Source organism: Quercus suber, unplaced genomic scaffold (genome assembly GCF_002906115.3).
Source record: "Quercus suber isolate HL8 unplaced genomic scaffold, Cork oak 2.0 scaffold_56, whole genome shotgun sequence".
Classification (NCBI taxonomy): Eukaryota; Viridiplantae; Streptophyta; class Magnoliopsida; order Fagales; family Fagaceae; genus Quercus; species Quercus suber.
In genome coordinates this window covers 1,912,011-1,983,081 of record NW_027069521.1, presented here as the reverse complement: position 1 = coordinate 1,983,081, position 71,071 = coordinate 1,912,011, and the positions used below count along the sequence as shown (strand labels likewise).

The 71,071-nt window shown below is 34.5% G+C and overlaps 8 protein-coding genes and 1 long non-coding RNA gene across 10 annotated transcripts in view; 3 read left to right on the top strand and 6 right to left on the bottom strand.

Moving 5' to 3' along the window:
• Nucleotides 1–804, top strand: part of LOC136067049 (uncharacterized) — a 1,571-nt gene extending 767 nt beyond the window's left edge. The window contains exon 3 of the long non-coding RNA XR_010628567.1: nt 714–804. This is a non-coding gene — a long non-coding RNA (uncharacterized LOC136067049). The remainder of the gene's footprint in view (nt 1–713) is intronic.
• Nucleotides 805–1,944: 1,140 nt separating this feature from the next.
• Nucleotides 1,945–5,627, bottom strand: LOC112014940 (secretory carrier-associated membrane protein 1; the record flags this gene model as incomplete). Of its 2 annotated transcripts, XM_065772306.1 has the most annotated exon segments (6): nt 1,945–2,067; nt 2,176–2,209; nt 2,922–2,984; nt 3,098–3,199; nt 4,495–4,560; nt 5,298–5,620. In XM_065772306.1, coding segments are annotated over 6 exon segments (442 nt in total), but the record flags the coding sequence as incomplete, so codon positions are not given.
• Nucleotides 5,628–12,550: 6,923 nt separating this feature from the next.
• Nucleotides 12,551–20,266, bottom strand: LOC112014943 (protein STRUBBELIG-RECEPTOR FAMILY 3). The gene is made up of 16 exons (XM_065772305.1): nt 20,050–20,266; nt 19,376–19,505; nt 19,211–19,282; nt 18,489–18,554; nt 18,297–18,368; nt 18,110–18,181; nt 17,929–18,000; nt 17,786–17,851; nt 17,549–17,614; nt 16,355–16,746; nt 15,782–16,233; nt 14,800–15,071; nt 14,008–14,146; nt 13,585–13,721; nt 13,328–13,484; nt 12,551–13,068 (listed from the first exon to the last, which is right to left on the bottom strand). Exons 1-16 carry the CDS (start codon nt 20,168–20,170, stop codon nt 12,970–12,972), a joined length of 2,385 nt encoding a protein of 794 aa, XP_065628377.1. The 5' UTR covers nt 20,171–20,266; the 3' UTR covers nt 12,551–12,969.
• A 6,360-nt stretch (nt 20,267–26,626) lies between these two features.
• LOC111999137 (uncharacterized) lies at nt 26,627–28,002 on the bottom strand. The gene is made up of 2 exons (XM_024031257.2): nt 27,562–28,002; nt 26,627–26,826 (listed from the first exon to the last, which is right to left on the bottom strand). Exons 1-2 carry the CDS (start codon nt 27,824–27,826, stop codon nt 26,642–26,644), a joined length of 450 nt encoding a protein of 149 aa, XP_023887025.2. The 5' UTR covers nt 27,827–28,002; the 3' UTR covers nt 26,627–26,641.
• A 3,967-nt stretch (nt 28,003–31,969) lies between these two features.
• Nucleotides 31,970–34,266, bottom strand: LOC111985758 (eukaryotic translation initiation factor 5A-2). Its single transcript, XM_024017404.2, has 5 exons — nt 34,022–34,266; nt 33,071–33,193; nt 32,921–32,977; nt 32,751–32,825; nt 31,970–32,269 (listed from the first exon to the last, which is right to left on the bottom strand). The coding sequence occupies exons 1-5, from the start codon at nt 34,145–34,147 to the stop codon at nt 32,168–32,170; spliced, it is 483 nt and encodes a 160-aa protein (XP_023873172.1). The 5' UTR covers nt 34,148–34,266; the 3' UTR covers nt 31,970–32,167.
• Nucleotides 34,267–38,027: 3,761 nt separating this feature from the next.
• Nucleotides 38,028–40,971, bottom strand: LOC136067048 (uncharacterized protein At5g01610-like). The gene is made up of 3 exons (XM_065772304.1): nt 40,575–40,971; nt 38,921–38,975; nt 38,028–38,662 (listed from the first exon to the last, which is right to left on the bottom strand). The coding sequence occupies exons 1-3, from the start codon at nt 40,659–40,661 to the stop codon at nt 38,283–38,285; spliced, it is 522 nt and encodes a 173-aa protein (XP_065628376.1). The 5' UTR covers nt 40,662–40,971; the 3' UTR covers nt 38,028–38,282.
• Nucleotides 40,972–52,640: 11,669 nt separating this feature from the next.
• On the top strand, nt 52,641–59,242 carry LOC112014944 (lipoyl synthase, mitochondrial). Its single transcript, XM_024047326.2, has 4 exons — nt 52,641–53,242; nt 53,564–53,775; nt 55,042–55,421; nt 58,853–59,242. The coding sequence occupies exons 1-4, from the start codon at nt 52,851–52,853 to the stop codon at nt 58,970–58,972; spliced, it is 1,104 nt and encodes a 367-aa protein (XP_023903094.2). The 5' UTR covers nt 52,641–52,850; the 3' UTR covers nt 58,973–59,242.
• A 2,145-nt stretch (nt 59,243–61,387) lies between these two features.
• LOC112014950 (uncharacterized) lies at nt 61,388–62,302 on the top strand. The gene has a single exon (XM_024047332.2). The coding sequence runs from the start codon at nt 61,388–61,390 to the stop codon at nt 62,300–62,302; it is 915 nt and encodes a 304-aa protein (XP_023903100.2).
• Nucleotides 62,303–66,534: 4,232 nt separating this feature from the next.
• On the bottom strand, nt 66,535–70,888 carry LOC112014948 (uncharacterized). The gene is made up of 2 exons (XM_024047330.2): nt 70,203–70,888; nt 66,535–67,081 (listed from the first exon to the last, which is right to left on the bottom strand). Exons 1-2 carry the CDS (start codon nt 70,455–70,457, stop codon nt 66,914–66,916), a joined length of 423 nt encoding a protein of 140 aa, XP_023903098.2. The 5' UTR covers nt 70,458–70,888; the 3' UTR covers nt 66,535–66,913.
• Nucleotides 70,889–71,071: the final 183 nt, after the last annotated feature.

Genomic DNA, 71,071 nt, shown 5'->3' with positions numbered 1-71,071 from the left:
ATACAAAGAAGAGATTGTGTTAAGTTAATGCTGACATTGGAAAACATTTGATAGTAGCTTTTGGTCTATGTTTCGACTATTTGAATTCATTAGGATGACTGGGATGTTATTTATAGTAAGACCTGTTAACTGCTATAGTAACCTTTGCTGCTTCAAAATCGTCCACACTAACAATCCATCCTGCTCTTCCAAAAGGGGATTTTTGTAAATAACTAAATATGACACTTGGGCTAAGGGTCAAGTTGGTATTTTTCTTACATCTCCCCCTTGTGGCCCAGGTATCATATATGCCTCCAAAATAAATAGCTTTGAATTCTAGAAGAAAAACATCTATACCTAACAAAATTAAGTGAATACCCAAAATTGTAGTAATTTTATTTCTGTCTTTCCATACATAACCAAAGAATGAAAAAGACTCTTCAGGAGTCTTGGGTCCTAGAAGTGCTTGATAAATACTGCCAAAGCCCAATACTGCAGAGGAAATTAACTGAAGTACTTTAGAACAAAGTATGGAAAGGTATCTATAACTTCTCCACCAGGACCTACCCCAACCTAGAGTAGCTAGGTGGGTAAGTAAAATTCTTGAACAAAAGAAAAAGCCGATGGTTTTTCTTTTTGGCTGCCCATTTCTTGTTATATATAAAATTTTGTTTTATTGTTTGTTCTGACATATCAGGTTCTCTCATAGCATTTTGTGCCATTTCTTGTTACAGGAGTGATAGTGCTATTAAGTTTGGGTTGTTTTTCTTGGTTTACCTGGTAAGTTCATTTATGTTTTGACTTTAATGTTCTTTCTGCATTGAAGTATTGGGATTAAAAAAAAAAAAAAAAAAAAAAAAAAAACCCAAAAAAAAAAAAGGAACTTAAATAGTATTCTCCTCGTTTATTAGATGTACTGATATAGGTATCAACCTTCATGAGAAAGAACCAAAGCCAATCATCCTTTTCTTTATGATAATACAATAATTATAATGGGGGAGGAGAGATTTGCACCTTGGATGACTTCATTGGAAACAACAATAGGTGTTAGTTGAGCTACAAGACTCTTGGCAAGGCCAATTATCCTTTATATAACTTAAACTTTTAAGTTGAATGCTCTAACAACCTCAGTAGCTTTTTAATTAAGATAAAAGTAGTGGCTGTATTTTCTTTTCCCCCTTATTTAACCCCACCCACAAAGAGAGAGGGCTCACTTCTTTCACATAATGCCTCTAAATTCCACTTTCAAACAAAGCTAAAATATTTAACATCATTTGCTAAATCATAGGGTTGGGTCCATCAAGCTCGACACGGATGGCTCCTTCTTAGGGAATCCAGGAGTTGCAGAAGGAGGGGGCTTCTAGGGGTCATAAAGGGCAATGGTTGAGAGGTTTTTCACATGCAATTGGTGTCACAACAAGCCTCCAAGCCAAGTTGGGATCTCTTAAAGATGGGTTGAGTATGGCACTAGATATGGGAATTACATGCTTAGAGATTGAACGTAACTCTCTGACAGCTATTGAACTAATTAAATCAAACAAGCCACTAATGCCTTCTTTGAGGACTATTGTTGATGAGTGCAGGTGCCTAAGCAGCACAACCAACATCACATCTACATTTTTTTTTTTTTTTTTTGATAAGTACAACCAACATCACATCTACATAGAAGCCAATGGATACAAAGACGTTCTTACTAAAGCTGGCTGCATTGATTTTGTTCCTAATGTTTCCCCTCCAGCTTATGTTCTGGATGCTCTAAAGTTTGATGTTTCTGAGAATAAGTGTAATCATTTAGTTAACTATGAACGCATTTTATTCCTCTATTACCAAAAAAAATTGCCAAATCAAAATACTAATACATGTACAACGAAAAGTAAGAAACATATAATACACACAAGCGCATATTATATGAACATTAAAACACTGAAACTAACAACCAAGATATAGGAATTTTAGCTAACATACCCAAATATGTTGTGAAAGCAACATACTGAACTCTTTGTAGATGGATAGGTATTTCATTTGCAATGTCATGATGGATAATAGGAAAAAACGGTGGCCAATTTTTCTCCTCTAAAACAATTCCAGCTGCAAAACAAAAGAAAGAACTTACACTGTAAGTAAAAGGAAAATCGGCAATGCACACTGCTGTCATTGTTTCTTTCAATTCCAGTTGCACATGAAAAATGAATATACCTCGTGCTGCAGCGTCTTCCCTCCGTTTTATTTCCTGCAATGCATTATGAAAGCTGATATGTGATTACCAAATAATCTCAGCTTATGTCTAAAAGCATACAAAATTACTCAAAAAAAAAAAATTATGGTTGCACTAACAACATATGATGTACAAATTTAAATTAAGAACCCAGATAAAACACAGCGAAGTAAAACATTTAGTGTGTGTGTGTGTCACTATATACAAATGGTTATATACTTGTATATAACATAAGAGATTGAAAATAATGATAAGAAACTATTTTTAGGAGAAAAACAAAGCAATAAAGTTTTTTATATGAATATTTAGTAGACCTACAAAAGGTCAGTCAAAAAGTGGCTGACTATAATTCTTTCCAAGTCTGCAATTACAATTATCATGCATTCTTCCTACTGGAAGAGAATTGCCCAATATGAACACTATATTTTTCTTTTCTTTTTTTCTTATTGATTGGTAAGTTACACACACTTTTTTGATAGGTCTTAAACTCACAACCTCACTTTCCACCTTGATCTTACAAGGCGAGGAAGTGTTGTTTGAACTAGAGCTCATTGGCCATATATGAACCCCAAAAATGAACAAACCCAACTGCTTTTGATACCATTGACATGAAAGATGGGTCTACAAACTTTTTTTACTTATCAAAAAAAAAAGAATGGTCTACAAAGATTGTATAATTTACCCATACATTTTCAGAATCTATAATATGAAATTTTAGAGTAATTACCTGTTCCCTCCTTTTCAACTCTGCCTCTTTAGCCTGGAGCTCCTTCTCCTTTGATCTCAAATCCTTAAGTTAAACAGGAAACAAATTAAATGAAAAAAATGAAATCTTTGCCAAAACAGAAAATTCTGATAGCAAGATGTAGTTTCCAATTTAGCATTTTGAGTAATGTAATCTACCTTTGTATTATCAAGAGGAATATCAATTGTAGCACCGCGATCATAGGGTTCAGGAGGCAGGGGTGAAAGCCTTGAGGTTGCAGGGGGAACACTTCCAGGATTCTATAAATGTTAAAAGAATAATTTTATAAGAATTTATATGGAGTCAGTGTATATCATGAAAGCACCCTCAACCCACTACTTCATGCTGATGCATACACATATGAATATGAGAAAATGTCACAGTAAACAACCATAACTTTGAAACAGCTCCCCCTGAATAAAATTCCATGAAGCAAACAAGCTAAACAAGTAATGCGGATAGGGTACTAGCTAGAAAGATTAAGCATATATAACAAACAGAAGAATAAGAGTTAAATGTGTTGCTTAAGGTGTACAAGTAGATGATTCCAGTACATCAAGTCTGTCAAAATAAATGAGTCAAGATATCTTGTTAGTCTTACTTCCTAAATGAGTGCTTTAGCAGCAGTCATCATCCCAGGTGTTCATTACTTCATTAATAAGAGTTTCAATGCCACAGCAGCTTTGAAGTCTGGAAAAGATCCTGTTAAATTCTTCTTTTTATATAGGTAACAGGACTTTTGAAAAAAAAAAAACATCGTGTTCACAATAATGAACACTCTGAACATGAAACAAATACATATAACTCAAGAACTAAAGCTAACAGATTGAATAAGATCCTGTTAAAGTCTAATCTCATATTCTTGTCAAACCTCCAGAGTTCTACCAATTGATTGCAACATCATGAAGTACTTAAATTGATTACAAAAAATAGAAACGAATTTCAACATATATATGAATCCAAATTTTCCAGTTCTGTAATATTCAGAATCAATCAACCCAATAACCAATGCCATCCACACCTCTGGATCAACCGACCAAACAATGTAAAGGAACCTGAAAACTATGAATAATGTTGCTCATTATGAAAATAAAGCACATCACAGATGCCTGTTCAGCATCAAAATAACAACAAAATCTTAGTCCCAAACTTTGGGTCAACTATGGACCCTCAACAAACTAATCAGGATGACCACCTATACACTTTTTTGCCATTCTATCCTAATCCAAAATCGTACTCTGTCACCTCCTTAATTAACACATCTCTTTCTCAAATTTATTTTAGATCTTCCTCTATAGCATTTCGTTCACTCAACTTGAATCAAATCACTTCTTCACTAGTGAATTATTCACTCCCATTGGCACAATGGCACATGACTAAAACATCTCAAGCGACTCTCCCTCACCTTCTCATCAATAGATGCCACCCCTATCCTTAAACAAATTTCTCCAATCCATATCCTATGTTTCCTCTTCTACATTAGTTAGCCAAAAATAAAATATGTCTTATATGTTAAAAAGTAAAGGTACCAAGGAAAGGAAAAGGGCAAACTTACTGTCATATAAAATGCACCTCCACCATAATTTGATTGCCCTGATCCTTTCCCTTTAGCTCCCGAGTCCTATAATATAAATAAAAACCCATTATATGAAGGTCATATAAATAAAATAAAATAAAAATGAAGGGGAAAAAAATGGGATAAATGAAGAACGATCAAAGAATTCATGAGTAAGAAAAATCCATAAAATTGGTTCGTATTACACCATCAATTCACTGCCGTCTATGAGCTACCACAAAACTCTCCAATCCAAAACAATGAAAAACGTAAACCTTCTGTAAACCATTTCCATTCTATTTATCATCACCATATTCTGCTACAAACTCAAGCTTTTACCTTCGGTTATTATAGAGTAAATTGTCAATCTTAGTTTTTGATAGGCAAAATTCAACATGTCATTTACTCAAATTCATAGACAAAGACTATTTAACAATCTTAAACATATCAAGCAAATGATTACAATGTCAATTCAATAACTTAGCACATAGAGACAGATACCTAAAAATTTAACAAAGAACATATTGCTAGAAAGGCTTTAAATTTCTTCTCGCTTTCTCGGAAACCAAACAGAAAATTTATTTTATGAAAAAAATTGGCTATTTGAAATTTTGAATCACATTGCGAATTAGGAATTTGAATACAGCACCAGATCTAATTACAAAATCGAGATCGACAAAGAGTTTCAGCAAAAAGAGCAACAAAATTCGACGAATCCAGAGACCAATACATTCTCGAATCCAAAGAATCAAATTTGAACGACGAAATTCAAAAAATACGGAATACAAAAGCGCAAAACTCACCGCGAAGGGATTGACCTCCTCTTCGTCGAAAGGATTGGAATCGTAGCGACTCATTGCAGGTGACCTAGAGATCCGCAAGCAAAAAGCGACGAGATCTGAATCGAGAAACTTAAGGGACGCTTTTGCTTTGATCGAGAAGAAGAAGAAGAATACAAATGAGAGAGCAGTGAAAATGAAGGGAAAGTTTTTGCCTGTTTGTAGAGAGAGAAAAGACTTTTTTGAAACGTACGGAATTTTTTTTTGTATTTTATGGGAAGGGGGTGTTTGTTTCCTAAGAAAATCGGGGTGAGAAAATGATTGGCGCGTGTGAACTGTGAATGATAAGGAAGGGTTATTTTTTTATCCGTTTTTATTATATCAGGTATAATTACACTCTAGCCATTGTGATTTAGATCGGTTGGCAATTTTTTTGGGGGGATATCACTTTCCCCGGTTGAGAATTACTTTTTTTTTTTGGTCATGAATAAATAAAAAATAAAAAAGATTTTCAATCATGGAACCTTCCTATTCAATAATAATATTCAATTCCAAAGTCATATGTATGACGGAGAAAATAAAAACTTTGAATAATGCTTTAGGTCAAAGTTGTCGAGATTGAAATTTTACATAGAATTGTAGGAGATAGTTGAAATTGTGGATCATAAAATTATACTTATTTTCAAATTTAAAGTAAAAAATATATTAATAATGACTTTGTAATTAAATAATCATATAAATTATGAATTCATCACTTAAAAAAACAAATATTTGCATCATATAATATAATTTGCATGTCATACATTGCTAAGTTAATATATTTAAAAAATTCAATAATAAATGTTTAATTAGCAATCAAATACTAACATATTTTTTACAAATGAGAAGATGAGAGAATGTCTTAAAGAAACTGATAATGATGTATATCCAAAAGGGCTTAACTATTTGATATACAGCACAAGCTTAAAAAAACAAAAAACAAAAAACAAAAATAAAGATTTGCTTCATATAATGTAATTTGCATGTCATATATCGCTTAGTCAATGTATCTAAAAAATTCAATAAATGTTTAATTAGCAATTAAGTACCAAAATATTTTTTACACATAGAGGAGAGAAGATAAAATCTTAAAGAAACTGACAATGATGTATATTCAAAAGGGTCTAACTCTTTGATACACAGCACAAATTTTAAACCTCTTTAACTCACACTTATTTTCCAAAGAGTTTTAAAACTTGTACTATATATCTAAGAATTAGGTCATTTTGAATATACACTATTGTCAGTTTTTTTAAGGTCTTCTCCCCTCCATGTGTGTGTTAAAATACTTAGTATTCTAAAAAAAAATACCAAAATATTTATCAACACATATAAAATATATTTTCCAAGTTCTAAGTTCCGAATTTAAAATTCAAAATCAGTTAGCAAATGGAAACTAGCTAACTACAATATGAAATCCAAAAGCAAAATGAATATTAAGGTGAAGTAAATATTTAATTATTCTCATTCTAAGGTTCTTATAACCATCATCCTAATCATAATCGTCTATTCCATCATCTATGTAGACATTATATATTTGTATACTAAAGCTGCAAAAGACTTCAAGATATAGTTTCACACTAAACTATTCAAGTTATACCCCTCAACAACAATTACAGAGCATGCTCAAAAAAATCAATCAATCAATCAATATACAAATACAGGTATAACTGATAAAATTATATATAATTTTTTTTAGTAATAACAGAACACAAATTAGTATACTAATCAAACAAATTTAGTAACATTATAACTTAAAAAGCAGCAAAGCCAACATCAAATTCTTCCCTCCAAATTTTTCATTTTGATTACAAGTGAACTAGAAACTATAAATCATGTTGCTACATTAATATAATTTTCTAAAAACAAAAAGCCATATCATTACAACATGTAGATTGTGTATGGGATCCTCCGTAATAATAAAACAAATCAAAAGCCTGGAGGAGGGATGGCCTCTTGGTCTCTACATAATTCCATCATTGCTTCCTTATATTTTTTTTGTTGTTTCAGTTACTTACTACAACAAAAAATATGATTTACTCTTAAAATTTTGCATAAACTATAAGTTTCTTAATTGAATAATAAATAAAATTCAATTAATACAAAATTTAATATGCATTTTAAGAATATAGAGAAAATTCAATCCAATCGCAATATTTTCAAATTATCAATCAAATAAAAATTCATTAGGTGTAATATTAAGAAAACGTTACATCTCATGTAACTTGATCTTGACTCATAATAAATATAAAGAGTGGATATGGATTCACAAAACCTTTTTTTTTCTTTTTTTATAATTGGATAATTACAATAGGGGGATTTGAACCCGAATGTCTCCATTGATAATTTTCCATGTTTTCTAGTGTTTGGTAGCATTTTAAAAAAAAAATTATCTTTAGTCAACATAAAAAGTATGACTTATTTTTAGGTATTGTTTTCCACTAATTATTTTTGGAAAACAACTCTATTTCACAGCAAGTTATATAAGAGAAATTAGAAGATTGTTTTTCAACTCATTTAAGGTTGTTACTAAATATAGGGAAATGAGATATTTTTATAGAAAACACTTTTTGGAAAATGACTCATTTTCTAGAGTGTTTTGATGGAAAATATTGTGTAAGGATAGTTTTCCATATTTTCCAGTATTTGATAGCATTAGAAAAAATGAGTCAAATGAAAACTATTTTTGGTCAACATAAAAAGTATGACTTATTTTTAGGGATTGTTTTCCACTAATTCTTTTTGGAAAACAACTCTATCTCACAACAAGATAAGGGAAGTTAAAAATTTGTTTTTCAACTCATTTAAGGTTGCTACTAAATATAGAAAAATGAGATATTTTTATAGAAAACACTTTTTGGAAAATAATTCATGTTCTATAAAACGTTATTGCCGAAACATACAGAGAGTGTGATACAAGAGCATAATGACAACTTATGTGGCAGCCACATAGGCGATTTGTGTCATTTATTTATAAGTTCATTTGTCTTTTATTTATCTTTATTATTTAGTCAAAGTAAATAATAAGTCTTGTTCTAGCCTAATAAATCTAATCGTAGGGTGATGTGAAATCAGTCTAAGGAGTTGTCCTTTGTATTAGAAGTTATCAAGCATTTAGTGTGGGCATTTACTTAACATGCAATGTATTCACCTATAATTATCAATAAGAAATCATTAGAAAAAATGAAGAAAGTTTCTATTCAGAAAATTATTTGCAAGTGTCCTTACTTTGGAGTTGAGTGATTCCTCCTAACAATCAAGTGAGTGACTTGGTCGCATTGAGTGACATCCGCGATTAGTAGCATTGAGTGACATCCGCTACCTCCGGTTTAGTTGCATCCCTAAACTATTCATCCTATCATTAGATTAAATCTTTGGTTTAGCCTATCTTGCGGGTCTTGGCCTGCATCAAATTGGTATCAAAGCTAGTGTTCTTGTTGTTCTACCCAAGTTCTTATTCTGTTTCAGAAAAGAATGTTCTTCTTCTTTGGAAAATCTATATTTTCCTGTGAGGACCATATATGGTTGTAAAGATATATCTTTCTAATTTCAAGCAAAAAAAGCGGATCATGATTTCGAGTTTCCTACAGTGAGATATTCATGATTTACTGAGCAAACATCAATCTATCAGAAAGATACGAATTTTCTAGTTGTTATTTGAAATGGCTCCAAGACATCAAAGGAACACCAATAGTGTTGATATACAATCTGAACTTATTGAGTTGAGGCAATCTTATGGAGTTCTTTATCAAAAGTTGAATAAAATTCTTAATCGAATTCCAACCTTTCCAATTCAAAGTCATAGAAGCAGACAAGCAAAGTTTTGCAAGGAATATGATTCCAATGATTATCATTCAACATCTTCAGATTCTGCTTCGAAAACTACCATTGTGAGTCCATCCTCCATGGATTCTTTTGTTTCAAACATATTTATAGATGGTAAAGAGTGCTCTAAAGACGATAATATTGTAGATTGGAATTCTCCAACAATCTTTGATAATTACCTTGTTGAAAATTGTGAATTGTGCAATAGTAAAGTTGCAGAAGATGATGATGAGGCTTTCTTTGTTCAAATACAAAAGATCATTGATTTTACAGAAGAGAATTATTTAGAGGTAAGGTTTATTCCTTTAGCCATAGAAGACTTGGGTGTAAAGACATCATTTCTTAAGGAGAGAAATCCACATGTTGATTTTCTTGAGATTGACAAATATTTAATTTCTGGATGTTGATTTTGGTCTATCAATGGAAATTAAGACTCCTTGTCTAGAAATGATGCATGATTTTATTTGAGAAGCTTTTGTGCAACGTGAAGTAATTCAAATTGGTTCAACACTCACAAGGATAAAGCCACAACAAATTTGCAAAGATGGAAATCTTGGATCAATGAGTGAGTATGCTAATTTGTTTGTAGCATTGGCTTCGTGAGCTACACTTTGGCAAAACAAATTACAAATCAAAATTTGTTCAGCAATATTTATCATGAGCAAGAAAAGAATGATCAATAGCATGTTGGTTTCAATTGTATTGTTGAAGATAAACGGATGGAAATGAATGATTGGACTTCCAAAAGATCGAGGGAGGATTTTAAAGTCAAACTCGAGGACGAGTTCTTTTTCAAGAAGGGGAGAATGATGCAAGAGCATAATGACAACTTATGAGATAGCCACATAGGCGATTTGTGTCATTTATTTATAAGTCCATTTGTCTTTTATTTATCTTTATTATTTAGTCAAAGTAAATAATAGGAATAATTACAGTAAACCTACCTGTAGTAAACCTACCTGTAGTATGGCCCGTTTTCACTTTGTCTACCTGTGTTTCAATCATTTACACTTTGCCCACTTGTAATAACTTCCGTTAGGACTCTGTTACCCACCTTTCCCTTTGCCATTAGCAAAACAAATTTTTAAGAAAAAACAAACATAACAAAAATCAAAAAGTTAGGGTTTTTGATTGCTGAAGAACTTCTACGAGAATAAATTGGAGGAATACAAATCAAATATAAATAAAAAAAATAAAAAAAAATCCAATAGCTTCTAGACCCATCTCCTTCATTTATTTATTATTTTTTCTCCCTCTTCATCTCTATCTCTCTAACTTCTCCCTCTTTTCAAACCCAACCCATTCACGGCATCACCCACAATCCACCATCAACCAAAAACGACACTGTCATAGTTGGTGGCTGCAACGAAAATTTCAATTTCAATTTTGTTCCTCTCCGTCGAGTTGGAAGATTGCGTTGTGGGCAAGATGGCTCGGTGAGAGGGTGACTGGAAGAGAGAGGTCGGCGAGAAGGAACAAAGATGGCTGACTGAATAGAGAGCTTGGGTGAACGTGAGCGGCTAGTTGAGGAAGACGAATGAATCGGACCAATATAGCAGCAGTGAACAGAGCAATGGTGGCAATGAATGGACCAATGACAAATGAATATTGCAGCAGTGCAAGTTCTAGCTTTGGCCATGGATTCCTTTGTGTTGAGTTTGGCTCCGACTGTGACTTCGATCCGCCTCTCTCTCTCTCTCTCTCTGCTATTTTATTTTATTTGTTGTGGGTGTAGTGGGTCTGTGTTTGTGTTGCTAGGTGTGGTGGGTCTGGGTTTTGAAGAGGGGTTTGCTTTGGTTTTGGTTTGAGATTTAAGAGAGAACTAAGGTGAAGCCGTGTATGATTTTTGTGAATAACTAAAAGTGTCTGAAAGGATTTTTGTGAAATTAGAGTAGAGCATTTTCAAGTGTAAGATTTTTGTAAATGTTTTTAAGGATTTGTGCGAATATGAAAATTTTATTTGGATTGATTGGCTCAAGACTGTTCATACCAAGAGCAAGTGTGTCCTTGAACCCAAGCTACAAAACCCCCCTTTTTGATCTTGTTTGTTTGAGTTTTTTCTGTTATTTTTTGTTTTTAGAGGAGAGAGACATAAAAGTGAAGATAAAATAAATTTTACCCCTGATTTTAACAAAGGTGGGTAATGGATGGATAACGGATTGAAGTTCAGGTGGGCAAAGTGTAAATGATTGAACCATGGGTAGGTAAAGTGAAAACGGGTCATACAACAAGTGGGTTTACTATAATTATCCCTAAATAATAAGTCTTGTTGGTAGTTGATCTAGCCTAATAAATCTGATCATAGGGTGATGTGAAATCAGTCTAGGGAGTGGTCATTTGTATTGGAAGTTATCAAGCATTTAGTGTAGGCATTTATTTAACATGCAATGTATTCACCTATTATTATCAATAAGAAATCATAAGAAAAAAGGAAGAAAGTTTCTATTTAGAAAATTATTTGCAAGTATCCTTACTTTGGAATTTAGTGACTCCCCCTATCAATCAAGTGTGTGACTTGGTCGCGTTGAGTGACATCCGCTACCTCCGTTTTAGTGACATCCATAAACTATTCATCCTATCATTAGGGTAAATCTTTAATTTAGCCTATCTAGCAAGTCTTGGCCTGCATCACTGTTTTGATGGAAAACATTGTGTAATGATTGTTTTCCTGTATTTGATAGCATCAGGAAAAAATGAGTCAAATGAATACTATCTTTAGTCAACATAAAAAGTATGACTTATTTTTAGGGATTGTTTTGCACTGATTCTTTTTGAAAAATAACTCTATCTCGCAGTAAACTAAATAAAAAAAAAGTTAGAATATTTTTTTTTAACTCATTTAAAGTTGCTACCAAATATAGGAAAATAAGATAATTTTATAAAAAACACTTTTTGGAAAATGACTCATCTTCTAGAAGACATTATTGCTGAAACACACACACACACACACACAAACATAGAGAGAGAGAGAGAGAGAGAGAGAGAGAGAGAGAGAAAAAAAAAAATCAATTATGTAAGGATGTGGTGTAAAACTCATGTTTTACTCCTTCAATTCCAACATACCACATGATCTTATTACATATTTAAAAATAAGAAAAACCACAGCCAAACAAATCTAATACTCATATAAATCCAACCAGATTGAAAATTTATTGAGATATTATTGAGTGTAGTAAGATGTATTAAATTTTAAATAAAATATTGATGTGACAATCTTTTATTAGATGAAGTAAAACATAAATTTTACACTTCATTCTTACGAATTAGTAAGGACAATTCTCAACCAAAAATAATTATACTGGGACATGTAGAACAAATGCAATGCCACTAGTTTCTGAAAGGTACGAAAAAACAATGGACTTTTTTTTAGAAAACAAAAAGGCTTTAACAGAAAGAACCGAACTATCCTAGTATAGGGGAATTCCAAGTCTTGTTGAATTTCTAAATATGGACATCAATAACAAAAAGAACTGAACTCGCATGAATCAGCAGAGTCCAGATGCAGTCACAACTCACAAAGATAAAACACGAAAAAAATTTCATTATAAATATTTATTTAACAATTGGTTAGCACATTTTTCAATGAACACTAGAATGATCTTGAATAATGGACAATAAGAATAGGAAGATTTTGCTCGCAATTGAAAGCTTCTGAAGCTGATGGAAAGACACCGTGGTAAGCGATTTGGATGTGAATGTCAGGTGAGTTGTTAGAAGGCACATTTGTTGGCAGCTTCTTCAGAATAGATTTATCATTTTAGGATAACTTGATTCTCCGCATCTTAAGCATTCATTCATAAGCTAAAATCACCATTCCATTTCCTAATCCAAGTCAGTCTTCATTTGATCCACTTCTGTTGGGCTCCTTTCGTATCATGTCCAGTAAGTCTTCGACAACTTCAGACATTAGTGGCCTGAATTCTGGCTCAGACTGCAAATTATGCTTGATGTTAGGATATCTACTCCATTTGGAGTGGCAAGCAAAATCAATTTTTCTAATAAATGCAATAATGTCTCATATAAAATTAGTTTGGAACTCCAAGCTGATTCTATTTGAGCTTTTGACGCATTCCGTCTTAACCTGAGTGTACCCACAAATATGCTCAGGACCTAGTGGTGCCCCACTAGTAGAATATTTGGTAACAGATCTTAATCAATATCATATAGAAGTCAACAGTGACAACACTTACCTGAACACACCGAGCAATAATGTCTGCAAAGTTTGATAAAGATTTGGCTGGGTACTCTCCATTGAGAGCAGGATCAACCATCCTTGACAATGCATCAATGTCATGAAGCTGGGGGATTGCCCATCTCACTAGAAATTGCTCCCCACGAATCCGTGAGCTGTCCAAAAGGTTTAAGAAGACATTATTTAACTGCAAAAAATTAAATAAATAAATAAAGGGCATGCAGTCTTAAATACAATTTGGTTTTGCATTTTTACCTGTCATAGGACATCCGACCTGTTAAAAGTTCTAACATAACCACTCCAAAGCTATAAACATCACTTTTGTGAGTATAAATTCCTGATTCAAATTCTGGAGCTCCATAACCATAAGTTGTTGACAGACTTCCTGACAGCTGAAAGTAAAATAATGTTAGACAGCTGCAGTGGCAGCAATGCCGAGAATAATCTGGTAATTGTAACTCAGTCCAACAATGAACTGTGTCAAGTTCAATTTAGTCTCTTAACTATAGATAGTGTCAATCTAGTCCCTCAACTTTCAAAGTCAAATAATTCTCATCCGTGAATCTCCTTTCCATTTAATTTTTTTATGAAATCAGCTGATGTAAAAAAACCAAAATCAAAGCAATTTCAACTATTAATTCCATTAAAATTTAAACAGAAAGTAGAATTATGGCTTACCTGAGTTACAGCACCTGATGCTATCAATGAAGCCAGACCACAATCAGAGACACGCACCAAAAGATCCCCATCAAGAAGAACGTTGGCAGCCTTAAAATTCCTGTGTATGACAGGTGGCTGACAGTCCTCATGCAAATACCTTTGCACCAAAACAACAAAATCAGTACTAGAAATGGTGCATGCTTCTTTGAAATTATTCATGCCAGAATAGAAACAAGGATAACTCTCCCCCTCATTTCCTCTTATTCAGTTTGTATGCAACCTAATTCAGTAATTTGTTGGATCAAGGGAAGACTATAATTTTATAAATCAATCTGCAGATGTGAGAACAGCACCAACAAAGTTCCTTTCTCAGATGTAAGATTAATATATAACATCACGCAAATCTTACCTCTTTGACCTTAGAGGTAAACTGAATTTCTGACCTCTTATAATAAAGCGATTGCATCAACCACCTGAAATGGGTTCTCATTCTTGATGATCCCTTTGTTTTTTTTTTTTGTTTTTTCTTTTTTTAAAGAAATTTTGTTGGTTCAACCTTTTAAATAAATTAGTTCTAGGTTTTGACTAACATATAAGTAACTCACATAAATTTCTTAATTAATCTCCTAGTTGATAGTGTAATTTTCTAACACATTTGGAAGGCACAACCTGGACCCTATTTACTTGAAGACGGGCAAATTGTGATAATCTGATAAATCTGACCCACAATTTTAATATATCTAACTTTAACCCATTATGAAGTTAACAAGTTAGGTTATAAACTTCCAACTTAATGGTTGCTTGACTTACTCTAAGGCTCTTGCAGCTCCAAGTGCCATCCGAATGCGGGCATTCCAAGAAAGGTTTCTTTTATATTCATCATCTGAGTGCAGAACATCCTGCAGTGACCCGTTACTGCAATACTCGTAGATCAGAAGCCTTTGACCATACTCGGCACAGTAACCAATAAACTCAACAACATTGACATGTCGGATTTTATCAATATTGTTTACCAGTTCAAGAAACTCATCATCTTTCTGCTGACTGGAAGCTCTCACGTCAAGTTTTTTTACCGCAAGTAGCTATAAAAGCATCCAAAAGAACAAATGTCAGTATGAAGCCATTGTACTGCAGTACCACTTGACTTTAGAACGTATGTATATATAAGATCACCATATGTAGTTCCATGTCACACATCTGGGATTTAAATTAAGAGCTTTTGAGGACACAACATTGCTTTGATTATTTCACCATCTTTGTCATTCAATACATATCTTGGACAAGAAGTGAAAACAGAAAAATCCAAACTAAGAAGAAATAAATTTCTTTAAAGAGAATTGTTATATTTGACATGGTAGGGGATTTATTTGTGACAATAGAGACATGCAAACACTATTTTTTTTTTTTTTAAATAAAAAAGACTTGACTTCAGCACCTTGTACTCCAATATTGCTAGTTGTTTTATACAAAATTGAAAAAATGTGAGCAACTTTGTTGGCCGCAGAATGTAAATGTTATTCAACTTTGGTTGGTAATAAGAATAACTGAAGGCTAAAAAGATAAAAATTCTACATTCTGCCAATTAAAAGGAAAAGTCAAAACAGCATACAAGAAGTAATTATTCAGTAAAGAGTACTCCTGGAGAATGAAACAATTAAATAGTTGAGTAGAAGGAACAAAGATAGCAAACCCGGGGAAAAAAAGGGGGCTCTGAAGGTAGTGAGAGCCCAAGATAGGATCCAACTATTAATACTTTCTACAAATTAATTTAATTTATAGTTGAGAATGGTACCTTCCCATCAGGAAGCTGTGCCCTATAAACAGTCCCCAGTCTGCCACCTCCTATAAGATTTTCTTGAGAAAAGCTGTTTGTATATTGCTGAAGGGATGCAATGGTGAAAGACTTTGCAAAAGTGGGTAGATTTTTGGTGGATGGCTTCACTGTAGTTGCTTTAGCAGGCAATTTCGGCTCTACAATGACCTTCTCAACAGGAGGTGGAGGAGGGGGAGGTGGAGGCGGGGGAGGAGAACGAGGGGGAAGTGAAATGGGAGGAGGAGGAGGGGGAGGAGGATCTGAAAACATATCAAAAGCACTCATATCTATCCCGTGATCCTCCCTCTTTGGTATTTTGCCTGTTCCCTGTACATTTCTCTTTTTCTCATTCTGTAGTTTTGTAATTGCTCTTGCTCTTCTAGTCTCTGTTTGATCATCCTCCTTTGGCCTCACAACTACTGCCTTTGGAACTGTTCAAAGATCCTCAGGTCATTGATTTTAAAATTACATAAATAAATAAAATATCATTATTACACACCAAATGACATATATTAAATTGATTGAAAAGCTGCTAATAATAATCATTTTTACCTTTCTCATTGGTTGGTAGAAGTAAGGATCCATTGTCCCTAGGATTCTGTCTGTCGCCTTCATATGCTATTATTCGATGGCGGCTAGAAATTCTTTCAGCTTCTCTTCGTCTGCTAAATCTTGGCATAAGAAGTGCAAGTCCCAGTAACAAAATTATCAGTAAAAACACTGCTGCAATTGATATCCCAACCACCTGCTTAGTTGTTAAACCTTTCTTCTTTTGTCCAGAGTTTGATTTCACTGCTGCAGATGGTGCATCAGCCATTTTCGGAGGTGTACGTCCAGTAGCTGGCCCCCAAAATGGTGGTGCTGGACTAGCTGGTGGTGGTTTTAATGGGGATGAAGGTGGAGGTAGTGGAGCGGTGGTAGCATTAAATGGGTTTCCATCTTTTCTGCACAGTCAATTATCATTATTGGTAAACAGATGTGAACAAGTATAAACTACTTGGAATCCTGTTTCCTGTTTTATTGATAACAACATATAATCTGAAGGCAGACATAATAATCTGCAATCTATATAATCTTTCGATGAGGTTATCTATATAATCCTTACATCCTTGATAGTCCTGAAGGCTGATCAGAAACTATAATAGAATACATGTTGACCTTGCTGACTTGCTGCATGGAAACCCATGCAAAACGCAAATTCACAAGTCACTAGGAAATGAAATTTTGATTATTATCACTGGTTCTTGTTCCTAGAAGAAATTCCTCAGTCTACTGGCAGCCATTGTGATCAGCGATATTGCTACAGCAGCTTTAATTTTCATTGGCAGGGAAACTACTTCAGCTTTCATTTTGAGATGCCAAGACCTAGTAGTCTCTTTGCAAAGTCATGCAAGTCTGATATTTTTATGACCTCAAAGACTTATGTATAATTTTTTAGGTTATTTAATAAGATTCCCAGGCCTGCTTGTTTAATAGAGCTTGAATTGGTTGGTTTCTTTGCCAGAGACTGTAGAGATCACACAAACATATAATGAGAAGCTTGAGTCTTAAGGGACATTGCCTATTCAGAAAATTCCTGAATAGGTGGAATGGGAAGCTTCCTTTGACATAAATATCTTTCTCCAACCGAGGTCATATATTGAAACCATTTAATATCCATGAGTTCATTTTTTTCAATTTTCAAATGAGAACAATATTCTCTTTTAAAAGGAAATAAACTAATAATTCAAGGCTTGAGGTTCTCACCTGAAGTTTGGGATGCTTAACAGCTTCTCAGGTATTGGTCCAGAGAACTGGTTATTCTCTATATTCCTGATAAACAAGGAGAAATTTTGTCACGAGAAAAAAAAAAATGTAAGCCCATGAACCATGATAAGACAGAATTTATCCTAAAAAATTACGAAAATACTGCATGATTCCCAAATTGTAAAGCATAAGAAATTAATATTTCTTTTGAAAATTAAATATGGTTGAGAACAGTACAAATCTTTAAGAGGCAGATCTTGTAAAGTGTCAAGGGTCCCAGACAACTGATTGTTCTGCAAGTGTCTGCAACAATGAAGTTAGCATCATATGTGAGAAAAGTAGGTCAAATGTAAACAGCCTTACCAACACAAAATACTCACAGTGTGGTCAGAGAAGACAAATTTCCTAGAGAAGGAGGGAGCTCTCCACTCAAATTGTTACTGGACAAATCTCTGCACACACAACAAAAAAAGAAGAAGAGAAGGTGGCTCCATCAATTATAAGTAGCCCATGGAAGTTAATCTACATGAAGAATTTGCATAATACAAAATGAGATCCTACAGATTGATCAACCCTATCAGGGATTGAAAGGCATCCGGTATTTCTCCAGATAAATGGTTGTCATTTAGAGACCTGAAAGGCAAAGACAAAGAAAATCTTATAGGAGAGTTATGTGAAAATTGGGATGCCTCCTACTAGGAACGGCTTAAACAAAAAAAAAAAAAAAATAGAGAAGAGTAAAGCTTACATGGCTGACAGTTGAGTTAAAGAGGATAAAGAACTTGGGATGCTTCCAGTGAACTGGTTAGCTGAAAGAAAACTGCCAAAGGTAAAGACTATTATATCTTTTGCACAGAAGTGCAGAACAGGGATTTACATTCAAGTTTCACATATATAGACAGAGTATAACATTTTAATTTTGAAAAATAGTAATACATACATGTTTTGCATTGTAACAGGCAAATTGGATGGAATGCTCCCCCCAATATGGTTGTTGCTTAGATCTCTGCCGAAAAAGCAACAGCACAAACATTAATGACATTATGCAACAAATGTAACAACGAAAAAGATGACTAGCTAATATCCATAAAATGCCATACAATATGAATTTAAAGAATGGATTCCTGACTTTTCCTTCCCTGTTTATTTCAAATATCACATGCTTAGGGAACAAATTAAACAGGTTGTTCATCACAAATGATGGAAAATTCAAAATAGGAATCAGGGTGTTCCAATGGTTCAATGAAGGCTAGGAAATAAGAACTACGTATGACATGCCTGGCCCTGCATTTATGGATGAATGGTATGTAACAAGTATTATTATCTTCAGAAAAATATCTAAACAGTCTATTTATGACATGGTATTTAGTGACTTCAAAGTGTTAAGTCACTTTTTTACTTCATGAAAAGGTCCAATACTTCTAACACAATCCCTTATGTAGTGACACCTCTAGTCATCGGATAATTACCCAATCACAAGCTTAGTGTGGCTGCTCGGCTTGTTATCACCCAAAAAAAAAGGACATTAAAATGACCTCTAATTACTGTGACAAAAGAAACTGGGAGAAACAGATGACTAAGTCTAGTTCATATTCTCAACAACAAAATATCATTCATACAATGTATGCATGCCTGTGGGACACACACAGAGAGCACACTTACATTGCATTGATAGAAGTAAACAGCACTAAGTTATTTCCCAGTTCTCCTCCCAAATTAGCAGCATTAAGAACACTGCAAACCAACATATCCATATGAGAGCTCATAGTCAAACATGTTTAGAAACATCAATGGATATATATTAGTAAAGAATAGGGACTACCATACATTTTCACTATGACTGTATTGTTACACACCACGCCTTGCCACGCTTCACCACATGGGTCTCCACCATTAGCAACCCAACCAGGAATAGTAGGGAGGCCCAGTGAAACATATAGGTTATTCATTGCAGCAACTGATTCAACAGAAAACAATGCTGATATTAATGTGTTGTCCAATTGACAGAAACATGAAATTAGAAAAGAACACAAATTGTACAGTGTGACAGGCACTTCTTCTTCATCGTATTTTTAAGAGGCTGGGACACAAACATTGGGCACCCTCCCCCAACCTAAATGCCCCAACAGTGATGATGTGCTACGACACCAAGAAACTTTACCAGCTGCTGATAACTTCGAACAAAACTATAGCATTCAAGACAAGATGATTATCTCCAGAAAACTCAAAGCAAAATGACACAAGTAAAAGGGCTTTCTTTGCTGGGCCATACACAATCAATGATTGCTACCCCGGCAAACAAAAAACTCCACTCAGCTGAACTAAACTCATGTATTTAGCCCAAGTTCTAGATGAAAAAAATAAATCAATAAACTTCAAGTCAGCATAAACATAACACTAATCTTTGATTTTCATTCAATTTACCACATTTTTCTCAGCAACTAAACAGACAACAGAATCATAATGCTGAAGTTGCATACCCAGAAAACAAAATCCCTTACCATCACTTGGAGTAGTCTCTCCACGAGAAACCTGCGCTGCATAAATCAACACGAACCACAGCAAAAGCTGTGCGTAGATCTTCAAATTATTGTACTTTACAGCAGATCTCTTCCCACCCATTGATCCCACACTCAACCTTACTCCTCAATTCACTCTTCTCCCACAAAAGAACATCCTCCAATCTGAAATAACCAAACCACAAGCAAAATCAAGCTGACAGTCAGTGATCTTAGCACAGCCCACTAATCCAAAACAACCCAGAAACCAAATTACAAAACCAAAAACAAACAACACCCAGAATTCTGAACAAGCACTAAGACACATACATAAACGGAAAAAAAAAAAAAAAAAAACAAAAAAACAAAAACAAAAAAAAAAAATGGAGGCAGCCACATCCAACATATGACTTAATGTCTCCATCACAATATCAAACAACAATGGAGATAATGGATCCCCTTGCCGAAACCCCCTAGTACTTCCAAAGAAATCAAATGGGCTACCATTGATCAGAATGGAAAACTTTACAGTTGAAATGCAATACCTTATCCATTTTCTCCATTTCTCTGAGAAACCACAACGTTGAAGCATATACATTAAAAAATCCCAACTCACATGATCATACGCCTTCTCCACATCCAATTTACACAACACACCTAGAACTCTTGACTTCAATCTACTATCAATACATTCAGAAGCAATCAATACGGAATCCAAAATCTATCTGCCCTTCACAAAAGCATTTTGTAAATCCGAAATAAGCCCATATGCCACCCTACGAAGCCGATTAGCCAACACTTTAGAAATAATCTTATAAATCCCACCAACTAAGCTAATAGGCCAAAAGTCTTTGATCTTCACAACATCCAGTTTCTTGGGAATAAGGGCAAGAAACGAAGCATTAAAACTCTTCTCAAACACCGCCTAAGTATGAAAATTATGGAATACAACAATTACTTCTGTTTTCAAAACACACTAGCAAGACTGGAAGAATGCCATGGAAAAACCATTCGGGCCAGGAGCCTTATCACCATTAAAATCATTGATCACCCCAAACACCTCTTCCTCCTCAAAAGGCCTATCTAGCCAATTGGCATCTTCCACCGAGATACTAGAAAAGTCCACATCATCTAAGATAATTCTATGAGCCACATCCTCAAAATAAAGCTATCTATAAAACTGAGAGATACAGTCTGCTATAGTTGCCGGGTCCGAAGATAAGTCCCCATCCACCATAAGCTTATCAATAGAATTAACCCTCTTGTGCGAGTTAGCTGTACGGTGGAAAAACTTAGTATTCCTGTCTCCTTCCCTAACATAGAGAACTCTAAATTTCTGCCTCCAACATATTTCTTCCAACAGAGTAACTTTTTCTAACTCATCACGAATTCTTCCCACTTCTACCGTTTCCTCCGCTGACAATCCCCAACTCTCCTCCATATTCTCTAGAACACTCAAATCCTTCTACAATTTTTTAATCCAATCTTCAACATGACCAAACACCTCCACATTCCATCTTTTCAAATCATTTTTTAGGAGCTTTAATTTATTGGCTAGAATAAAACTCGATGCACCATGAAATTGATAGGAATCCCACCAAGACCAAACCCTATCCACAAAACCCTCATCCTTAAGCCACATATTCTTAAGTCTAAACGGCATACTCCCTCTCTGAAAAGATCCACTCTCAAGGACAATTGGAAAATGATCCAAGCACAACCTAGACATCCATCTTTGAGAAACTGTTAGAAACTTATCCTCCTAATCTGCAGAAAACAAGAATTTGTCTAGCCTAGTCTTCGAAGCAACTTCTCTAGAATTTGACTAAGTAAAAGTACCCCTTTGCAATGGCAGATCAATGAGACCCTGTTCCGAAATAAAATTGGAATACTCCCGCATAGCAGCAGTGAAAGAATTAGACCCCAATCATTCGGAAGGGAACTTAACCACATTAAAGTCACTACCCATACACCATGGGACACTCCACCAGCTATTCAAGCCACAGAGTTCCTCCCATAAAAACCTCATGTCTCGGTGTAAATTAGGACCATAAACACCAATAAATGCCGAAACAAACTAATCTAACACACTTGTAAACTTACAAAAAACCCAAAATATCCCCACTGCTTCTTCCATTTTATTCACTACCCGAGTGTCCCACATCACTAACACCCCTCTAGAGGCTCCACAAGAACCTAGGTAAGACCAATCAACATGTTGGCCACCTCATAAGCTACGAATCACTGCTCTATTAATCAACCCCATTTTGGTTTCTTGAAGACAAACCACATCTAGCCCCCATTTCCTAATCAAATTTCTAACCTTGAGCCTTTTATCCTGCTCATTCAACCCTCTAACGTTTCAAGAAATAATCTTCACACTCATTGATAAGGCACAACAGCCCTTCTCCACATCCAATTTACACAACGCACCTGGAACTCCTGACTTCAATCTACTATCAATATATTCAGAAGCAATCAATATAGGATCCAAAATCTGTCTGCCCTTCACAAAAGCATTTTGTAAGTCCGAAATAAGCCCATGCGCCACTCTACGAAATTGATTAGCCAACATCTTAGAAATAATCTTATAAATCCCACCAACTAAGCTAATAGGCCGAAAGTCCTTGACCTTCACAGCATTCACTTTCTTGGGAATAAGGGCAAAGAACAAAGCATTAAGACTCTTCTCAAACACTGTTTGAGTATGAAAATTGTGGAATACAGCCATAATTTCTGTTTTCAAAACACACTAGCAAGACTAGAAGAATGCCATGGAAAAGCCATCCGGGCCAAGAGCCTTATCACCATTAAAATCATTGATCACCCCAAACACCTCTTCCTCCTCAAAGGGCCTATCTAGCCAACTGACATCTTCCACCGAGATACTAGAAAAGTCCACATCATCTAAGACAGGTCTATGAGCCACATCCTCAAAATAAAGCTGACTATAGAATTGAGAGATACAGTCTGCTATAGTTGCCGGGTCCAAAGATAACTCCCCATCCACCATAAGCCTATTAATAGAATTAACCCTCTTATGCGAGTTAGCTATACAGTGGAAAAATTTAGTATTCCTGTCTCCTTCCCTAACACAGAGAACTCTAGATTTCTGCCTCCAACATATTCCTTCCAACAGAGTAACTTTTTCTAACTCATCACGAATTCTTCCCACTTCTACCATTTCCTTTGCTGACAATCCCCAGCTCTCCTCCATATTCTCTAGAACACTCAGGTCCTTCCACAATTTTTTAATCCAATCTTCAACATGACCAAACACCTCCACATTCCATCTTTTCAAATCATTTTTTAGGAGCTTTAATTTATTGGCTAGAATAAAACTCGGTGCACCATGAAACTGATAGGAATCCCACCAACACTGAACCCTATCCACAAAACCCTCATCCTTAAGCCACATATTCTCAAGTCTAAACGGCATACTCCCTCTCTGAAAAGATCCACCCTCAAGGACAATTAGAAAATGATCAAAGCACAACCTAGACATCCGTCTTTGAGAAACTATTGGAAACTTATCCTCCTAATTTGTAGAAAACAAGAATTTGTCTAGCCTAGCCTTCAAAGCAACTTCTCTAGAATTTGACCAAGTAAAAGTACCCCCTTGCAATGGCAGATCAATGAGACCCTATTCCGAAATAAAATTGGAAAACTCCCGCATGGCAACAGTGAAAGAATTAGACCCCAATTATTCGGAAGGGAACCTAACCACTTTAAAGTCACCACCCACACACCATGGGACACTCCACTAGCTATTCAAGCCACAGAGTTCTTCCCATAAAAACCTCATGTCTCAGTGTAAATTAGGACCACAAACATTGCAACAAACTAATCTGATACACTTGTAAACTTACAAGAAATCGAAAATCTCCCCATTGCTTCCTCCATTTTATTCACTACCCGAGTGTCCCACATCACTAACACCCCTCTAGAGGCTCCACAAGAACCTAAGTAAAACCCGTCAACATGTTGGCCACCCCACTAGCTACGAATCACTGCTCTATTAATCAGCCCCATTTTGGTTTCTTGAAGACAAACCACATCTGGCCCCCATTTCCTAATCAAATTTCTAACCTTGAGCCTTTTATCCTGCTCATTCAACCCTCTAACATTCCAAGAAATAATCTTCACACTCATTGATAAATCACAACAGCCCACTCAGTATTTGCACTACTTGCTTTATTTGGATCATACTCAACATTTAAGGATGACAACAAGTTCTTCAACTCCCGCTGACCTTTTTGGCCTAACTTGACCGACTTTGTCTGATCACCCACTCCAAGTTTCTGTGGCCTCTATAGCTAACAACAATCCTGTAATTTGCTCCTCAAAACCTTCCAACGAAGTGTCCACAGATTTCTTAAAAGCCTTTATCCGATTGGTTACCCATTGTGATAGCTAACAGTTATCAACACTCTCCTTACACCCAACCTCCTTCACTTGACTAGATGCCACCCCCAAGGACCTCTAGTGGCCAAAGGTACCACAACTAATAGCTCATCACCTCTGTCCCAAGACCTCAACCTTTCATCAAATTCCCACATCTCCTTCTCTGACCCAGGAACCACAGATGAAAACTCAACGAGCCCCTCACCCTCATCTACCCAACTAACCCTCTGCCCTTCATTAATAATAGAATCATTACTTGGTACACACTCTCCCTCCATGCTTGAGCATATCGACATGCAATTTGGAGATCAATACAGTGACAGTGGAAGCACTAATTGCCATCTATCACGCAATTGTAGCATCCAGTCTTAGGAATTACCCCAAGACTTATCCAAATCTCCAACCAATTCCCTAATAATGGGGCCAGGTAGATGAACTCCCTCAAAATCAGAATCATTATTTATAGTGGCTGATCCTTCCGAACCCACAAAATCCTCTTCCCCATCTTCCATTGCCACTTGAGAAGTCAAAGACACTAGCGCCGACACCATCGGGTCACTATAGGTTGTTACCGATTCACTGGATGCTTGGACCATGTTTAATGGTCTCTAAACCCAAGCCTTGCTTATTCACAAGCTTGATCAAGCTCCCACATACACTCTTAATATCCTATGGATTAAGATAATGAGATTGAAATTAGACTTGCAATAGTACATCCCAAATAATAGACTAATTTTATTAATCAAAAGCAAATCTAAGAAGCAATCTTCAAACCCTTCCAAAATAATACCTAAAGCAGGGCCGGAACATAAGTTAGATTATTTTCTACATCCTGCAACTAACACCCAAATCCTTTAAAACTTTTAGAGACCACTAAGACTTTGGACCATCATATATCTAAAAATGTTTCATAACCTATAATCTTATCTTTCCATGTATCTCCATTTATCCATCTTAGCATTCTCATTTCAAGTACGCTTAAATTTATGAATATGTTGCTTCTTTACAACCTAACATTCAATATCATAGAGAAAAACTAGTCTTATAGTGAAATTTCCCTTTAACTTAATAGGTATTTTATGATCACACAATACTCCTGATTCGCTTCTCCACATCATCCATTTTTCTCTTATCCTATGCTATGATTCACATCCTTTTTAATCTCTCAATCTTTTTGAATTATTGATCAAAGATATTAAAAACAATCCCTCTTTGGAATCTCATGACCATCAAATCTTACAGTCCTTTCATCTGTGTTTCTCCTTTTACTAACCTTACATTCTATATACTGTGTTTTAGTCCTACTTGATTGAAAACCTTTAGATTCAAAGTGTCTAGCCAAAATTCTAACTTAACATTAACTCTATGTCTAGTTTCATTCACTAAAACTATATCATCTGCAAAAAACATACACCAAGCGACTTTCTCTTAAATCAATTTAGTGAGCTTATCCATCACTAGTGCAAACAGACATCAAGGAACAACGCTAAAATAATGTATAGATGAATCATATTGAGAACATTTAAAAATAGTTTATTGACATGTATGCATCTGAAGTATGTTTCATCAAAATGAACAATGAAACAGATATAAATAAAGAAAATTCACTATTTTATTAACTTTAATTTAACCTAATATGTAACAAGACAGCGGTTCCATTACTAATCCAGAATGCAACCTAAAACCATGTAGGTCTCACAACAATGATGAACAGATGTGGGTTTGATACTGTCACTATAACTATCTCTTAGGACATCCAAGGTATAGATCATTGACAGCCATTTGAAAAGGGTAACAACTAACTTATGGCTAAACTCAAATATATGAGTGATGCAGTGAAATAAGTATGTAGACTTGAATTTTATGCTTGAACAACAGCACATTGATTTGCTGCCATATACTAGTTGTCAAATTATGGATGTAGGCAAGGAACAAACCTTCCCCCCATCCCCTTTTGTAAAGTCAAGTGACAAACACAAGATATTCGTCAACTGGCCAACTCAACAAACAGCAATCAAAGCGTACCATGTTGATGACTCTCTGAACCTACACTGTAGCGTTTCTACGAATCCAAAAGTAAAACATCATTCCCCTAACATGGAGAGCTATTAAATGAGACAATATTTCCAGGAAAACAGAATCATCGTTGAGAAATTTTTTCTTTTTTTGATAGGTAACTAGAAGGTATAAATCAATGAAGAAGAACATTCATTTCAAATTTTGGGTCAAGAATAGAGAATGGTGCAAACATACCGGTAAACTTGACATCACAGGAGTAACCTTTCAATTGAGTTGGATCTACATTGTCTTTGTCTGATTTATATCTGTTCACCCTTGTTTGAAGTATCTGACAATTATCATATGTAGATTCACCGCCTGCAACACAACCCAAATCACAAATGCTCAATTTCAAACTGATAAACAGTCCAAAATCTATGTCCTGCTTCAAATTGAAGAAAAAAAAAAATCAAGGCTTTAAATACATTGCTAGTTCCTAAAGTTTAGCAAATGAGTGATTCTAGTTTCTAAAGTTAAAAGTAATTGTTTTAGTCCCTTAGATGACGTGGCAAAACTAAAAATCGAGACATTATTACTCTAGAGAGACTAAAAGTGACCCCTTTAAGTTTTGTAGGGACTAACTTATAAAAACTACCACTTTAAGGTTGCGTTTAGCATTGTCTTAAAAAACTAGATTTTTTTTACTATTTAGCTTATTTTTGCTACTATTTATAGATCCTATTACACTTTTTAATACTATTCATAATTCCTATAGAATTATTTCAGCTATATGCAAAAAAATTTTAATTTTAGCTAAATAAGCTCTTACCAAGTTTCTTAAAAAATAAACGTGATCATTTTAAACTTAGAAACTAAAATCCTAGGATACACGGAAACAGATATAGGTACGGGTATAATTCGAGTAATTTTTGAAAATTATAACTGGTACGGGTACAACAAATGAAGTGTCCGTACATTCTAGCTAAAATAAAATGGCTTTACGAGCTAAAGTCTAAGAAACCTTGAGTTATGCATACAGAAGTTTGACACTTACAAAGAATGAATGAAATAGAGAATTGCAGAAACAATGAAATGTGTGAGAGAAAGAGGGACCTTTGGAGAAGGGGACAATGTGGTCGTACTCAAAGCAGAGGCAGCCTTGGCAGTTGCAGAAGCGCTTGCAGACGACGTTACCGGCGGCGTCCTCGCGCCACCTTTCTGGGTGTCTTCCTGGGACTATCCCTGCATTTGCCCAGCACTTGTTCTTCGCCTTTGAGTCAAAGAACCGAGGCCTCTCCTCACCACTACTGTTTTTACTATGACCACGAGAACGATGAGGGGACGAAGATGAAGACGAAGACGAAGAAGAAGTACTCATTTTGGGCTCTCACCCCCGCTCTCTGGTTTTGCTTAGCACTTTGCTTGGAGAGAAAGATACGGGAGCGAGAGAGAGAAGGATCAAGAAAGGTCTATCATCTGCTTGTCATAATGTCCCAACCAGTAAATTCGTCTCCTTTTACTTTCTTTTTTACTTTAAAAGTCGTACGGGGCAAGCAATAGCCAATGTCAATAGATTTTTTTTTTAGCGCGCGTTTGGACAGCAAAAAATTTCAGCTTATTTATAATTTTAATTTATTTTTACTATTATTTATAAATTTTATTAAACAGAGTTTATGTTTGCTACGTGGAATATTTTTCACATCATTCTTGTTGAGAAGTGACATGTGAGCAACAAAACTTTGTCAAAGCCCAAGGGTTAACAGTTTAATGCGGACTCAAACAACTTAACTTTTTAAATGCACCTTGTAATATGTTTTTGGTAACACTTTTGGTTTACATTGGGCCATTTCTCGATTTGGTCCCTAAATTGATTTTGCTCCTAAATTAGTCCATGATTTTTTAAAATCGTTTCTAAAATGATCCCTACCGTCAACCCAGTTACGGAAAAAGCTGAGGTGGCAAACGGCGTGTCTGCTTGTTGACGTGGCACTGACATGGCGCTGACGTGGCTAATAAAATATTATTAAAAAAATCTATTTAGTATTTTTGAAATGCCACGTCAGATTTAAATTAAAAAAAAATTAAAACAAAATCCAGATCAGAAATTTAAAATAAATAAATAAATAAACATTAATTTAATTAAATTAAGAAAAAAAAAACTTTTTCAGTTTAAAAAATTTAGTTTAAAAACTGGGTTTACTTTTCATTATTTTTCGGAAGAACATTGTTCTTCTTCTTCCCCAGGACATGAACAAATGTTTCTAATCAAACCCAAATTCAGACCCACACAAAATTTCCTCAAAGGTGGGATATGAAAGGATGAAATCTACATGCGAGTAGAGCGTACACAATTTTAAAAGAGATATATTCACAGGAAATAGAGGCAATCTTAAATTTTCACAGAAACCCAGAAAATATAACAAAGGAATTGTATATTCATAGCAAAACGCAGATCAAAAAAATAAGAAATGAGAAAGATTCACAGCAAAACCCAGAACAAAAAGGTGATGGTCCATTTAGGATGAACTCAACGGCCTTGATGGGTCCAGGTAAAGCATCGACCCGTAATCCTTCCACTGCCAGGGGCGGGAGGTAGTCGCTGGTCATGCTTCATGTTCTTCCCCAAATCAAACCCAATAAATCCAAAGGCGGCTCCTGGCTCTTCGTCTCCCACGACCCGGTCGATCCGACTCCGTCATCTCCCTCCTCTTCCTCGACTCACCAACTCACTCCGAACCCGAAACCAAGTCCGAACTCGTCCTCCGCTTCGAACCGCTCATCGTCGCTATGGAGTGCNGAAGAACATTGTTCTTCTTCTTCCCCAGGACATGAACAAATGTTTCTAATCAAACCCAAATTCAGACCCACACAAAATTTCCTCAAAGGTGGGATATGAAAGGATGAAATCTACATGCGAGTAGAGCGTACACAATTTTAAAAGAGATATATTCACAGGAAATAGAGGCAATCTTAAATTTTCACAGAAACCCAGAAAATATAACAAAGGAATTGTATATTCATAGCAAAACGCAGATCAAAAAAATAAGAAATGAGAAAGATTCACAGCAAAACCCAGAACAAAAAGGTGATGGTCCATTTAGGATGAACTCAACGGGCCTTGATGGGTCCAGGTAAAGCATCGACCCGTAATCCTTCCACTGCCAGGGGCGGGAGGTAGTCGCTGGTCATGCTTCATGTTCTTCCCCAAATCAAACCCAATAAATCCAAAGGCGGCTCCTGGCTCTTCGTCTCCCACGACCCGGTCGATCCCGACTCCGTCATCTCCCTCCTCTTCCTCGACTCACCAACTCACTCCGAACCCGAAACCAAGTCCGAACTCGTCCTCCGCTTCGAACCGCTCATCGTCGCTATGGAGTGCAAAGACCTCGCCTCGGCTCAGTCCCTGGTCTCCACGGCGAGGTCGGCCGGGTTCAAAGAATCCGACATAACCAACGCAAACAACAAGCACGTGATCGTCGCGATCCGCTGCTCGATCTGGCTGGAGGTTCTGTTGTGGACCACCGAGTTCGTTCGGTACCTCGTCTGTGTGGCCAACGGGAAAATGGAAAGAGACAGAGAAAGAGAGGATCTGAAAAGAAAAAAGAAAAAAGAAAGAAACGAAAAGAAGAAGATACAGACACAAACACAGAGCAAGAGAGGATTTGAATAAGTTTTTGCTTTTCTTGTTTTTTATTTTGAATTTTTTCAGTTTAATTTTTTTAAATTATTTTTATTTTTTTATTAATTAAAATGCTGAAAACACTGATGTGGTATTTTTTAATAATATTTTATTAGCCACGTCAGCGCCATGTCAGTGCCACGTCAACAAGCAGACACGCCGTTTGCCACCTCAGCTTTTTCCGTAACTAGGTTGACGGTAGGGATCATTTTAGAAACGATTTTAAAAAATCAGGGACTAACTTAGGAGCAAAATCAATTTAGGGACCAAATCGAGAAATGGCCCAAAATGTAAGGACCAAAAGTGTATTTACGCCTTTTTTTTTTTAGTAAAATATCATTTTCGTCCCTAAACTATCACAAAAGTTCGATTTTCGTCCTTAAACTTTCAAAAGTTCTATTTTCGTCCCTAAACTATCACAAAAGTTCGTTTTTCGTCCTTAAACTTTCAAAAGTTCTATTTTCGTCCCTAAACTTTGCCAAACGTATTGATTTTCATCCCTCCCACATCAGCACTCTGTCAAGTCACGTCAGCACTCCGTCAAAACTTTTTAAAGTTTAGAGACGAAAATAGAACTTTTGAAAGTTTAAGGACGAAAAACAAACTTTTGTGATAGTTTAGGGACGAAAATAGAACTTTTGAAAGTTTAGGGACGAAAAACAAACTTTTGTGATAGTTTAGGGACGAAAATGATATTTTACCTTTTTTTTTTTTTTCTTTTCTATTTTATTAAAATATTCTTGTTTTAAACTTGGTATATTTTTATAGAAATGGGGCTAGTCAAACCTGACCCATTTCCATTATCATTTCATTTCTCTTTTCTTCTCCCATAACTCTTCACAAGTCAAGAGCTCCATCAACAGAAGAAGTCACCCTAAATGCAATTGACCAAGTGCTTTGTAGCTCAATGGTATTGATTGCTTTCCGTTACAAAGGTATTGATTGCTTTCCTTTATAAGAAAAATAAAAGTTTGAATCTTTATATTGATTGCTTTCCTTTACAAGAAAAATAAAAGTTTGAATCTTTATAAGAAAAATAAAGGTATGAAATTTTGAATCTTCTTCGCCATTGTTGTAGTCCAAAAACCCATCCAACCAATGAGGGTGGAAACTACCAAAACACGAAATAACAAACACACACTAAGCTACAATACACGCTGATTTTGTACCAGCACTATAACTCAAGTTATCTTGCCTAGTCCATTACGAATGTTCTAGGGAAAGACGAAAGACCATTTGAGAGGATTTTTCCACTTCTCATTCGTTGCAAGATTACTTTCTGCGAGCTGTTTCCGCATATTTTTTTTTCTCTAACATCACAAAATTTTTATTACTTAAACCGAAATCCTTATTGTATATTTCAATCTATATAGAAATATAATACTTTAAATTATTCTCTGCAATAAACACGCCAGAACGTGAGATCAAAGAACCCATATTCTGACACTACTTATTTATGGGCATGAAGGTCATATAATCAGACTGCAAGTCTGAAACCACAATAACAGGTTCTCACAGACCATGCGTCTTCCAATATTTCCTCAATCTTCAGATTGTAAACACAATAAACCAAAATTCAGGAGTACGGTGTAAAGAACCTGATAGCACTTAACAGACAGTAATGTTTTATTATCTAAATCCCAACACAATTTACTCCACCATGCTTAGAAAACATCAAGCATGCCAGTTTCTGCACCAATTTCTACAATCACATCTCATTAACCTTACAAGGAATGCAATCTTTTATGCGTGTAAGCACCACTCAAATCTTTCTTTCTTTTTTTGTTTTTCTCCCATCAATGCAGAATGAAAGCAACATAATTGAAAAAAAGCAAATCTAGATGATGAAAACAAGTCTCTGAAAGACAAACATAACATAACAAGAAAATGTTATATAACTTTGTTTTCCAGACCCGCATAACTCCATCCGCACAACCACCAAGTATACCCGCTGTGTCTTACGAAAAGCAAGCTATAAACGCTCACAAAAATATTTCAACTAAAGTTTCCAACAACAGTTTCTGAATTATTATAAAGAAACTACTTGGGGCCAATGTCCTTCAGAGCACAAATCTGCTCCTCTCCCATTGCAGACATCACAGAGACAACCAGGTCCTTGCCTTCAGCAAATCCATCCTTGATCTGCACACAAGGATTAATGACGTATTCAGCTATTTTTTTTAAAACGGAAAAAGGAAGACAGAATACAAGTTGTTCACATAGAAAATCATTAAGAAAAACTACAATTTCTATGGACCAAAAACATAACCAAAGGTTGGGTAAATTTTAGGTATAGTTCAGTGTTCTCCAATTGAATTCAAACATGTGGTTGCATTGAATGTAATTCTCATTGGAAAAGATAAGATTATTTATGTTTCATTGGAGAACCTAAAATACTAGAACTAGGTTTTAACCCCAAAGGTTCCAGAGAAGAAATGCACCCAAGTTAAGTCATCAAAACAGGAAACAAGTGGAGCAAAGTAACATGTTGTAGCAAAGATGAAGGACCCATATATTCCGCAACACAGAAAGATGGTATAAAAGCAAAAGAGTAGAGCCTCATGAGAACTTCAGGTTCAAGCTTTGACCCCAAAAAAAAAAAAAAATGCAACTAGAAACCAACCTGGGTCAGCAAATTGTCATCAGTTGGGAGCTTCAGATCATCCTTGGTGTTCCCATTTTCAGTCAGCAAACTCACCTAAAAAAAGCAATCAAACCAGTCAGAAACCAACATTCATATGAAAAATTGACTCAAGCACAGGAATAATGAAAAGAGATAAAAATTGAACATACAAATCCATCCTCAGAGATATCAATCAGCTGGTAGTCAGTACGGTTGACATGAGGAACCTGCGTAACACACCCCACAAATACTGAAAACTTATAACAATTAAAGAAGCATAACCAATAGAGAGAAGAATAACAAAACAAATAAAAACATACATCACAGTTATGGGAAGATGGCACAATATCTTCAAGTTTCTTGGCAGTGAAAATGTCAATTCCAACAAAGTGGCACTTAGCATGACCGTGCTTGCCAGTCTTGGAGGTGGAAACTTCAACAACCTTTCACAACAAACAATCATGATATACATCAGTTCATGAAACCATAACTATAAAATCATCAAACCCCAACATAAATAGCAAGACCACACCACCAAAATCTACTTCCACATTAACTTAACTACAACAACAATCATGCCTTAGCCCAAAATATTTGCAAACAGCTATAGATCATCAACATACTAGTCAGATCGGCCACTCCCACTAGTATTCTTTTCTCCCCTTATCTATCAAAACTCATCATGCCTTGGTCCTAAAATCCTGGGATTCGATAAAAATCCTCGACATACTAATCCGAAAAAATCATATTACTCAACTCCATGTATCTAGACACCATCAAGGTTCTCATTTACATGATAAAAGCAACAATCTAAAAAACAAAATTTGCAACAGTACCCAGATCAATAAACCAATATGGAACATCAAATGGAAATGGGCAACAACTATGGATCTTAAGTACGCATCATTCAACTACATCACTCAACTAAAAAACCCAGATAGCAAATCAAACAAAACATTCAGAATTATTCAACTACATCATTCAACTAAAAAAACCCAGATAGCAAATCAAACAAAACATTCAGAATTATTCAATTGTTCAAAGTTTGTTCATTTCTAAGCCCCATAAACAAATAAAAATAGTCAAAAAGAATATTCCTAAAAACCCTTTTGCTTTTTGGGTCAGATCCGAATCATCTAAAGCTTAAAAAAAAAAAAAAAAACCAAAAAATCAGAACCAACAAAAAGTACAGATCTAAGCCAAAAAAACAAAAACCCAGAATCAAAAATAGATTTTTATCTTAGAAACAGAGCTAAAAAAAAAGATTGAACCTTGCAAGGACGGTTCTTGATGACGATGTAGCCATTCTTGCGAATAGTACCAGCTTGCTGAGGGTAAGTCTTGGAGGCTCCGGCATCGGCCTTGGACTCGAAGTGGTGCTCCTCACTGTCCGACATGTCGTTTTTTTTTGGTGGGTTTGCTCTGTTTGACTCGGCTTCTCTGAACTCAGTGGCTTGGATTTGTGAGTTGAGTGACCGATCCCGGAGGCGGAGAGGAAGAGGAAGAGAATTTATATAATAGAGAAGAGAAACCCAATTGTGTCACGGTGCTTATTCTAGGGTTTCGTGGTGGGCCCAGAAATGGTTTGGACCGTTGGATCTCTGTGTTTTTGGATAATATAGAGAGGCGTTTGTTTTACGCAAGTGTTTTTTCTTTTTTCTTTTTTTTTTAATGGGCTTTTGGGCTTTTGGGTGTGTTACTTCGCTGTGGAGGTTGGTGGGTGACTGATGTGTTGGATTGGTCCATGAGGCCCAACAGCCAATGAGAATCAATGCTAGAGGCATTTCCATTTTTGGTTGTTTTTTTTTTTTTTTGATACAAAATAGAATTCCACTCTAATATAATTTAAATGTATATGTGTGTGAAGCTTTTATCTAGAGACTTGAACTCCGGCTCTTACCCTTCACACCTGACAAATATTTATACTTGTGGAGTGATCATTGCACTAATGATTTGATTGTTTTTCAAATCATTCAAAATGGGGAGAGATTAGAGTAGAGGAAGATAATTAGAATGTAATAAATTTTTAGCATATTTGTTTTGGTTGCCTTTCATTTTCTACTCTCCTTTCATCTCCTTCCATTCTAAATATATTTTAATGGCATAAAATTTAAATATATATTGTGAAATGTATATAAAGTTATACAAGTGAGGAAATTAAGTTGCTTATGAAATTCATTCTATTATTGAGGTAGCAATTTGCTTTGGAATTGTCAGATGTGGGAATGACAAAAATGTCACGATCTATCTTAATTGATAGATCACTTTATTATGCATGTTAAAATACCCCAAACCTATCATGCTCATAACCTACCTCACTTTCGTTTGTGCAAGTTGTCCCTACCTTAGGGTAGGAATATGGTGGATATAATACACTAATAACCCAACATCATCCTGATCCAATAACATCCCCACCAAAAGAGGTGGATATTACATTATTACTCAAGGGTTAGAAAAGACCATACTCATTTTTTGCAATCTCGCTTTCATAGAAAAGGAAAAAATTTGAGCCATCGTTATGTCATCTAAAATGAAATGATATCTTTATTCTAATGATTGAGGCTTTTTTTTTTTTTTTTTTTTAAAATTTTTGGTACATGCATTGCCATTAAAGTTTCAAGAATAATAGTTTCTCAAAAAAAAAAAAAAAAAAAAGTTCTAAGAATAACTGGAAATATAAAAAAATATAAATAAAAACTACATTAAATAACAGTTCAAATTTTTATAGCAAAAAAAAAAAAAAAACTTGTGTTTTAATTTTTTATATATAAATTTTTTTTAGAATCTAATTTATATGTGGATAAATCAATTTGAAAATAAAAAAGAAAGTGGCCCAATTTTGTAGGCAATGTTTTAGTGGGAATTAAAATTGTATTTTTACCGAATTATTCTTTAGTTTTGTCTCTATTTAAACATAGGAGGTGTAGGGATATTTTTGAACAAGAAAAAAAAAAAAAAAAAAAAAGGATCCCAAATAAGAGAAACCCTTTAAATAATAGTATAGATAGATAAAAGTTTTGAATAACCCTCTAATACAAAATGGAATCTTTATCTAAATTATTAAGGAGATTGTGTCTCAAAGAGCTACACCGTGTAATCCTTTAAATTCCACGAAAGTTTAATAACTTTTTTAACTCCTTTAAATTCCACAAGAGTTTTGAATAACCTCTCACACGAAATTGACTATATGTAATTTTATTTTATTTTGGGAGCAAAGTACGCAATGTGTTTTAACTTTTAAGCATTTGGTTTGGGGTTGGGAATTAAGGAGCAACCAAAGGTGTAATGGGAGTGTTTGAGTCAGCTCAGTTTTGTAGTCTAAGCTCTACCCCCTCCACATGTATTAGGCAAGCCCACCATTTTTTTTTTAGCAGATGAGTTTTTCATACCAATATGTATACCATATACCTAAGTTTTTAAGAGCAAAACTTAGACATTGTATCATAGGAATCTTATTTAAATTAAAACACCTGATTGCATTGACCAATAGAGTACAAACAATATTATTTTTTCAATGAGAATTAAATTCAATGCAAGTTGCATTATGCAACTATGCATTCAAATTTAATTAGGAAACCTATGTAGTGCACCTAGGGTACTGTTCTGTACCTAAGTGTTAATCTTTAAGAGCATCAGCATCCGGCATGCCATATGCCATATGGAGGCTGCATTTAGCATTTTTGCCCCAAATCTCCCCAACATCTGGATTGCTAAAAGCCAAATATTGTAAAAAAATTTAGAATTGTGCTACAGTACTATTCTACTTTTAGAATTATACTTTAGCACAATTCTAAACTTAAATACTATTATTTAATTCTCTCTCCCTCCTATTTTTATTAAATAATGATATCACTCTTTTTTCTTCTCTCGTCCTTCTTTCTTCAGACCCAAAACCCATAGCTTTTGTGCTTTGTCTGCTCTCTTTCTCGGTGCATATCGGTTGGCTGACGGCTGCGATCGAGTGTGGTGGTTGATCGGTGCGGATTGGTTGATCGAGTGTGGCGGTGTAGGTTTGGGTTCGGCGTGGTGGTTGATCGAGTGTGGTGGTGGTGTGGTGGTTGATTGGTGCGGTGGTGGTGTGGTGGTTGATCGGTGCGGATTGGTTGGTTTGGTGGTGGTGTGGTGATTGATGATGGTGGAGCCGTGGAGGTGGGGTTGCCGTGGGTGGTGATTGATGATGGTGGAGCCGAGTCGTGGAGGTGGGGACCGTGGGTTGTTGTTTTCTTTTTTCTTTTTTTGGTGGTGTTGATGGTCGGAGAGGGTGGTGTTGATGGCCTGGGTTTTGTTTTTGTTTTTTTGTTTTTTTGGTGTTGATGGTAGATTATGAGTTGCTGGTGGTGGTGGTGTCAGGTGTTGATGGTAGATTATGAGTTGCTGGTGGTGGTGGTGTCAGGTGTTGATGGTAGATTATGAGTTGCTGGTGGTGGTTGTGTGGGTTTGCGTTCGGCGTGGTGGTTGATCGAGTGTGGTGGTGGTGTGGTGGTTGATCGGTGCGGTGGTGGCGTGGTGGTTGATCGGTGCGGATTGGTTGGTTTGGTGGTGGTGTGGTGATTGATGATGGTGGAGCCGTGGAGGTGGGGTTGCCGTGGGTGGTGATTGATGATGGTGGAGCCGAGTCGTGGAGGTGGGGACCGTGGGTTGTTGTTTTCTTTTTTCTTTTTTTGGTGGTGTTGATGGTCGGAGAGGGTGGTGTTGATGGCCTGGGTTTTGTTTTTGTTTTTGTTTTTTTTTGGTGTTGATGGTAGATTATGAGTTGCTGGTGGTGGTGGTGTTAGGTGTTGATGGTAGATTATGAGTTGCTGGTGGTGGTTGTGTGTAGTGCAGTGGTGGTGGGCTTGTGGTGATGGTGGTTTCAGTAAATGTTGCGGTTGTCTAACAGAAAGAATGAGAGAGAGAGAGTAAATAAAAATGTGTAGTATTGTAAATGAGGATGATTGTGGGATATATTATTTTATTGGGTAGAAATATTATTTTAATAAGTAGAATAGGAAAATGAAAGTTGGGATGCTGGAGGTATTGTAAAATGGTAAGGTATAATTGATAAAGTTACTTTTTGAAATGGTAAAATAAAATTAGATATAGAAACCGGATGCGGATGCTCTAATAACATAATTTAGACATCGAATGTTTTTAGAGCTTAATAACAATCCAAATGACAAGCTCGTTAGAGAACAAGTTCAGCTCAATTAGGTTTTTTTAGTAAAACCAGAAAGGTTATCAATCAAACAATTTGCATCAAACAACACAACCGAAAGATTGACAATGTCACAAAACCAATACCAAAGAATTCCACATAAATTGCCATTTAATCTTCATGTTTCTCCAGCTATTAACATATTAATAAAAATGAGTTTATCAAATGATTAAATTCACAAACAGTAGGAGCAACACAACCGAAAGATTGACAATGTCACAAAACCAATACCAAAGAATTCCACATAAATTACCACTTAATCTTCATGTTTCTCCAGCTATTAACATATGAATAAAAATGAGTTTATCAAATGATTAAATTCACAAACAGTGGGAGCCTCAAAATTCTTCTACTTTAACAGCATCACGAGTCATTTCATAGGCATCTTTGGGCCTTGATTTCTTCACACCAGCTGTGAACCATACTTTATCAGATTTGTAGCTTTCGACAGCCACACTGGTAACCTTGACCCAAACCAGAACCTTTGCCTTCATTCCATCTATTCCAGTGAGCTTTCCCCTTGATAATGTCCCTTTAACACGAGTGGCATACCTTACAATGGACGAGTCTTTGAAGCTCACCTCACATGCAGAGGGCAAATACACTATGAGCTTGGACCTTGATTCATCAAATTCATAACATGTTATGTTTCGAGGGAAGAGACCAGGAGGAAGGTTGTACTCTCGGAGAAGATCTGGCAAGGCTTTCGATGGCTTACCTGTAAGAAGGGTAAGCTTTATTTAATCTCTGAGAACATATTTGTGATGTAAATAATCTTAATACACTATGGCATCTTGTCCAGGTGTTAACCAATTATGTAGGGCCTTGATATCCTACATTTGTTTGAGTAATACCAAGTGTTAACCAAGTATTCATTTCATGTTAACCAAGTGACAGAAAATTATTATGGAGCAGAAGTAACTGCAAAGTATGTACACGTCATTAGGGCAATCACACCAATACATAGTAATCTTACCTTTCAGCTTGTTGAACACCCATTTTGCCTTCTCTTCAACAGTATTAGAAAGAGACTGATATTCAAAACAGCACAATTAGTTTAAAGTTGATATAGGAGTCATCTACATGTCACATCACCAAATAAATAGCAAAAAAATGTCATTTGCTTTCATTTTAGATATGCTCATACTTAAAATTAGATGGTAAATTTGAGGGTAGATTTGTCTCTTCAATGAAGCTGCCATTGCCAGATAATTTCCGCAGTTTTAGTTCACCTATTATGTAGAATATTCTGCTTCATTTGTCTCATAAAGGCACTGTCACGTGAATATATACCAAACTTTTGCAGAAATGGACTACAAAACCTTTTATATACAACCCAATGATGGAGCAAAAAATCTTTATGTACAACAAATTCAATATGCGAAGATTAATTCTTTATTTTAGAAATTTTTTGGATGCATATCAAAAGGAAGTATAACACTTTAAAAAATATGCATGTGATGATGAAAATTTTCACATGGCACCATGTGTGCTGTTTTGGATAGCAAATCTCAGGGCTGTAAGAGGGAAGGAAGCTAGGAAGCCTCCAATGCTTGGTACCTTGATTGATTTACTTTCTCTGTGTGTGTATATATATATATATATATTAATAGTTTAATACCTTCTTTATTGTCTACAAGAAGTCTTTCATAATTTCATTTATTTATTAAAAAAAAAAAAAGATTTCTAAGGAAAGAAGTATAGTTTCTTGGTTAATAAGCTTAATTATAGCATTAGCCATCCTCCTCCTCATATAATATTGGTAGGAAAGTTAAGATGAATACAATGATTTTGCAGAAAAATGAATGTTTCTCAAAAACAATAATCATAGCAATAAAAGATCAATATAGAGATATGGAATGGAATGTTATATGTAGAGTTTTGAGTATTGTCTTTATAACTGAGAAATTGAAGGACCTAAAAGTGGCAAAACGAGGAATGTGTATAAAAGAGTATCATTGAGATCATCAAAATTCACACTGCATAAACAAATTAGTAATGCATTACTCTGTTATTGAAAAATGTGATCTCTTTCTTTATTTTGATCCAAATTATTGATTCACCATTTTAAAAAAGAAAAAAATGGGAACCGACTAGAATTGTTTCTTTCTTTTCTTTTAAAATCACCAATAAGCTAATTAGCTAAACATTAAGCAGGATATGAATCGAGATAAAAGAAACTGTGGCAAGTGATGTTTCAATTATATTAAATGACATCCATTTTTTTGACTTCTTTTAAAATTTCAAAAAATCTTTTCAGCCTTTTTGGGTAGAAACTAGAAACATTCCAAAGATTGTTGTATCTCAGAAATATCAAACTATGCATTCAAGAAATTAACAAAGATTTCACCAAATAGGAATCAAGTGCGAGCACTAATCCAAATGAAAACAAAGAATTTCCCTTCAATCTTAATCTCATTCCACCAAACCATGTGATGTTTAGTTAGATCTTACAAATTATCAAGTGGGTACCTTGTATCAAGCAGCATTATGCATATAAAGATACAAAAAACCAGCCAAGAAAAGAAAAATATTGAGAAGAACGCAAATGAGTGATTAGTGAAACAGAATATAAAGAAGAATTAAAAGATAGAGCCAAAGAAAATGTGGAGAATTCAGGTGGAACATACAGAGAGGTCTTCAGTGATGTTGGAGATCTCTGCCTTGGCTTTCTTGGAAATCCAAAAGCTCCCAACTTTTGTCAGAGCTTTCTCCATTTCTGTCTCTCCCTTCCCAGTCCTCTCCTCTCTCAGTCTCACACTGATGAAAGAAGAAGAAGCTGAAGTAGTTTCTTCACCAAAAACTCTCTCTCTATCTGAGACACAGGATGCGTCACAAGTAACAACTCACAAGACGGCACGGCACAAAGCCGTGCCCACAAACGTAAAATAAAGATTATAAAGAAAATGAAGAGGAGGTAAATAAATTTGAAATTTTGAATGAGAATTAAAGTGTATAGTAAGAAAAATTATGTAAGATAGAAAATTAGGAATTATATGATTTATATTTATGATTTATCACAGTGTTTTTTTTTTTTATAAAAAAAAAAAAATGGACGGAATAAATTGAAGTTAAAACAGATTTTTTCTAGAGGGTATTTGTGGGGATGAAAGAAAAACATAGACAGCAACTTCTTAGCTGAGTTTAGCCATTAAATATAGCGGTTATGTCACTCTCATAAAAAGAAAAAAAACTTTGGATATATACCCAAAATGTGTAGCCTAAATATATAGTTTTAGTTATTATACTCTTTCATTCTCTATGGTGTGACCCAACCAAAACGCAGACTGGTTTTGTCTTTCACGAAATGTTGTGTAAGAGACGTGGTGGGGGTCCCACCGGTCCACCGCCGTTGTAGTTCGAATCTTGATGCTCATGTTCCTTTGTGTTGGCTGTTACGCAGAAGCCAAGTTTAGTTGATTGTCCTAGAAGAAAAACCAAGGCCCAATCACGAAGTGACACGTGTGTAATTGAAGCTTTTGTTGCATAAAGATTTATTATACAATACACTTTTGCTTTTTGGAGGAGCCGGCCATTAAAGTATAAATAATAAATAATAAAGTGAAAAGTAGAAAGCTATTACTATAAAAAAATCTGTGTAATAAAAACTTAAAAATTACTTTGTTTTTAGTGGCTCTGATTAACCAATGTTGTTTAGGATTCTTTCCACTCAAAAAACACAATGCATGGGAGCTATGAGATTGTCACGTCAGTTTATATAAGAATTCAATTTATTGGTTATCCAATTTGGGTGGAGTTCAAAGTAAAAATAAAGGTTCTCGTGATGAAATAGTAAGTCTTGCCTATCAATGTTTTTAACAATGATAGATGCAGGAATATTAGGCTTGAAAGTCCATTATACATTTGTACATTGGGCGTATGGCCCAAGCCGAAGATTAGAACTAGCCCAAAGAGAAAGAATCTTCATCGTTAGAGACCGTGTTAACTAATAAAAGAGTTGATTTTGACCATAAAAGCTCAGCGAGATAAGCCGATGATAAATGTCTCTTCGGAAGAGAATTTCCTAGAAAATTCTGTCGGTATAAATAGACATTGTGGAGACGTCAAATCGAGAGAAGGCTTCAGAAATCTTAAGAAGAAAACTGTCACCACCGCATTTAATGTTCTGCAGCTACTTTTCTGGCTGCATTAATGCGGAGAAGACTCCTGAACAATACAAAGTTAGCTTCCTCAATGCCTACACAATCAGCGAGAGTGTCTGATGGGACAAGCACTCAAGTGGTAATGCAGGTGATCGATCAAGATGCTTTAGAAGGAGATATATAAGGAGAGAGGTCCTTCATAGAAGGGGGATCGAAAATCAGAAGGAAAAACACTATAGCATTCAGGAATCAAACTTGTAACCAAATTTGAGGATAATAAACAAGAACAGTTCACCTCGGATCTTGTTGAGGACTATTTTTTTCTTCAATATAATCATACTTCTTTTCATTCTTCTACTTGAATCTATTCCAATGTTTGTTTGATAAACTATAGCCCAGTTTTTTAACCAATTCTCTATAAATTTATTGTTTTGGGTTTCTTGGGTTTAAATTCTTTCACGTAGTGGATTCACTGCCCAAATCAGGTCCTCACAATAGACATTCACATAATAAAAATAAAAATAAAAACAATAATAGACATATATTGAGGTTGTGACAAACTTTTAAAACTTTAACGTTTGATACTTTGATTCAATTCTCTTCATTATATTTTATTTTAATTAATGTTAAAACATTGTACAAAAGTACAATTGTACATTAACAATGAAAACAAACGGACCTATATGTCTGCTCGGAACAAAGCTATGTATTATGATTTGGAAAACCGTGGTCCATATATCCAAACAGAAGTAAAAATTAGTTTTAGCCTTTACAAATTAGGTTATTTAAAAAACCAATAATAAATTTTAAAAACGCAATTCCAAACTTTAGATTACATTCGTTCATACTATTTACTTTAATTCTCCCATATAAAATATTAACACATTATAGTTCACTTTGATAATTTTAGTTTGATCAAAGGTTGGACTTGGTCTACAAACACTGAAAAGAACAACAGGGTCTTGCCACCCCGGATGTGCTAGTGAGGAAGCCCTTTGATGCTTAAGCCAGTAAAATGATTAGATGGTGAAAGTGAGTATGCCAAAATTGAGAAATTTATTTGCATATCTAAAAACTTGCAATGGTTGCTATTTGTATTGTTGTTAGAGATAGAATTAAGTTGAGATTTTGGAGGATTCAATCTCATACAATCGTCCCACTTAAAAGTATTTACATCAACTCATGCAAAATATTATGTATATTTTAGTATAAGAACTTTTTTTTTTCCTATTTTACATACTCATTTTTCAAAATACCCACATCAGATTGTCTATTTTAGCATAAGAACATATTTTTTCTATTTTATATACTCACTTTTCAAAACACCCACACATCAAATTATCTATTTTATACTACATTCATTAAAATATCAATTTTTTATTTTATTTTTTTAATTATATCTATTTCTTCACATATAATAATCATCATTCACTTTTTTCCTTCAGTTTCGGGACACGTAAAAAAAGAATAAAAAAATATATGCAAAGTGAATAGTATCAGTGTAAATTTACACAATTATTATAGCAATTTTACAAATTTACACATTTTTAACTTGCTTAATATTAGTGATTTTTGAAATTAAATGTGTAAAATTAATGTCTTTTTATTATTATTTTGCGTTGATTGGTGCAAATACTCTAACTTAGGAATTATCCTTTAATTGTTAGGGGCTGGTGATAAGGAATCCAACGGTGATAAAGGGAGAAGGTTCTTTCACAATGTTCACATTTATGTGAAGTTTTGTCTTTGATGAATTTTGCGGGCTTTGGATGTGTTGGTAGATGTGCCATCTCATCGGTTTGAAACTTTTAAGTTTGAACTACCATAATAACCACTTCGTTTGAGGTCGAACTGATCTAACTTGTCATAAATTCTCTCTATCATACTCTATGTCCATGTATTGGGTTACAATCCCAACTAAATCCAATGGAAGACATTTTATTTTCTTTATTTAGCTTAAAAATTTACATTTCTTTATTTATTTTACACCACAACTTGGTTAGATACAAGGAAATATTAGTGATCCTTAAAGAATGATATAAATAATAGTCCCCTTTTGACTTTTGTGATAAACATAACAAACATGTTTTTTTTTTTTTTTTGAGAACAACAAACATGTTTAAATATCTATTTTGCTCTTAATTTACTTTATTTTTTTGCTAACATACTATTGTTTTTAGGTTGCCAAAGCTACCAAATTCACCCAAAATTTAGAATCACTATCGTTTAACTATGATAAGGTTTTGTTTCTCAAAAAAATAAAAAAACTATGATAAAGTTTTTTTGAGAAACAAACAATGATTATATATATATATATATATAACACGTAATACTGAATGCTGAATATTATTATCAAAATAAACACTTACAAAAAATAGTGGTAGAAATAAATTTTTCTAACCAGAAAAGAACAAAGATTACAAGAATAGATAGTTTGGAGAAATTATTAAGATCTTGATCTCTTTTTGTCAGATTTTTTGAAGCAACAGATCCAGCAAAAGAATTTCTTCTTTCATTGCCCATCAGGGGTTTGCTAATTCTGTTATCAAGGATCACAAAGTTTAGGATACTATTATTTCTGTAAAACCGGTCACCATTGTTCTCTATATCAAGTTCCATCAGTTGACTAAGCTTTATAATAAACTTTAAAAAATATTTATCTTTTTATATACAAGGAGGAGATTGGCGTTATATGCATTATAGGAGTTTTTTTTTTTTTTTTTTTGAGAAGACTTGATTCTTCCTTTAATAATTTTAAAAAATAAAAAATAAAAAAACTTTAGTAGTTGATGGCAAAAATCTTTTTTAGGCCCTCAATTTTTAAGGACAATTTAGTTCTAAAAAAAAAAAAATTGTCTCAATTCCTAGTTTTTTAACTTAATGAATTAATTGTGTCAAATTAACTAGTTTTGTGAGGACCAAAATGACATCGGTTAGAAACTAAATTGACAAAAATAATTTTGTGAGGACCAAAATGAAATTGACCCTATAAAGTTGAGTAGTGAAAGGTGCATTACGCCTTGATTTTTTATAGGTTATCTTAAACATTAAAGAGACACCATGTTTTGAGAGAGAATCTAAAATGGGTTTAAATCAAATTAATTGATGTAAAATATAGACTAGTAGTTAAGACCACGAGAAATGAAGGCTGTGTGTTCCCACGGTCATATAAATTGGTCACATGTCATTGTATAATCAGACTGTGTCAACCTCCAGCGCTGTCCAACACAAAATTGTCAGTTTGCTGAGGAGATCAATGTTTATATGCTCACCATCTTCAACCATGTGTTCTTTTGAGTTTTGAATCAAATGTCCCGGGACCACTGTGTTTCCATTGACTTAAATTTGGTTGGTAGGGTTTTGCTTCTATCTGTATTTTTCAAACAAAATCACGGTTACCTACTCTCGATTAGTCTCTGTCATATTTTCTAAATCACATTACTATCAGCATAACAAAAACTAACAAAAAATGCATTTAAATGTTTGAATAGGACCCCAGTGAACTTGGGCTTTCAAATGGGGCGTCTCACATTTCTTGCCTGCATTTAATAAATAGATTAAAACAACAATAGAACAATGGGTGTATGTATCAATAGAACAGTGATCATGTTATTTGGATACTGTCAGAGGTTTTTCGTAAGTATAGCTTTAGACATGTAAAAAGAAAGGGCAATCAACTTGCTCATTTTATTGCTAGAAGAATAGTTTTTATCTGCAAATCTTAATATATGAGTAGAAAATCTACTGTTTGAGTTGGATGCTATAGTCCAAGCTGATTTAGTTCATTTATAAAATCTTTTTTATTAGTTCCTAAAAAAAAAAATCAATAAAAAAAACAAAAACAAGGGTAAGGGCAATATTGTATTCCAAGGAGCACAGGTGTTTCTAGAACCACCAGAAGGAACTGGCAAAAATATGAACTCAAAATGGTTTTTTTTTTTTTTTTTTTTTTTTTTTTTTTTTTTTTTTTTTTTTTTTTTTTTTTTTTTTTTTTTTTTCCCGGTTTGCAAACTTGAAACAAATTACTATGTAGAGTCAAGTATTCTTTATAGCTGTTTGTCAAAAAAGAACGAAGAAAGTATTCTTTATGCTGGAAGCATACCTTTTTGTCTTCTCTTTATTACCATTAGTAATATTATTTTCTAGACGAGGAGAAATGAATTGCCATTCCAACTAATTGGTAAGTAGGGATCAAAATAGATCCTTATTAATAATTAAAATTGACTTGTTGATTTTGTGTCTTCCAAAAGGGGTCCCAGAAAGTGGAAACGTGAGGAAATTGTGGTGGCTTTTGTTTAATAAATGTGTGAAAGTGCCCAGAAAATGTAGTCCAGGCTGCCTGGTCTTAATGACCATGTAGAATTTCAATTCTTCTATTTTTCCAAGAACACGTGTGAAAGAGAGAAAGTGCCAAGCAAATATTTGTGTATTCTATGGGTATTAATCCTTAATTTAATCATCATTGATGTCCATAAGGTTATTGTATGGTTGTATAATTGCCTAATCAAATCCAAATGGTGTATCATAATTGGCACATATGTTTGTTTTTAGTTGCCTTGATGGAAGGACTAGACATGAGATGANATTTATCACAGTGTTTTTTTTTTATTTTTTTTATTTTGAGAAACCAAACTGGGTCTGGGAGTAGCCTGGATCACCGTGTGCCAGTGTTTTGTAGTTTAACTGAATGACACAATTTTTTTTTTTTTTTTTAAGTTTAGTAATAAATACACTCACCCCAAACAATTTAATAATAAATAAAAAAAAAATTCAAACTTCCAATAATTTCTGTGGATAATAATTAATGCAGCAAGTCATACTGTCACAAGTGCTTAAGTGGTTGTTTCTAATTTGCTCTAAAATTTTTTTTAAAAAAAAGGTGGTTGTTTGAATTTTGATGCTTTAAAGACAATTAAGCTACTACAAACATGCTTAAAGTATTTTGCAAGATAACACAGACAAGGACAGCACACTTAAACATACTAGCTTCCATAACGACATTCTATCTCATTAGCAACACACACACATATATATATATATATATATATATATATATATATATTTTGAGAGAATTTCAACTTTCAACTTATCACGTCCGCTCTTAATAATAGTTCTTTATTATCAGACTAAGACATCAATTAGTTTTTGGTATAGGCAGGAATTGAACTCAAGATCTCTTATTCAATCATAAAAATTTTTACTAATTAAGTTAACTGGAACTTACGTTTTAGCAACATATATAACAATAGAAGAATGACAGGGTGTCTTATGAATTTTCATGAAATTGCTACTCTTTTTATGCCATAGAGGTGACATTTATTAGGATCAATTTTTTTTTTCTTCCGCATAATTTTTAAAGTTTTATTTTTTTAAGTACAATATAATTAAACCCATGGCCCTCCTAGCTTTTCCAATTTCCCATTAGTATGGGTGCTACAATTAGAATTTTACAAAATATAATTGATTGCCCCCTCTCAAATTTCAGAATTTGATCCCTTAAAATTTAAAATTTGGACCTTAAGCATTCATAAGTAGTCTCTCCAAATTTTCAAGTAGTCCTAAAAATCTCAAAAATATTAATTAGCGTAAAAAACCCTCAAAAAATTGAATTGATACAAAATAGACCCCCAAGCAAATTACCATCAGGATAGCCCATTTTGTAGCCCATCATGGCCTTCCAAGTACAAAAAAAAAAAAAAAAAACCAAAATTCTCCTTTTTAATACATTCCAAATCACCAAAGATCAATTTTTTTATAAAAAAAAACCCAAAACAAATCTAAATTACTGTGTGTGTGTTGCACCTAACCCATCACGCCACCAATCACCTCGCCGTGAATCTATGGTCGTCCATCGACTCCAAGCTCTGTCACAGTACCACTGGTATCTCTCTCTCTTACTCGATGTTTAACTTGTGAACACCAATTAATATACTACTAAAGACTAAACTGGTGTAGTCGGTTTACTACTTTTGTACTGTGCTATACAACTCTGTATGTTGTACTTTTGAGTTTCATTCGTGGGTTTGACAATCTCAATAATATATAAAAAAAAAAAAAAATCATGAGTGAATGTGTTATTGAAAGTGAATATTATATAATATATATAAATATATATAATAGTGTCATGTATTGTATTAATGTATTTATATTTGGTTTTGAAATTTTTTGCTTAATTTTTTAATTGAATTATTTTATTTTATATATATAACTTAATTGTTTGTTTATCTCACTATACATAGTAGTTTATGCTTGATTATTCATATTAGTGTAGTGTATTGACGATTGATATGGGATCATCCTAGTTTACAAGATGGAAAATAAGATTTTGAGTAATTTTTTTAACTATATATATATTGCTAAAAATTTAGCTTTGAATCAATTATAAATGATTTTAATAAAAAAAATATAGATCACAATTTTGTCGAGTTAAAATTATTTATGAAATAATTTGTTTTACTTAAGAACTTTATTGTATTTACTCTTTAACTTGGCCCCTTGGAAAATATTTATAGCTCCGCTATTGATTAATCCTATAATTTATTTTTATCTTACTTGACGAGGAAAATTATGACATGTCACCTCGTCTAGAGATTAGTTTAATAATCTAGCCAAAGTGGCAGCTTGGGTTATCGAAGTGGTAGGTGGACAGGGCATGAAAAACTCCAATCATTAGGTATTTAATAAAAAATAAACATATCTTCGCTGAGAATGTCATGGAAGATATTAAACATCTTATTAATGGTCTAGAGTGGGTATCTATTTCTCACACAAGGCGTAGTGGTAATAAGGTGGCTCATGTGTTAGCGCAACATGCCAGAATTAGTATTGAAGATTTGTATTGGATAGAGGATTTCCCTCCTCCAGTCATTGAACAATTGTATCAAGATGCTTACCTTTTATAAATGAATGAATGCTGTTTCTCTCTCTCAAAAAAAAAAAAAAAGGAATAGGATTAAAATTCTTCATAATTACATTTTCTTTTTATATTTTTTGTAATTACAAATTTTTAAAACGATAAAAAATTAATAGTTATATCATCAATCAAATGTTTAAATTTTAAGTTTTTATAGTTTAAAATGATACATAAAAAATAATTTTATTATAAAATACATACAATTTAACATTTAGATTTTCAAAATATATAACTATGTTAATTTTTTTAGTGGGAGTTATAGTCATTGATTACAATCAAGTTTATAGTCTAATTTTCTTCTTAAAAAAAAATTATAGTCTAATTTTCTTCTTAAAAAAAATTATAGTCTAATTTTGTCTTTAAAATTACACATAATTGATCATCTGCATAACAAATTAGAAGAAAATAGTTCCAAATATGGTTTTGAGCTAAACCTTATTATTATTATTATTATTTTTAAGTAAATCAAGCAAAACTACAATTGCTATTTTTTTTTTGAAGCGGGAGTTTCAACTTATAGCATGTCCGCTTTTGATAGTTGCCCTAACAATCCATCAATTAAATTTAAAAAATTGGTACATAAATTAAATAATTTAAAACTAGGAAAAAAAAAAAAAAAAAAAACCTCCCAACATGTAAAAAAAAGGTTGAAAAAGAAAAAGAAAATGGAGAGACAACAATCAACGTTCAACAACCACACTATCAAAACACCAAACCCAATCTCCATATCTCCCTCTCTCTCAACAGCAGCGAGTGAGAAAAGGAGAGAGAAAAACAACACACAACACAGCAGAAACGAATGCAAAGCAACGGCATAGTTGAGAGCCCTAACCACCATAACCGCCAGAACCTTCTCGACCTCAACTTCAACAGCAGCGCCGCCCTCTGAATTCCCCAAAACCCTAGATGGCCTTCGGGCTCGGCTGGCTCGTGAATCTCCCACGCTATCGGACTTCGTGTACTCCGTCGAAGTCGGCACCAAGAAGAAACCCCTGCCCAAGCCTAAATGGATGAAGGAGGCCGTACCGGGAGGCGAAAAGTACGTCCAGATCAAGAAGAAGCTCCGTGAGCTCAAGCTCCACACCGTTTGCGAAGAGGCCAGGTGTCCTAACCTCGGCGAATGCTGGTCCGGCGGCGAAACCGGCACCGCCACCGCCACTATCATGATCCTCGGCGATACCTGCACCCGCGGCTGCCGGTAACAATTCTTAATTTTATGATTATATTAAGTTAGTTTGTCAGTGAGTTACACTTTATGCTTTGATTCAAGAGTTTGATTTGCAATGCCAATATCTAATTTGAACATTATTCAGCGCACTTTTTTTTTTTTTCAAAAAAAAAAAAAATCAATATCAAATAATTAGAATTCTTGTTATGATTAAAAGTAAAAGAGCCCAGTAGAATTCTATAGTAATCTCATTACAATAATGGGTTTCAGTTATTAGCTTAATCGGTAAAATCCCTTGTTATCGAATAAGAGATTTGGGTTCGAACTTTGGACCCTAAATATAAAATAAATGGAAGGGTAAATTGTCTATTTAGTCCCTAACCTTTTGGTATTGTGTCAATTTGGTCTCTGGTGGATGGAAAATGGTCACTCTTATTATTAAGGGCTGGATCATTTTGACATAATACCAAAAGATTAAGGACCAAATTGATGCATTTGAGTGGTCAAGAACCAAATTGACACAACGTAAATGTTAGGGACCAAATACATAACGGATGGGTAAAATGTGACTTTTACCATCCAAGTTGTTTTCATATCAAGTGTGTCTTCTTATTCATACATGTGTGGCATAATCATCATTCATCTACACATTTGTCCTACCAGAATGGGAGGGTCCCCTTTTCCATTCATGAAATAATGGTTTTGGTTTTTGTGCTAGAAATGTTTTGAAATAATATTGGAGAGCAAAATGTAATCCCGACAAAATTTGGACATTTTGGTAGGCCCAAAAGATGTGAAAATTTTCAACCCGAGTTTTGGGCCTTATAAAAACGGTCCGTGATTCGACCTCATTCAAACTGGCCCACCCATGAAAACCGAAGATGGGCTTTTTTGCACAAAATTAAAAAAAAAAAAAAGGTATATTTTACCCGGCTCCACGCAACATGTTTACAACTACAATAGAAAGATTCATTCATCAGTGCAAATTTGCATTAGTTCTTGTGAATATTTATTTATTTAAGAGTAAGAATTATTTTTTTCCTATTTTGCATACTTGTCAAAACATCGCATATTAGATTATCTATTTTTCATTATATTTTATTAAAATATCACATTTTCTTGATTTTTTTAAATTACTTTTTATTTTCTTCACACACAATAACTACTATCCATTCTCTTTTTAATCCTTAGGACACGTAAAGAAAAATAAAAAACTAAATGTGAATAATGCTAGTATAAATTTATTCGGTTACTGTAATAACTATGTATTTTTACACAACTTTTTTTTTTTAGTAAACAATAATACTAGTGTTTTAAACTGAGTTTATAATACATTATTTTACACAACTTTGCATAACCTAATGTGAGTGAATTTTGAGTTTAGCTAACTAAAATGTGATAATGTTTCTATTATAAAAGCATTGATGCGAGTGATTGAGTGCTCTATATTTTTTCACATACATTTTCTTGATTTCAATGTGGATATTTTTTCTTCTACTTTTTTAAAATGTGTACATTTATGCATTAGTTTTAAATATTTTTTTAAAATTTAAACAAACGTATGATGATTTAAATAGTTATGAAAACCGTATCGGAGATTGACCCTGTTGAAGAATTGGTTTATTGGTTCATCTAGTTGTTTATTGGTTGAATTGTAGGTTTATTAATTAATTAAATAATATATTATAAAATGCAATTAAAAAAATAAAAATACTTCATTTCGGTAAATTAATAAATTATAACAATAACAAATTACATCATATGACATAGAGTTAGAGAAAAAAAAAAAAAAAAAACACATCATTCACATATATCATCCAATAACCAAGTTATATTGTTCAAAAAGTCTTGAAACAACATATCTCATAGAAATTCAAAATAGTTTCTCAACCACAATAAAAAAAAAAAAAAAACACATCATTCACATATATCATCCAATAACCAAGTTATATTGTTCAAAAAGTCTTGAAACAACATATCTCATAGAAATTCAAAATAGTTTCTCAACCACAATAAAAAAAAAAAAAAAAATCAAAATAAATTTTTAGCTTAATCATTAAACCCTAGAGATTACATATTTGTGAGATGTTAGAGTAGGCCGTTGGATTGCTTCCTTTAATTCCAACTCTCATGTCATGGCACAACTCTTACTTTATCTCTTTAGTCTTTAGTCTTTATCAGATTATCTTTTCAATCTTAATTAGTTTAGTAAATACATATAGTATTTTTTTTGGTTTTATCCATGGGTTAAAAAGATTAAACCCATACAATCTGCTAGTTTACCTGATTTAATAATGGGTCATTGCATATTCAGTATTTTACACTGAACTATTCCAGATAATACTTTGGTTCACGGTTTTCATGGTTTAACCGTGGTTTGATACGGTTTGGTACATTAAAAAAGAAGAAGCCGAGGCTAATGCAGAGAGTTGGATTTTATTTGAGCAGATTGAAGCCCAATCTACGAAGCCCAGGATCGGCCCAGTCCAGTTGCATTTCCACCTTTCGTTCAGGGACCCGCCAACTCCACCGGTCGTAATTCGTAAACGGAGAGGATCTGATCCCAGACTTTCGACTCGAGTCCCTCCAAATTCAACATTCAACATTTCAACAACCACCCAAACCCAATCTCCATCTTCTTCTCTTCTCTCTCACACAGCAGCGAGTGAGTGAGAGAGAGAGAGAGAGAGAGAGAGAGAAACAGAAACGAAGCAAAGCAACGATGCAATCCAGATTGAGAGCCCTAACCACCATAACCGCCAGAACCTTCTCGACCTCAACTTCAACAGCAGCGCCGCCCTCTGAATTCCCCAAAACCCTAGATGGCCTTCGGGCTCGGCTGGCTCGTGAATCTCCCACGCTATCGGACTTCGTGTACTCCGTCGAAGTCGGCACCAAGAAGAAACCCCTGCCCAAGCCTAAATGGATGAAGGAGGCCGTACCGGGAGGCGAAAAGTACGTCCAGATCAAGAAGAAGCTCCGTGAGCTCAAGCTCCACACCGTTTGCGAAGAGGCCAGGTGTCCTAACCTCGGCGAATGCTGGTCCGGCGGCGAAACCGGCACCGCCACCGCCACTATCATGATCCTCGGCGATACCTGCACCCGCGGCTGCCGGTAACAATTCTTAATTTTATGATTATATTAAATTATGTTTGTTGAGTGAGTTACACTTTATGCTTTGATTCAAGAGTTTGATTTGCAATGCCAGCTTCGAATTATTAGTAATCTCATGATAATATGAATACTTTAAACTTAAACAAATACAATTAGACCTTATATGGCTAAAGTGTGACTTTTTAAATTGTCCCCTGCTTTTCTTTGATAATAGTGTTGGGCATTTCTGTGGAATTGATTTTACAAGTTTGTGAAGAGGGATGGATGTCCTGCTTTGTTTGATATTGGAATTAACTTTAACTGAAATTGTTAAATTCTCAGGTTTTGCAATGTGAAGACGTCGCGGACACCTCCCCTGCCTGACCCGAATGAACCGGGGAATGTGGCGGAGGCAATTGCGTCTTGGGGTTTGGATTATGTGGTGATTACGAGTGTGGACCGGGATGATTTGCCTGACCAAGGGAGTGGGCATTTTACTGAGACAGTGCAGAAGTTGAAGGCATTGAAGCCGAATATGCTGATAGAAGCCTTGGGTATGAGCTCTTGGATTTTTTTTATTTATTTTAAGTGTGAGAATTGATGAATGTGTATATAGATTTCCGAATTTGAAAGTTGTGCAAGTATCGCCAATTGTTATTAAGAAAAGCAGTAGGTTACTTGGAATTTAACTGTAAATGCAGGCTAGTGAACACCACAACTAGTTCTGCACATGCCGACAATGTGTTTCCCATTTTTCTGTGATTGCTGTTGAAGTCCATTTTCCTGTATTGCAGGAATTGGCATTTAATTTAGTCACACTTTAGGCCCTGTTTGTTGGGGCTTTTCCAAGGAAGCTTTGGCTTTCAAAATGAAAAAGCTACTTGCATCTTGTTTTGTAAATCAAAAATTCTTTATTTCACCAAATTTGTGGAGTGGCTTGTGCTCTTTAGGTGGCTTTTGAGAAATGCTACTCAAAGCAGTTGAGCTTTTCATAGTTTTAAAACCTGTGGCCCTTAATTGGATGATTATGCTTTTTGTTACAATCTGTATATAGTCAGCTTATGTACATATGTTATAGGCAGATCCAAAGAAAGGCTCCTAGGTTCTTGTTTTAGAGTTTATTCTAAATTCTACATTGGCTGTGGATTGTTTGGTTGAACTTGGAACCATTGGCATACACAATAAAGGTTTGCTTATATATAGAAAGTTGGATTACATTATTGCCAATTAACTCTAGCTCAACTGGCACCTAGACAGCTTGACTCCTAGGTGATGGTGAGGTTGTCAGTTCCAGATCCGTTGGGTTTGTGTGTAACTACAAATAAAAAAAATGTTGGATTACATTATCAATGACTCTTTATGTTAACATCTCTTGGTCTTCTATATGCATCTTACTTCTTTCTGTAATGTTGCTTGCGCTATTTTGAGTGTGCAGCTCCTGATCTTCAAAATGTGGTTCATGAGCCATGCAATCCCTTTAATTGGCTGGCTGTGTAATCTCTTTTGGTGGTGCTGGAGCTTCTACTAGTTGAGCTGAATAATTTTATGTTGGAATTTGCTTATAGGGAAAGCTCATTTACACTACTGGCAGAGTTAGAGAAAGACATTTGAATACTAGTTTTGGAACTTACCATAAAGTTTATCTAGACTGGAATGCATGGTTAGATTTGGATCCAAATGTATAAATAATTTAATTCTGCTTATATATAGGAAGTTGGATTACTTTACAAGGACTCTTTTAGGTTGATTTATGCCTTTAATTGTTTTAGATACATCTTTGTTCTTTCTGTAATGTTACTTGCATTATTTTGATTGTGCAGTTCCTGATTTTCAAGGAGACCCTGGCTGTGTAGAGAAAGTTGCTAAATCAGGACTAGATGTCTTTGCTCATAATATTGAAACAGTTGAAGAGCTTCAGAGTTCTGTACGTGATCACCGTGCTAATTTCAAGCAGTCGTTAGATGTTCTAGTGATGGCCAAGGACTATGCACCTGCTGGAACACTTACCAAAACTTCAATAATGTTAGGCTGTGGAGAAACACCCGAGCAAGTTGTCAGAACAATGGAGAAGGTGAGAGCAGCAGGTGTGGATGTGATGACATTTGGTCAGTACATGAGACCGTCAAAACGACATATGCCAGTTTCTGAATACATTACACCTGAGGCTTTTGAGAAGTATCAAACTCTTGGCACAGAAATGGTATGCCTGAATATTTCATATTTTGATTATGGAAAATTGATTTATTCTATTCTTACATGCATGGCTTGTTTGATTAACTTCATTGTAGTTTGGGCAGATAATCTGTCTTGGGGAAAGGGTATTTGTGTGTGTGTGTGTGTGTGTTTATTGTATTTTCACACTTTGCATGCTAGTGGCTATGATTGGTAGTGCTACAGCATTTGCTCCCTCTCTCATTCTTCAATCCCCCTTCTTGCAGTCCCCTTCCTTCAACATGATGGTAATAATAGTACTTTATTCATATCTTTTCAATTTCTACTTTCTCAATCTTCACTAAGAATTACCTGACTGTAGTACCCCTTAATTGTGATGGTGTGTTCTCTTTTACTTTACTGTTCTTACTTGGAAGCCAATTTATTTGTAATATATATGATTAATACTTCCTCCTATGGAGGTGAGTGCCTGTAGTGACCAATCTTTTTCTCTTCCTAATTTTTTTTAATCTTATTCATGCTTTATGGTACAAGTATAACAATGCAGCAGAGTGTTACTTAAATAGTCTCTCTAATTGGTTATTAATCTAACTGCTCAGATTCAATTATAATTCTCTAAATTTGTTATTAAAAAAAAAAAAAAAAAGATGAGAAAGAAAGGAAAAGATGTAGTTTTAGGTTCTTTATTCAATGTGTTTTCTCGAGAATATCTGTTGTGCCTCCACTCATGGTACATGTACAAATGGAATACCCTTAGCTTGATTTATGCATCATATCTACAAATGGAAGTTGGATACTAATTATTAGGGAACTGCTCATTTACCTGTTAGGTGCTGACTATAAATGAAGGACTTCTAAAATCAAGTTTCCTTGAGCATTGCTTTTAAGCCTTCACCTGATTTTACTAAGTGAATAACATAATGAGTTTTAATACACTTTGATTTTAAAAGAACACCACTTTACTTCATCTTCATTTCATATGCCTTGTATTAGATATTAGTTCAGGCAATATGCCTCAAATGTTTGGGTAGAAGCTGCACTTTCTCTATCCTAAGTTTGGGTTGGCTGCAGAATTACTATCCATTCTGCATCTCCATTTTGTTATCATTGGCAATGAGCCAATGAGCTTGCTCATGTCGTTTTCTACCCTCCTCTACCCCTTTTAAGATTTTTTTTTTCTTGGTTGATTCTGTGTCAACTTGCCACATAATTTTGCTAACTTTGGTTCACATCAAAGTGCAACATTAGCAACTGTTTGGCCAAATGTTTTGTTTTGACTTAGTTTAATGAACTCCCATCATCACATTGACACGATTGTCTTATGCAGCCATAGTTTCTTCCAGAGTTTTTTTTTGGCCTGAACCTGGGGACTAAGGGGTTAGAAAGAGTGAAAAAAGGAAAACAATAATTAGTGCAATTGTTTGTGCTTGGTCTACTTTGGACATTGAAATGCTACACTTCAATTTCAGCATCCTCATTTCAAGCATCAATATTGATTTTGCAGACATAGCTTCCCCACACACCAATAACACCTTTACTATCCTTAAATGGAACTTTGGGAGACAGTGATCAAATATATATATATATATATTTATATATTTGTTGATAATTCAATAATTACAATGGTGGTGGAGGGATTTGGAACCTTGGATGTTTCTTCAATGGAAACACTAGTAGGTGTTAGTTGAGCTATAAGGCTCTTGACAGGTGATTGAACATATTTTTAGACATGAAACAACAATATTAAATAAGCAATTTGGTTTATGCTAGGGAGGTCTACCGTGCAAGTCATTTCCTTACGTGGATGTCTAATGGAGAAATATAGAGAGGATGTATGAAAGAGCACCTAGAGAGGTTATGTGGTGGATTTTATGAAAGAAACAGGTTACTATAAAACATGTTATGGTGATTAAGGATATGTATGACAAAATTGTAACTGATATGAGAACAAATGGAGGTATCTCAATTCACAAGTTTACGTCAAAGATCAACTATAAGTCCACATGTTTTGCACTAAATGAACTTACTAGATTGATTCATGATAAAGTCCCTTAGTGTATGCCTTTTGCAAGTGATATAGTTTTTGTGGATGAAAGTAGATATGGTGTTAACTTCAAGTTGGAAAGATGGAGAGATACTTCAGATCAAAAGGTTTTAGGTTAACTAGGTTTAAAACAAAGTACACAAAGTGGAAGTTTAGTACAAGGAGAAACAAAGATGGAGGGATTGTAAATTTTGATGATAAAGTGATACCATAGAGTGAGTGCTTTCTCTGTCTTGGATAAATAATTCATCAGGATGAAGAGATGGAATAGAATGCGAATCATAAGATAAGAGCAAGGGAAAGTTTTACAATGTTGCAATAATATCAACTGTGCTATATGGTACTAAATGTTGGCGATAAAGAAGTAACAAGTTCACAAAACGAGTGTAACTAGAATGAGAATGTTAAAATGTATAAGTGGAAATATAAGGAAAGACATGAGAGGAATGAAGAAATTTGTTTAAAATACGGGTGGTGTTGCTTGAGATGATTTGTTCACGTGCAAAGAAAAGAAGTTAATGCACCATTCTGGAAGAGTGATTTGATATAAGTTGAGTGAATGAAAAGAGGTAGAGGAAGGCCTAAAATCACACTAGTAGAATTAATAAAAAAAGACATGTTAATTAAGGAGTTAAAAAAAAAGTATGATTATGGATATGTTAGAATGGTGCAGAAGAAAACATGTGGCCAACCCCAATTAGTCTGTTGATAATTTATTGTTGATCCCAATGTTTTGGGGCTGAAAGTCTTTCTTATTGTTTTGATTCTTTTTTGGGCAGACAACAGCATGAAAGTAAGTACGTAAAAACAATGTATAGGGACGAGCTATCCCATCAAATGTCTTGCATCTTGCTCGATCAGAACAACCACTGAAGAGCATATAAATGTTAGGATTCCAAAATCACAGCAGAACGACAACAATAAGACAGTTGATGTGTTGCCTGTCCATGGTTAAAATGATTCATTATTTTGATGCACTTCACTTTCATGTTGGCTTGTCTGCCTTTACTGTGTCATAAAAGGTTGGATATGTTTTAATGTCATTTGACAACATCATTAACACATAAGTAATGTCTATACTGGTTTTACTGTAGGACTTGCATCCTTCGATCCTTTGATGTCTCTTTTTCCTCTTTTAACATTCTTGTGAAGCTATTATGACATGTAACACCTCTTATTTATTAAAAAAATAATAATAATTATGATATGTAACACCATGTTGATCTAGGAACATACCTTGGATTTGTAATGATACCATCTGATTGTATCAAACACATGTTGATTGTCTGTTGATCATGACATATGTATATCAATCATTATCTCTCTCACAACATGCATAAAGTTGACAATGAGTATTTTTCTCAATGTGTATGCGCTTGTATAATTATTATCAATTGTGTGCTTTGGATGGACAGGGATTTCGATACGTTGCATCTGGTCCTATGGTTAGATCTTCATATAAAGCAGGTGAATTCTACATCAAATCCATGATTGAATCAGATCGGGCTAGTTCTTCACAGCTTCCTGTTTCTTGATGAGTATTTTTTCCCTCTTACATATAATATTATAAATTCATCACTTCCCGTGTATTGTTTGAGTCATAATTACTTGGGCTTAAGCTCAATCAGCTTTAGTACTTTTCTAAAGTGAAATGGTTAGGATTAATAAAGAAAAGAAGGCTATTCCTCTTGGGTGCCAAATTCTTTATGGTATGACCTTGAAATTTTGTGGACACTTCTCTGTAATCCTAACCTGAATTTGTACATCCAATTTGTTGTATAATTATTCAATTTTGTTCTGCTGTTCTTTCTTTGTTGATACATTTTTTTTTTGGTTAGTTGTTGTATATCTAGATAGTACTAGCACTACTTGTATACATCATATCCATGCTCCACTTTTGGTTTTTGGAAATCCCCTTTGCGAATTAGGAACATACAAATTAGCAGTAATTCTCAGTGGATAATTTGCTGAACTTAACAAAGGCTTTAGAGAGGCCACTTCATTTTCCATGTTTTCTCTTTAGTAAAATTTTTACAATTCAATAGTTTCTAGATTGCTGCTCTTATTGACATTGTCTTAAATTATCTATACTTTGCATTTGGGTCTACTTGATGGGATGCCAAAAGTGTATTTAACAGTGCTGGCAAAATGTACTTGAAGCCATATATATAGTTTTTCTGTTGCAATCATACCGGTGGTGGTGGCAGTGTTTAGTAGCTTAAGAGCTTGCCAGACTGGTTTGGGGTCCTTTACCCACCCAACCACCTATGATTAGGTACTAAAATTCTGCTCTCTGTGGGGGCTATATATTTATGCCTTCAGCATTTTTATCTTCAAAACCAGGTGGTCCATATCTAGATTCCACCCCTCCAGTCGTGTGGGATAATGATGGCTTATGGATCACTATGAATTTTTTATTTATTTATTTATTTTATTTTATTTTACTTGCATGGTTTGAGTTCCATTTTTAATTTTGAGAGGTTTGATGGGTCCTCTTCCATATCTACTCCAGTTATGATCATGCACAATGCACAAAAGTTTAGCAGGTTCTGATTTCCAGTGCTTCGCTTTAGACTCCGCATGCTTTGTCATTTTGAGTGTATTTTTTTTTTTTTTTTGATGAATCATTTTGAGTGTATTTTAATCTTATGACAGGCGTTCTCAGTTATCATTATAAATTTCAAGTCGGTAAATCTGTTTTTACTGATGAATGAATTGCACGAATCCATTCCAGGTGATTAGATTTAAGCTTCTCGGGTAAATTATTTATTTATTTTTTTTGATAAGCTTCTCGGGTAAATTACAACTTGGGTTTTTAGAATGCAACTTTAGCAATGATTAAAACTTTTTTTGTAAGTGTAAAACGCTGATTAAACATAACACCTAAAGTACGTTTTTTCCCCATCATTGGAGGACATGTAGGAACTCCAAGATGTTTAGACAACTTCCCTTCCCATGCTGCAGGTTACAAATTATCAACCTTTCAATTTATACCCCTCAGAGAACATCACATATACAATTGACTTAGGTATAATATATTAGGTTCATATTGAATTCAAACACCTAATTGTATTGACTAATGTAATACAAATAGTGTTTTTCTGTTCCATTGTCAATAAAATTCAATTTAATAACGTGTTTGAATTGAATTGAAAAACCTAATATATTGTGTCTAAATTTATCCTTTTAAAAAACAGTTTTTAGGGAACAAAAATCAATATTTTTGATGGTTTTATTTTTGGTTAAAAGTTTGAAACTGCAATGAAAACAATTTTGACAAAAAAAAAAAAAAAACCATATGATTTTGATGTTTTCTTAAAAGAAAGCTTGATTTCATGAATAATTATTTCGAAAGAAGTTTTAACTTTTAAAACTCTATTTGTATATTGTTTTTATGTCTGTGAATTTGAAAATAGAATATTATTACTTTTAGAAGCAATAAAATCAAGCAGGCCTAATAAAATATAAGAATTGATGTAAACATTTTTTTTGCTGAGAATTGACGTAAGCATTTAAATTCATTTTAACAACCAAAAACAAGTTGTCAAAAAAAAAAAACAACCAAAAACAAATAAATAGTAGAAGGATGTAAGTGTAACCGTGACATGCTCGTCCTAGACTCCTAAGTCATAATTAATAGCCGCGGCTCACTACTTGATGTCCCCCCACCCCTATCAAACCCCAAACCTCACTATTATATAAAAATCTCTCATTCTTTGCTAAAAAAAAACAAAAAAAAACTCTCATTCTGCCATCAGTATCTCCGTCGTGATCTTCAACTCTCTCTCTCTCTCTCTCTAGCTGCCATCCCCAACCAAACCATGCCAACGTACACTTTTTTTTTTATAACCGTTGAGAATTCAAAATTTTCCAATGCTCTATCTAATCTAATGTAATTCCAAAAACCTCACTCTCTCCAAAGTCCAAACCTTTTCAAGTTTCATCCCAAAATGGGTTGCTGTCTCAGCACCACCAAAACCCACCGGGACCACCACTACAAACCCGGCTCCACAACCCACAAGAGGCTTCCGGTGAAGTCTCCGTTGCCTGAACCCGATCTGACCCATGTCAGGGACAACAGAGATCCACCACCACCGGTAGAAGATGAATTCGAGTCCGTCAAAGAGGTCCTCTCTGAAACACCCTTTGTTCCCAAACCGCAAAACCCAGTGCCAGTTGAAGATGAAGCAGAAATAGAAGTAGAAGAGAAGAAGACCCAAGTGGCCGTCGAAACAAAGGGTCTGATCAATCTGCTTCACAATGCTCAGAACGAGGTCTCTGAAGCTTCTCAGATATCAGAGAGCTTCACATTATCGACAACCACCACTGCTACTACCGTTACTGTTACTGAGAAGAAGGAAGAAGACGAAGCAACCAGTAAATGTAGCAGAGAAGCGAGGGTACCCAGAAAGCGTCCGTACACCGGCGAGCTCGCCGGAAGGAGAGAGCGTGCAGCCAAGTCTCCGGCGAGGAGAGCAGAGCCGTCGCCGGAGAAGAGGAGGTCTCAGGGAAGGGGAATGGGTGACGCCAGGAGCAGGAGGCTTAACATGGGGACCCCAGCCGGAGTCCGGCGAGATTCAGGCGAGGGATCTGGTCGGCGGTCGAGGTCACCGGCTACCAGGACAGCCGGTGGAGTAGGAAGGGGTGGAGTGGGGAGAAGTCCAGGGAAGGGGACTGGAAGAGCCGGTAGCCGGTCACTGGACACTGGGTTGCAGCAGCAGAGTCAGAAGCAGAGTAGCAGTAGTACTACTACTACTACTCCTAATGATCAGGATAAAGAGGAGTTAAACGAAGGCGTTTCGAAGGAGGGAAATGAATCTCTTGACAACCCACTTGTTTCGTTAGAGTGCTTCATCTTTCTGTAGTTGTTTTTTTGGAAGCACTTTTTGTTGTTTCACTTTCAGGACTGTTTTTTGTGTTTTGATTTTGTCAAAACTACTACTTTTCTTGCTTCGTAAAACATTTATCATGTTTTTGATTTTGGTCTTGGTCTTGTAATTGGAATTCATCCTGGGCTCTAGCAAACATGCAAAAGGACCTCTTTCTGTACATTTGTGTTAATTAAAATTACTTAACCAATTCAGGTGGGAGCTGGTTATAATTGACCAATGACCATACTCTCTCTCTCTCTCTCTTTTATTTCTTATATCTTTACAAAATCTTGAGATGGTAGATTGTCATTGGGATCTGGAATTGAAATGGTCCTCGAAATTTGAGTTGATCTCTTTTTCTTTTTACTATTTGGCAATGACCAATGAGCCATGAGGAGAGGAGACTTCTTGAGCTTTATCCTTCGTTGCCTTGGTCTTGGTGTGGACTTTAGGCGTGCAAAGCTCTTGTCTTTCCCTTGCTCCCTTGCTGGTAGTGGGGCTAACGGGCTATGACACCTATGACATGGAAAATAGGTTCTAACTTCAAAATATTAATTGACTAGTTCTAGACCACAAATTATTTAGGATTGAACAACACCTTTTTTTTTTTTAACAGCTTTATATTATTTTTTGCACAATTTTATAACTTTTTACAGTTTTTTGAATGAAAAATATATCCTTAACCAGCATCACATGCCAATTATTTAACATTTTTTTTTATCACAACTCTGATTTGGCAGATTATAAATTGTTAACTGTAAATTATAAATGGTTAACTATTATTTTGACTAATAATTTTTTTTTTCACGAATCACATTTTGTGGTCTAGACTTTTACATAGTAACTATTACAAAGAAAGTTGGTTGGAAATTCCCTATTGAACCTCATTTTTTGCTGAATATTTTCCTGTGATACGTGTACTAGTTTTTGGGGTCATTGAATTACCCTAATTATTGTTTGAGTACTCTGAAAATTTAAAACTGTGGTCCTGAGTGGTTACCTATGACATTGAATTACCCAATTAATGCTATACTCTTTGCACCCGCTTGAGCAAGGTGGTCCTGGGTGCTGGGTCCAGTTCCTTGAGCAAGGTGGCTCAGTCTGAAGTCTGAACATATCAGCACAGGGGCAGGGCTAGCATGCGTGTGTCAATCTAATTGGGCTTGAGCCCAAGTTCATGGAGTAGGCAAAAGTCAATCTAAAGGGAAAATGACTAAATACCCGTTATTTAAAATAAAGTATGTAACAAAATACTTATATTTTCCCAAAGTATTTATCAAAATGTTTTTGTTTTGAAACTTGAGTTCTATTTAAAACATGATATCCTCAAAATTAAGTTCTATGTATATTTTTAACTGGAACTTGATATTGCTAGTAGAACTTGATATTAGCAATATTGAGTTTTACTTTTTTTTTTAATTTTTTTTAATTTTTAATTTAAGTAGCAAAATCTGTATAGAACTCGATATTAGTCGAGTTTTCACATAGATATCAAATTCCAAAAACAATAGTATTTTGCTAGATACTTTAGAAAAATGGGTATTTTGCTACATATTTTAAAAATAAAGAATATTTAGCCATTTTGCCCTAAAAATTTGTATCCTTGCAATAAAAATTTGTATCCTTGCAATAAATCGTTATTATGATTTATGAATTATTTCAATACTCAATTGGATAAAGCTTAGGCTAAGAAAGCGAGTACATGAGAAATTGAGAATGGCATTTTCCATCCTCACTAGGTTGGTGCAGATATCCGCACTTGTATGTGGCTTCTTTATTTTTTGGGGGACTACTTGAGTCTATGGGTTGAGGGTTAACAGCCGAAAATCCCATCTATTTGTTGTTTCTTCTTCTATGAAATTATTTGAAAAATAAATAACATGCATATGCAAATTTATTGTGTTGCAAATAATAAATCCATTGAGAAATCATTAGGAAGTTGGGAAAATTTATGGTGTTGCAAACAACACAACTTTACACAAAATTGTGTTCAAACTTCAGATCCATTTAGAACAATATAATTCACAAACCATACATCCATTGAGAAATCATTAGGAAGTTGGGCTTTTTTATAGAATCATGGTTAAAGAAAATCAAAGCCTGCTTTTCCATAATCTAAATATTTACATAATGATGCCAAGGGCCTTGTTGCTCAATTGACACCTCCTAGTATTTTCAATAAAAACATCCAAGGTTCAAGTCTCTCCTTAGCCAACAATCAAATTTAAAAATAAAAATAAAACCCGCATAATGATGAAATGTCTGTATCTTAGACTTCTGGTGCTCCATTAATTTCACTTACCAGGTATTCACCAAGACTGCTTTAGGATCAGAAATTACATGAAAATGTGAGCTTGATTTGAGGTATTGTGAAAATCCTTGATGTTCTAGTTAGTTGTCTTATTATCAAGTCACATAGTTAAGGATTTAGCTTGGTAATGACCTTGAGGCAGGACAGAAGGACAATGAGTTATGTTGATGAAGAGGCAGTGACATGCGCTCTTTTTAAAAGTTCTATTTTCGTCCCTAAACTATCACAAAAGTTCGTTTTTCGTCCCTAAACTTTCAAAAGTTCTATTTTCGTCCCTAAACTTTTCCAAACGTATTGATTTTCGTCCCTTCCACATCAGCACTCTGTCAAGCCACGTCAGCACTCTGTCAGAACTTTTGAAAGTTTAGGGACGAAAATAGAACTTTTGAAAATTTAAGGATGAAAAACGAAATTTTGTGATAGTTTAGGGACGAAAATAGAACTTTTGAAAGTTTAGGGACGAAAAACGAACTTTTGTGATAGTTTAGAGACGAAAATGATATTTTACCCTATTATTTTTTACACATTTTTATAACTTTTTACAGCTTTTTGAATGAAAAATATATCCTTAACCAGCAGCACATGTCAATTATTTAACATTTTTTTTATTACAACTCTGATATAGCAGATTATAAATTATTAACCGTAGATTATAAATGGTTAACCATTACTTTGACTAATATATATTTTTCTTTAACGAATCACATTTTGTGGTCTAGACTTTTACATAGTAACTATTACAAAGAAAGTTGGTTGGAAATTCCCTATTGAACCTCATTTTTTGCTGAATATTTTCCTGTGATACGTATACTAGTTTTTGGGGTCATTGAATTACCCTAATTATTGTCTGAGTACTCTGAATATTTAAAACTGTGGTCCTGAGTGGTTACCTATGACATTGAATTACCCAATTAATGCTATACTCTTTGCACCCGCTTGAGCAAGGTGGTCCTGGGTGCTGGGTCCAGTTCCTTGAGCAAGGTGGCTCAGTCTGAAGTCTGAACATATCAGCACAGGGGCAGGGCTAGCATGCGTATGTCAATCTAATTGGGCTGGAGCCCAAGTTCATGGAGTAGGCAAAAGTCAATCTAAAGGGAAAATGACTAAATACCCGTTATTTAAAATAAAGTAAGTAACAAAATACTTATATTTTCCCAAAGTATTTAACAAAATGTTTATGTTTTGAAACTTGAGTTCTATTTAAAACTTGATATCCTCAAACTCAAGTTCCTATGTATATTTTTAACTGGAACTTGACATTGCTAATAGAACTTGATATTAGCAATATTGAGTTCTACTTAATTTTTTTTTTTTTTTTTTTAAATTTAAGTAGCAAAATCAGTATAAAACTCGACATTAGTCGAGTTTTCACATAGATATCAAATTCCAAGAACAATAGTATTTTGCTAGATACTTTAGAAAAATGGGTATTTTGCTACATATTTTTAAAATAAAGAATATTTAGCCATTTTGCCCTAAAAATTTGTATCCTTGTAATAAATCGTTATTATGATTTATGAATTCTTTCAATACTCAATTGGATAAAGTTTAGGCTAAGAAAACGATTACATGAGAAATTGAGAATGGCATTTTCCATCCTCACTAGGTTGGTGCAGGTATCCGTACTTGTATGTGGCTTCTTTATTTGTTGGGGGACTACTTGAGTCTATGGGTTGAGAGTTAACAGCCGAAAATCCCATCTATTTGTTGTTTCTTCTTCTATGAAATTATTTGAAAAATAAATAACATGCATATGCAAATTTATTGTGTTGCAAATAATAAATCCATTGAAAAATCATTAGGAAGTTGGGAAAATTTATGGTGTTGCAAACAACAGAACTTTACACAAAATTGTGTTCAAACTTCAGATCCATTTAGAACAATATAATTCACAAACCATATATCCATTGAGAAATCATTAGGAAGTTGGGCTTTTTTATAGAATCATGGTTAGAGAAAATCAAAGCCTGCTTTTCCTTAATCTAAATATTTACATAATGATGCCAAGGACCTTGTTGCTCAATTGACACCTCCTAGTATTTTCAATAAAAACATCCAAGGTTCAAGTCTCTCCTTAGCCAACAATCAAATTTAAAAATAAAAATAAAACCCACATAATGATGAAATGTCTGTATCTTAGACTTCTGGTGCTCCATTAATTTCACTTACCAGGTATTCACCAAGACTGCTTTAGGATCAGAAATTACATGAAAATGTGAGCTTGATTTGAGGTATTGTGAAAATCCTTGATGTTCTAGTTAGTTGTCTTATTATCAAGTCACATAGTTAAGGATTTAGCTTGGTAATGACCTTGAGGCAGGACAGAAGGACAATGAGTTATGTTGATGAAGAGGCAGTGACATGCGCTCAGGAGGACATGGTGCAGGAGCGGGGTGTGCAATGAAGGTAGGAATCTCCTCACCAGGCATCAAAACTGATACGCCTTTGGCATACACTGTCATCTGCACAACTTAATTAACAGATAATTAATCACAAATATAGAGGCAATGCAAAGAAAAATATGTGAGTAAACAATCACAATCAAACCTCAATATAGGCAACCTAAGACCGCAATGATGTGAAAAGGAGCTATATAGCTTCTCTTTTACTCATCCACTAAATAGACCAAAGCAAAATGTGTGTTTAGGGGTCAACACTCAATAGGCTACATCATTGTGCAGATTCTGTGAGGATTTTGTGGAATGAAAGAAGAAAAACTAATGAGAAAAATTCTATAGCAATGATTGATCACCCTTGACTCCACTAATAAGTTGGGTGATGAATTGGGTTGCCATCCAATGTCACATGACTATTACAAATTCTACAACCACAAATAATGCTGGTGAATACATGATTAACTGCACTGCAAGAATGGCAACAGTAATACAATATTATAGAGGATATACTTAAGAGTCTTAGATTATGCGTTTGATGATGAAGCCTCTGAAATATCTACCAAGTGAAGTGAGTAATAGTTGGTGAACACTCGCTTAATTATCAGAAAACGTTTGATCTGAGTATGATCATCACTGAAAGCAAACAACATCATATGCAAGTCCTGTGACATTCTATTATGGTAAATGATAAAAGGTTTATATAGCATGGAGGTGTACTGGCTAAATAAGAAAATCTAATGCAAACTCTTAATTTTGATTGTTAATCTGAACATTCTAATAAACAGATAGCAGTTAAGAAAGATGCCTTACCAGGGGACCAAAATAATTACTTTATCATTCTTAAGATAGAAGACTAGGACATATAATAGTGGAGGTAGACATAGGAATAATTCCTTTACAATTTTTAAACATCTTTTATGATTATGCTTTGTCTGTGGATTTCATAAATGTTTCCATAAATCATGGCTTTCTTGTAGCCAGATGTCATTGTGGAATTTCGTATAAAAATCTGCAACATTCCTGTGTGTTAGTGTCATGCTGATACTGCAAAATGGCTAACTAAACCAAGATGGTATGGATATATAAGCAAATGTTACCTATCAAAAAAGATATATAAGCAAATGAGCCTGGACATTAGAGTTAGCAGGACTTTACTAGATTTATAAAATGGTGAACCCTGAACACGATCTGTAACTTTCCTAATATTAGTATAATCTTCTTAGCACATAGGGGGGGTCCTATAGCATGTGATGAGAAATTCCAAAAGTGATAGAGAGTTGCTTGTATTTAAGCAAGAAGCCATGCTGAATATATGTATTTATGGTACATGACAAATCTTGGATGACACTGTTTAGTAGATGGAAAATACAAAAAAGTTTACTATTATCAATTTTACTATAAAAGATTTATAAACTAACGTGACAATAAATATGATTGATGCCATTTTAACAATATAATAAATAAATGTTTCAATTGGTGATTAGTGATATAATAATTCAAAAAAAAATTGTAATAAAAATTGTAATATTCTTCTCAGTAGATTGTCAATTCAAAGCATACTCCAACAAATTACTGCATAACTTTTACATAGAGTAATTACTACAGACGTTGAACACAACTTTCTGGTTGGCCTTTTATGACACCTGAGGCAAAGACACATGCTGGTGACATGTAGTGGACCCATGAACACCGAAAAACTAGAATAGACAAGCAAGCCATCGTACTAATGTCCCCCTTTTTTTTCTTTTTCCTTTTTTATTTTTGAGAGACACCGACAATAATGTCTCCCTTAACTCTTAAGTGTTATGAACAAAAGCACATTAAAAAAACCAATGTAGGAATGTTCAATAGACAATCATATATGCTAGAAGATTGTTGGTCATCCATAAATATCTGGAAGCTATTGGTGTTAAATTTAAGCTCTTGTGGATAAAATCCAGTACGAGGATCACTGATTTTAATTTGCAGAGATGGCTGCTATGTAAGGAATAATGTTATTTTTAAAGGTTTTAACATTGCAGCCAGTTTGATATAACTTTTCTAGATTGAATATAAGAACAAACAGAGTAGCACTATAATTTATTAAGAATGGTTTGGAATTACAAATATTATAATTACTACAATATAAAGTATTGGATATCCTCCGATTCCATGATCTTAATTTTCAACAAGGTTGCGTTGGAGCGCCGTTGTAATAAAATATTATTACAGTGCAGTATTACATGCAGCCCACTAGAGAAAATCCAAAATCTAAATAATCTTCAATGGATAAGAGGAATTATAAAATTAGTATGACCTGTCCATAAATGAAGCCACCAACCACAATTACCTGAATTGTCTAAATGTTGCTATAATAAACTAAGTCTAATAATCAAATTCAGTACGGGGATTGCACAAGAGAAAGAGCCATATCATCTTTGTTTTAAAAGTAAGCAACTAGCAATTATCCAAAAAAAAAAAAAAAAAAACAACAACAACAACAACAACCAACAAGCACTAGGAGATGAACTCTGAATTCAATTTGCGGTCCACAATAAATAGAAGGGAAATTTGGATATATTTCTGAATGATTTGATGATTGTTAAATCTTAATTATTTGTGAACAAGCTTTGATGATAATTCGAATTTGGCACAAAAGTGTTAGAATTGTCGATTTGTTAGGGACAAGATTGAACAGGAAATGACTGATTTAAAGCCCATGTTTTGGTGTTGAATGTGCAAAGGAAAATGATACATCAGTTTTCGAAGATCATCAGGTAGACAAGAGCTTTGGCACATGTCAGCACGGACAATTCAATATAGGGTCTACCATTTGATTGTCTGAGACTGAGAGTAATAGGGCCCTTGCAGGTCTCTACCGCAATAGCTTCTTTGTCTAATATGCTATCTTTTAAGCCTCTTGAAGATGGGAAGACGCAAAAACAGAAAATCAAGGAACCAAAATTTGAAACTGGTAACTTTGGCCTACATATACAATGTTTTCATGAAGAACTATAAAACTGGTAATCAATGGTTAACATTTACAAATGATGGCGTATAACATTCATGAGCCGTTTATATTTTGCATAAATGAGCCATACTTTACACACAAAAAAAGAAGTCTATGAACCAAAAACTATCAAAATCATATTTGGAGGTTCATGTTGATTTTGCAGTTCACACACACAGGGGGCGAGAGAGAGCGTACCTTAGGAGATGGATAATCAAGCTTTCCATTGTGTGCCTCGAGATCCGTACGTGTGTTTTCACGGGACTGTGTTGAACTTGTCCTCATAAGCCTTTCAAAGATAGCCATGACAAGGAACATTGAGATGAGAATAGCAGTGGCCACGAACCCAAATGACATCGCATTGACTGAGTTGTACAAGTGTCTCCATTGCTCCTCTCTCTCACCGTTTAATGGATCCACTATTGGTGCTAGTGCTACTTCACCACCACCCATTACAAACTCACTTTAATAAAACCTCTCTCTCTCTCTCACAACCAGTAAGCAGAGGAAGTAGAAAGATACGGAAGTGAGTGAAACCCAGATGCCATTTTCTTCATAGTGATATAGTAAGTTTGTTGAGGGTGGTCATGGTGGCCTAGCTAGCTAGCACAACTTTTTCAGACAGAACTGATTAAAAAAAAAAAATTTCAAGAGTATAGCAGGGGAAAAAAATAAACGAAAGAGAAAAGGTGGGGGCTTTTTCAAGGCTTATTGTTAACCCAAGACTGGTGCTTCCAAAGCGGATGAGAGAGAGATATATAAGTATATAACCAGAAATCGGAAGAGAGCTCTGGCTGGTTTATTGGGTTTTCACTTCTTTGTTAGAGGTTTTAGCCCTTTAGGTGTACTTGCTTGCAAGTTTTTAAACTGTTTTTGTTGTAAATTGTGACTGTAGGACTTGAAAAAAGGTATAGCAAATTTGTGGCCTTAAAATGTAAAGCTTATGTCTTTTTTTTCTTTTTCTTTTTTTTTTTTCTTTTTTTGGGAGAAAAAAGCTTATGGCCTTAAACTTGTACATTTTTTATTTGAAAGACAATGTATTAAATATTTTTTTCTTACAAAGTTGA

Bases quoted from the DNA above. Each gene is read 5' to 3' on its own strand.
- LOC112014943 (XM_065772305.1), bottom strand. From the start codon at position 20,170: ATGGGTGGGAAGAGATCTGCTGTAAAGTACAATAATTTGAAGATCTAC. The intron at 18,369-18,488 runs GTATGTATTACT...TACCTTTGGCAG, and splicing joins CCTGTTACAATGCAAAACAT to TTTTCTTTCAGCTAACCAGT. The intron at 13,722-14,007 runs GTAAGCCATAAT...TTTTACTTTCAG, and splicing joins CATCAGGTGCTGTAACTCAG to CTGTCAGGAAGTCTGTCAAC.
- LOC111999137 (XM_024031257.2), bottom strand. From the start codon at position 27,826: ATGAGTACTTCTTCTTCGTCTTCGTCTTCATCTTCGTCCCCTCATCGT. The intron at 26,827-27,561 runs GTCCCTCTTTCT...GTTGTGTTGCAG, and splicing joins CATTGTCCCCTTCTCCAAAG to GCGGTGAATCTACATATGAT.
- LOC111985758 (XM_024017404.2), bottom strand. From the start codon at position 34,147: ATGTCGGACAGTGAGGAGCACCACTTCGAGTCCAAGGCCGATGCCGGA. The intron at 32,978-33,070 runs GTATGTTTTTAT...TGTGTTACGCAG, and splicing joins CATCTTCCCATAACTGTGAT to GTTCCTCATGTCAACCGTAC. The intron at 32,826-32,920 runs GTATGTTCAATT...TGCTTTTTTTAG, and splicing joins ATATCTCTGAGGATGGATTT to GTGAGTTTGCTGACTGAAAA.
- LOC136067048 (XM_065772304.1), bottom strand. From the start codon at position 40,661: ATGGAGAAAGCTCTGACAAAAGTTGGGAGCTTTTGGATTTCCAAGAAA. The intron at 38,976-40,574 runs GTATGTTCCACC...TTTGAATATCAG, and splicing joins ACATCACTGAAGACCTCTCT to TCTCTTTCTAATACTGTTGA. The intron at 38,663-38,920 runs GTAAGATTACTA...CCCTTCTTACAG, and splicing joins GGTGTTCAACAAGCTGAAAG to GTAAGCCATCGAAAGCCTTG.
- LOC112014944 (XM_024047326.2), top strand. From the start codon at position 52,851: ATGCAATCCAGATTGAGAGCCCTAACCACCATAACCGCCAGAACCTTC. The intron at 53,243-53,563 runs GTAACAATTCTT...TTAAATTCTCAG, and splicing joins ACCTGCACCCGCGGCTGCCG to GTTTTGCAATGTGAAGACGT. The intron at 53,776-55,041 runs GTATGAGCTCTT...TTGATTGTGCAG, and splicing joins TATGCTGATAGAAGCCTTGG to TTCCTGATTTTCAAGGAGAC.
- LOC112014950 (XM_024047332.2), top strand. From the start codon at position 61,388: ATGGGTTGCTGTCTCAGCACCACCAAAACCCACCGGGACCACCACTAC.
- LOC112014948 (XM_024047330.2), bottom strand. From the start codon at position 70,457: ATGGGTGGTGGTGAAGTAGCACTAGCACCAATAGTGGATCCATTAAAC. The intron at 67,082-70,202 runs GTACGCTCTCTC...TAAGTTGTGCAG, and splicing joins TTGATTATCCATCTCCTAAG to ATGACAGTGTATGCCAAAGG.